This window comes from Argiope bruennichi, chromosome 10, assembly GCF_947563725.1.
Source record: "Argiope bruennichi chromosome 10, qqArgBrue1.1, whole genome shotgun sequence".
NCBI classification, from domain to species: Eukaryota; Metazoa; Arthropoda; class Arachnida; order Araneae; family Araneidae; genus Argiope; species Argiope bruennichi.
Genome location: NC_079160.1, coordinates 27626761 through 27698849, shown reverse-complemented (window position 1 = coordinate 27698849; position 72089 = coordinate 27626761). Strand labels below are relative to the sequence as shown.

Below are 72089 nucleotides of genomic sequence, written 5' to 3'. Positions count from 1 at the left end.
GTGATTTAAAAATTACGCAGCCAGAGGGTTAAAGATGCTTGAAACACTTTAGACGTAAATCACTGTATATTTTTCAAGTTTTATTAATTATTGTATTCAAAGTAATGTATGTTAATCAATAATTTCAATATTTGTTTATCAAAATTATTCCTATTTTATGTTTTAAAATTACTTCATCTATATTATATATTTACTTACTTATTGTATTTTATTTATCAAAACTGTCAAATAATAAATATAAATCTGTCTCCATGGTTAATCATAAATTATCGTTATCCCCCTATTTGTTCATTTTTAGATGCGCTTTTTCTTAGTATGAATATTTTGATAAATCAATTTTTTTATTGTAGTCCTTCAATTTTGAATTATCTAGGTCCCATTGCTATTGTGTCAATAAATAATTTAAATTTTTTAGTCCATTTTGCATGTTTTAATCGAACGTTATCTAATGGAACCGTTGATATTATCTAAAAGAAAGTTCTTTTAAATGGTGCCGACTATAGTACTTGAACCAATTATTCCACGGAACAAATTCTTTTTGTTCTGCTCCAACAAGTGCCGAAAGTTTCATTCGAGCGGCGTCCTTGACAGTGCCATTTCCGGGATGCGTCTCCATTGAGCGATTTGCTCCGCTCTGCTCCACTCCCACACTTCAGTGGTGCAGATCGGAAGGGTGTCGCTCGCTGCGCAGAAAGTGGCACCAAATTGCCGGATGCTTTTCTTTGCTGGTTTTCGGTAAAAACGAACTTAATTCGTTTTTGCTCGCTTAATGTGTGATCATGGTTGGTTAGGGAATAATGGGTTTTTGTGTGTTCACACATGCTTATCAAAAAAAGGCACAAAGGAAATTTGGATCTCTACTCCGAAATATCTAGAATGCAGTGACAGGGAGACAAGAGGGGGTATACATACCCTGGATGCCAGTTTATAGTAGTGCATAATGGTTGTGTGTGCGCGTGTGTGTGTGTGTGTGTGTGTGTGTGTGTGTGTGTGTGTGTGTGTGTGTGTGTGTGTGTGTGTGTGTGTGTGTGTGTGTGTGTGTGCACACTTAAATTTCAAGAAAATGAAGAGCAAGGGAAATTCGAATCTAGTCCGGAATATCATATAGCTCAGTGCCTAGTTAACGGTATGCAAGGGAGGTGAGGGGTGGAGGCTATATATACCGTAGGTGATAGTTTTTAGAGAGCACATAATGGTTTTTGTGCGTTCACACTTGCTTATCAAAAATGATACGCAAAAGAAGTTCAAATCTCTAGTACGAAATTTCGTAGAATATAGTGACGTAGTGACTGGGGGAAAAGGGAGTATACATTCCCATCCTGGTGCCAATTTTGGGAAGTGCATTTTGGTTTTTATGTGTTCTCAATTTGCTTGCAAAAACGCGAAGGAAATTCGAGTCTTTATTCCGAAAGATTCGTAGAATTCAATGGCGTAATGGTTCGAAGGCTACGAGTTATACTTTCCCTCTGTGGAGGGGAAAAAAAACTTTAAAGTGATTATGCTAGTTTTTAAAGTTAAATACGATGAAGGAGCAAAAAAAAAAAAAAAAATCAGTATGTCTCGGGCGCCATTTACCTTTGCTACAATACTAACAGAATCATGTTAAAATACTCAATTTTTTATATCATCTACGTCTTTATAATACTTTTTACTAATTTTAAAATACAGTTCACAAATGCATAAAATTATAAAAAATGATATAAAATGCTAGGTCTGAAGAATTCAAGTTTTAAAAATTGAATTCAATTGTTTACATTTAAGGAAATTTTTTTTCTTTAAGAAAATTTTATACTCATTCTTTATTTTGATCTAGCTGGTTTTGATTAACAATTGTTTCGTCGGTAATGTGGTTGTATTTACTTTAAATTAAATATCTTATAAATAATTTAATATTCACGATTCCCTTAAAAAATATTTTTCACCAACCAATTGTGACAGACTGATAAAATCGTGTTTTAATAATCTTGAGTCTATTCTGTCATTAGAAAGTAGTTGTCAGGGTAATCTAACTTATGTGATATTGTAAGTTTCTTATTTCTCATGTAAACTACACAGATATTAAATTCTTTTTTTGTTTTTAACAATGGGAGAAAAATTAATATTAAATATTTAGCGAAATAAAGAAAACAGTAGTTTGAATCTCATTTCAAGATCGAAATATATCGTTGAAAATTATACAAATAAATATCTTTGAAAAGTTAACAAAATTTCGGGAAATTTGCATGAAATTTAAATAGATACCATAAAAAAGGCAGTTCTTTAAATTTAAAAATAGTTATAGATGTCAGTTTTGTACAGTGATAGTTTATCAATGATACTTATTATTAATACATTTGTGCATTAATATATTTTAATAATATATCGCCAAAATATTGCTTAATTTGAAGTAAAATTCTTTTAATTGCTACGACATGCTTCATTTCCATCTTACAAAGTACATCTGGCACAAATTTGGTAATTCTAAGACAAATTATCATCTGTCTTATACAATGCCAATACACACACAAATTGACACATGCATACATTCTTCTTAATTATTAATTGATATGGCATTCGCAAATTAATTATTCTCCATATTACGAAATATAATTTTTTAAAAATTGAAGCTTTTTTTACTTTTTTTTTCTTTTTTGTAATATTTTTCTCTTTCTCATTTGATTTGAACTGGAGGCATGACAGAGTTGCAATCAGAAGTATATCGACTAAAGATTGCAATCAGATCGTTGTGATTGCTGAATACCTTGCTTAGCATAACATATTGCATAGTATTAAAAATGAAATATTAAGTGAGAAATGAAGGGGATAATGAAGAGGTTACAGAAAAGCCTGCTCAAAAATAAATGCTAACATTTTATATAGTACGAAGGGGGTTACTAGTAAGCAATGGCGTGACAAAAATGGAGCAGCCATGCCAATGCAGCTGTGGCGAAATTGTGATGCTCGAGGATAGAACCTGGGACCTTCTGGTTCGCAGCCGAGTAACATGACCACGATACAAAAGCAATTGTCCGTGTAGCGTAGCTGTTAACTGGCTTATAAGCTTTCACCACAGACTTTCCCTGCAATGAGTCGGAGGTGAGACGAACGATATGGCTGTTGAGTGGTGATGTATTGGCTGTTGATTTTAATGTGCCTGTACCCATTTGTGTAGTGCCAAGCGGTATGGCGAGCGTGTATGGGTGAGTGGTTGCTGATGCTGTTGCTGCATCAAGTGAGTCTGAAGACTTTGGGCTGCTGCGGCCTTTTTGTGTTGCTGCGTCAAGTGAATCTCACGACTTTGGTCTGTTGTGGGTAGATGGCGCCACAATAGCTATACGAAGGTTGAAGGTTCATCGTCCGAGGTCACCAATGTAGCGAATTGGTATGAGCGAGGGTAGAACCTGGGACCTTGTGGTTTGCAGCCCATTAACATGACCACGATACAAAAGCAATTGCTCGGGTAGCGTAGCTGTTAACTGGCTTATAAGCTTTCGCCATACAGGCATGCCAATTGAACAAAGAGCTCAAAATTTAAGGAATAAATAAAATTTATTTATGAACAAAATACTTTATTTTGAGCTCATTTCTCATATCCTTAAAAATTAAAGTGAGGACTTTAATTTCAAATATTTTAATATCTCAATATATTCAGCTAATCTCGAAATTTCCGAAGTTCAATTACTTTTTCAGTTTGCTACGCCAGCTTGGTATCCAACATCCCAATCATGAACACTTGAAAAAATATCTGTTTTAATGAGCAAAGCTAGATATATCAGCATCATATATGCGAATTGTGCTAGATGTTTTCATAAACAAATTTTATAGCCTTTGCTTTAAAAAAGTAAAGGAAAAAAATCAACTAGGCATCGGATTTAATATAAATAATTCCGACTTATTTTTATTCACCAAAAATTCACCAAAAAGTTTTGAAAAGCTAATTGATTGTTTTGAAAAAGCTAAATGATTGCTTAGAATTTCTATAAACTAATGAGAAGAACCAGGAGTACATTTCGGTGAACATATAATTGCTTACTTCAGAAATCAGCAATAAAACTTTTTTGTGATGAAAGATGGCGTGGATAAAATAATAAACTATTAATCGGATATTTTGACTTCCTTTTAAAACTAGATACAATTTATTCGCGGCAAGTTCAAATCACAGAAAAAGCACTTTTTTTTTTTTTTTTTTTTTTTACTTCCTCGTATACGTAGTATAAAGAAAGTATAGTTATCGTCAAAAAAATCGAACTTAAGATTTTGACGCATCTCCACGTTTTACACCTCCCAGAGTTCTAAACAAGACATTTTTAGAAAATGTCTGTATGTCTGTGACAAAGATAATTCAAAAACGCTTTGAGCTAGACCGCTGAAATTTGAGACACAGTCCTTAGACTAACTTTACAGATTTATATCAAATTTTGAGTAAAATCTGTTCAAAGGTCCGTCTGTCCGAATATAAGCTAACACGATAATTACAAACCGAAGAAAGCTAGGGAGATAAAATTTGGCACACAGATTTAACAGCCATAGTGTAGATACTTGTCAAAATTTGAGCCAAATCCAACGACGTGTTGATTGTCTGTAGGTCTGTGCTTTTAGAAATAAGTAAATGCAATAATTGAAAAACGCAGTGACTTAAGCATATCAAATTTGGTTTGGGATTTTGTAACTACAAGTGCAGTTTTGTGTCGAATATTTGTTTCAATCTGTTGCTAAAAACGAGTCTAAAACGCAGATTCAATTTTTGGATACTGCATGCCAAAGATTAATCGTCAAGCATCTCGCCAAGGATAACACAATAGATTCAGTAAAAATGCTTACTTCTCGCCAAAAGTTAATATTTCGTAACTATTGTATTCCAATGCCATGTAAGGCGTTCTCTGGCATGACAAGTTTATTAGAGAGTATGAGAGACCACTCCCACTGGTTATTGTTTTGTTATTTTTCCTAAATAACAACAGAACTACGTTTGACAACAAATTTTTACCAGATATATAGCTCTATTTCGTTCAGTTGATGTTCAGTTCAGCTGAATATTATAAGTTAAAAATGAACATTATCGAATATTTTCTTAATAGTTACAGAAAAGAAACGAAAGTATAAATCTCTTAAGAGCTCTAAATACTTTTGTACACGGAAGCTGAACGTCGAATTTTAACTTATAATGTTAAAAATTCAGCAATTAATTGCATTGCTTTCATTTAAGTATTTATGAATTTAAAAATATTTTCAGTAAATTTTCTTATTATTATTATGAAATAATTATTCAGTATTTTATTCTAATTTTTTGCATGTATACATATTCAATAATTGCGATGTCGACTGGCGAATTTTTGTAAAATTTAATTTGAATTTTAAAAAAGGAATCTGAATTCTTTAAGTACGTTTTCTTTATTATCAAGGTTTTTATGAATGCTTATCCTAGTTGTAATTCCAACACTAATCAAAGTAAAAATAATCCAGAGCTATATCTAGATTTCTACATTTTCCAATTCCGTATATTTATATTTTAAAATTGAAACAAGTGTTCTTTTATCTTTTAAGATTTTCAAGATTCCGGTGTATGTCAAATATCTTTCATACAGCAAAATTGCTAAGAATGCCCCACGATATTAATATTTTCTGAAAATTTTCAGATTTTAAATTGTAAATCATATAGAAGCATATAATATCTCCTTTTTAATTATCTTATCTATTAAGAATTCTTATCTTTTGTGGAATTTAATATTAGTCATTTAAAAATTTTAAAAAATCCAGACAAATTATACGACATAACATCAAAAACACGTTTTTTTATGATAATAAAATAGTTATTGGAGTCTAAAGTATAAATTGGTTCATATTTATAAACATAAATTGTAAAGAAATTTTTAAAATTACTACTAGTTCATCCATCAAATTAACTGTGGTAATTTCGTAATGTCAACCAAATTTAATTTCGCTGCTTAGTGCATTTAATTTTGATGAACTGAAAACTATAACTGGTATTAAAAAAAACCAAGGAATATATTAGAAAATAAGAAAAAAAATGCTCTCAAATCTGCATTCTTTCAGAAATAAATTTTGAGGCATAAACACAGAATTAATTATTTGGACTCTTTCATTAAACTATTGTAAAAACGTTTGGTACAAAAGATTTTTTTAAAAATATATAACATTAAATTAAGATAATTTAACATTTTGGAAGATCATGAAATTAATTTTAATTAATAATTGCACATTATTTATCTAATTGTAATCCTCGTAGACAATATCCATTGTCCCATTAGTGCCGTTTTCAGCCATTAAAATCACATAAGATTTTCACGTTACATCAATAATTGCATGCAATTATTATTTATTAAAAATTACACATTTAATCTAGTTATATGATAAATAAATTAGCACCGACAGATTCCTTAACGCTTAAAATAAGGGGAAAAGCTATTTGAATATAAAAAATTGTGACTCCAGAATTAAAAATATCATTATCATAAAATATATATAAAAAATATAAATATTAAAAAGTATTATATATAGCATGATTGTCAATAATATGTTTGTGAATTTCAACCGTTAATGAATGTGAATAAAATGTTTGTGAATTTCAACCCTTAATGAATATTAATAATATTCTTCGGAATTTCAACACTTAATGAATGTCAAAAAAATGTTTGAATTTCAATCCTTAATGAATGTCAATAAAATGTGAATTTCAATCCTTAATGAATGTCAATAAAATGTGAATTTCAATCCTTAATGAATGTCAATAAAATGTTTGTGAATTTCAATCCTTAATGAATGTCAATAAAATGTTTGTGAATTTCAATCCTTAATGAATATCAATAAAATGTTTGTGAATTTCAATCCTTAATGAATGTCAATAAAATGTTTGTGAATTTCAATCTTTAATGAATGTCAATAAAATGTCTGTGAATTTCAATCCTTAATGAATGTCAATAGAGTCAATAATTTTCAATCCTTAATGAATATCAATAAAATGTTTGTGAATTTCAATCCTTAATGAATGTCAAAATGTTTATAAATAATTAGCGAATGTTAATAAAATTTTGGTGAATTTCAATCCTTAATGAATGTTAATAAAATATTTGTGAATTTCAATCCTTAATGAATGTGAATAAAATATTTGTGAATTTCAATCCTTAATGAATGTGAATAAAATGCTTGTAATCTTCAGTCTTTTCTATGGCTATTTTTTACTAAGACATTTAAAAATAATTCCTTGTGGTGAGTGAAGATAATGATACCTAAAGAGTTTGCCAGATCTGTCAAAAACTTACAAGTGCACGCGAACTATTATAAATTCTAGTAGCTTTATAGCAATCCATTTTTACTGGTAGATCATTTTATTAAATTCAAACATTTTATTACAAATGTAGTTTGTTTTTCCCTCTTGGTTTTTCAATAAATGAAATGCAAAGAGAAAATATATCTTTGAAGACAGCAAACAGAGAGAAAAAAATATCCTCGAAAAAAAAAAACGGGCCTTGAGTAGTTTTGAATATTTTTTTTTTAACGAAAAAAAAAATAAAGATAGGTAATAAAAAAAATGCAAAGAGTCTTCTTCTGAAGTAATCCATGGTCTAATGAATTGACTCATTCAGAAAATATTGTATGTGGTTAAATTTCAGTGTGTAAATTCGCCAAAAAAACAGCCGGAAGATCATTTCAAATGGCTAGCGTAAAAAATAACTAACATTACTAAGCCATTAACTATCAAAAGTAGCTACATCTCACGCCTTTAGAGAAGGAATCGAACAAAAAAAAAAGGGAAATTGACCAACGAACGAACCAGGAACAGTAAAGCACTGATTTCTGAAACTAATGTCTGTGAGTGAAGCTAATGTCTGTGGTATAAAAATGTGGGGATACTTGACCATCTGTTGCGATTTCGCCTGAGAATTTTGAGGACCTGCGTCTGTTCGAATTCGCTTAGGGCGCTAAAAATCACAGCTGAAGAGGATTCTCCAGAGGAAATGCGAGGGTGGTCGTTTGGTTGATCAGCGATGCATCCAAACGATATTTTGCCCATTAATCGTGTTCACACCTGAGAAGAGCACCCCCTCCAGCGAACACATCCGCTCTTTAACAACCCTCCCCCCAATGCCCTCGAAGCGATCCGCATCGGAAACGAGAGCAGACGATTCTGCAAAGCAAAAATAAGGGCGAAAAGAAGCAAAATGGAACATCTCTCCCGAATGAATTAAATGGTCATCAGACACTGTCAATCATATTGCGATATGGGGTGCTCGTGGGGAAAGAATTTTCCGTTTCCTCACTGTTTTTTTGTTTTGTTTTTTTCCTTTTGGGCAGGGGATGATTAAGTAACGGAATTCCGCTTGATTGGTAATTCTGTTAATCCATTTTTTTTAATTTCCTGAAAGGTAATCGATAATATTATTTATAGTAGATTTGCTTAAGCTTTGGTACCGTAAAGACACCTAATGGGTTATAAAAAAAAATATTACGATCACAAAAACTTACTTTTTTTTTTTTTTTTAAGATTTATCAATAACTAACTTGAAAGTAAAATCAACGGAAGCGTTCTCCTCTCAACTTTTTCATATGCTTCATCCTTTGTAGTTTTGCTATTTTTATAATTTTAAATGAGCAATTCTTGTATACGTATAAATTTATTTTGTGCTTCTCGGAAACGGCTCTAACGATTTGGAAAAAACTTTATATTTAATTAAGGTTTTGCTTTTTAAGTTTATCTATATAGGTGTTTTTCCTGAAAAACCACGATTTTACTCACAAAAAAAAATTAACTATTAGAATAAGTATATTCAACTTCCGCTTCGAAGCATGGGCAGTGCAGTACAGTGGTCAGAGCAACACGAATGGTACGTGTTCTTGAGGGCCCTCGGTTCGAGTCGCGCTCTTTGCTTTATTCTTTTACTTATGTATTTATATTTAATATTTTTGCGTTTTAAGTTTATTTTTATAGATGCCATTTTTGAAAAAAATGCTATTTTATATTTAAAAAAACATTTTTTTTTATAATTAAATGTTACAGCTTTTTTCCTATCTGCTTTCATGCTGACGATGTCAGCACCATCTCGGACCCGATTTCACAATTGCAAAACTGAGTGTGAGCTCAAAAATATAAGCGATGCTATCATCACTTATATTTTTGTGCTGTATAATTTTTTCACTTATATTTGAGCTGTATTTTACAACATAAACTGTAAAATGAATACTGTAATATAGCATATTGTTTCGAATAACATATTAAACTAAGTGCATTCATGATTTTTTTTATTTAAATGACCAGTTTATATGTAGGAAAAATTCAAAGATATTCATATGTAATCAGTATACTGTGCGATACCCTAGCCAGAGACCTTTGCAGGAAACTTGATGGAGCCACCGAAGAGCAACCCTACCTAGCATGAAAGAACAAACTACACTTGATGACATTGGACCCTTGCGAACAATAAAGAACCATCTTGAGAAAACGCATATTGGTATAAAAAAAGAATAGAAAATAAAAACATTACATTTTATATTACATATTAAGCTGTGCAACATTAAAAATGCATAAAATACACTAAATGAGAGTTAATTTTTTACATTAGGTGAGAACTAAATACAAATGTGATTCGTATCTAAATATTTTCTCCAAAAAAAAAAACACAATTTTACAAAATACTGCCCATCGAAGCTCATTTTCCATGTATTTACCTAATTAGATGACATTTTTCATTACATATTATAAGATAAAGCCTAGATTATATAAATATACCTAAATACATGCTTCATTTGTTTCTCTTTTCAATTTAGATTTCGCAGGTAAAATTTTTCTGACCTGAAATGACCACCTACCCCCAAAAGGAGGTGACATTCAAGAAAGTTGAAGAAACCCTGATTTAGAGCAGTGATACCCTGTGCGTTTAAACAAATAATAGAACACAATGAGAGAGTCAAAGAGATATGGAAGAAGAGGAAGAAAAAAATTCGAAATGCTTGAATAATGTCTCATGAATTCCCCCCATGAAGTGAAATGATTTCATCACGAATCCATAGAGCAGGCTGAGATTCCTTTCCTGACCTTCTCCCTCCACCGGGGGAAATGCCATCTCACAAAAAAGAAAATCATAATCCTAATAAATAATAAATAAATAAAGGATGCCTTCTTATCGTCCGGCCGAACACAAGTATTTCCGTTTCCTCCCGACAGTTTCCTCGCGTTTGGCATTCCGTGCGAAATTCCGATCCTTTCTCCCGCTCCAGTGACTCATTTTTTTTAGCCATACGCGCAGGAAACTAAATAGGTGTGGTTACATATTCCAGAATTTCGCCAAAGCATTGCAAGTTTCAGATCCTCTTTGGCGCTATTTGAACTTCAAAAACCATATATTTCTTACTGATTTTTACTCAGTATAAAATTTTTCTAGGCCTCTGGGTCCCTAAGCAGTTACCTATTTGAAAATTCGATCTTGCTCGAAAATTAAATGTGGCCGATGAAGTTTTTGCTTTTTGTTGCTGTATGCTCTACCACCAAATGAGATATCTCTAGGCATATATATATATATATTATGCTCATAATAGAATCAGTAGGATGCACCCCCAACAAAAGAATATAGAACAACAAAAAATAGCGAGCAAAATGAGAAAAGAAAGGCTTACATTTTAATCCAGAAAAACCGGATAACAATGGGGGGGGGGGGGGTAAAGACAATTGCACACCCTCAAAGATGAATTGTGCGAAAGCAAAAGACAATGCACCACTGGGTCTTTTGTTTCATTTTCTACTTTTTTTTAACCCCTTGCTCTCGGATGGCGCCTCTCACTCACCATTCAAGACGGTGCATTATTTTGACGTTTTATTTATTTATTTTCTTAATTTTGGTTATTACAAATGCCTACAGAATGGTAAAAAGGAGTAGATTAATTTTTCAGAGAAATTCAACTTAAAACAATTATATATATATTTATTTATTTTTCGGATATATATATATATATATATATATATATTTAGGTGAATAATTATGCATCAAATTACTTTTCCGAGTACAAAAGTTTAATCCGATTATACATATATTTGAATATTTGTTTAAATATGTATATGATATAGTCAACATGACTAATCCGCTCTTATTAATAATTAGTCGCCTTGGTGACTAGCTGGATTGACAAGACATTGATTGTATTTAATTTCGAATAGATTGTTTAGACGCAATTCTATACCATGATAACATTGAATTGACATCAAAACCGTGTTATTTTAATTGTCTTGCACATGATCTGTTTCTAGCCTAAATGGAGATTCTTAATCGAGACCCGTTTTATGACATTGCAACGTCATTAAAAGTGTAAATGCCCGATTCGTCTGTTTTCTAAATTTAACGGTACTATAACATCACTTTTATTTCTATTTATCCTATAAACTACATAGTAAACAAAATCCTTCTTTAGCTTTCAAAAATGAAAGAAAATCGAGCGTCAAATAATTAACGAAATAATGAAAAGGGTTTGGGTTTCATTCTCAACAAGGAAAATATTGTTATGAAATACGCTAAAAAATATGTTTGAATCTAGACTAAAAAATTTTACACCAACTAAATTAGCATCATTGGTAAAATAATTTTTTTTTTTTTTTTGACTTTAAAAACAGTGTAAACCCCATTTTCGTGCGAGAATATGTTCAGAAGTAGTCGGGAAAAAAACATCAAAATTTAGTTTAAATTTTAATAAATTAAAATTTTTAAAAATCATTCTGCTGTGCACATTCCAACCCTTCAATGTGTATCTATGACCTAGCTACCAAATTTGGCAGCTGGGTGAAACGGTCTGGCCTGTGAAGCGCTAACACAGATACTGTAATCTTTATTATAAGTTGAGAAAGTCAAGGTTGGAATTAATAATGATTGGTAATCATCTATATCAAAGGAACTTTTAAATTAGTTATCATTAATAATAATCGCCGTTAATATTGATTTGTATTACTCGTATAGTTGCAAAATAGATTGTTAATCTACTAATCTTAATTTCCTAATAATAAAGCTCAATGTGTGTGTGTGTGTGTGTGTGTGTGTGCGTGTGCGTGTGCGTGTGCGTGTGCGTGTGCGCGTGTGCGTGTGTGTGTGAATGTGTGTGTGTGTGTGTGTGTGTGTGTGTGTGTGTGTGTGTGTGTGTGAATGTGTGTGTGTGTGTGTGTGAATGTGTGTGTGTGTTGATGCTTTAATTTCAGTTGCACTGTAACACTGTAATAGAACACTTGTTTCTATATTACAGCGTTACAGTAAAATATTTGTTGTAGATTTTGTTTATATTGCCATCCATATCACCATTTCCTCTTCTCCCCTGGAGTCATTCATGCTGGAGTAATATCTTTCTAGAAAAGTATTAAAAGAACAAGTGAATGAATGAAACTCTTATCAGTCAATTATTTGAGTTTTCCATAACACTGTATATGAATAATCTTATTTCGTGCATCGAATTATCTTCCCAGTTTCAATATCAAGCCAAAATAATTCTTAGATTAATCTCTGCAATTGATTTTATAAGGATAAAATAAATAAAATTATGATTAGTTTATAAAAAAAAAACTTGAGGAAGATTATCTTTTTGTTGTACCATACGTACTTTTTTTTTATTTAAATGGCAAACGATATAAACTTTTTATTGAATATGAATTTGTCATCTATTTTTTCCTCAAAACTTTCATTGCAGGAATATGAATGTTGAGTGTGCGTTGAAGCCTTACAAATCGAACTGTTTTACCTATCTTCAAATATGGCACGTATATATTTTGAAGGTTAGAAATGTGCACCTCAAAATGATTTTTTTCAAACTTTTTATTAGAATTTTCATCAATTAGAAATAAAACTGAATTTTGCTATTTTTCCTCAAAAAATTCTATACCACAAAAATGAATTTTACGCCATTTAAAAATTTTTTTAAAAAAATTTAAAGGCACCATTTTAATAGTCGTGGAAACTTTTTCTGAATTTTGGCAATTTTTAAAAAAATATTTTTTGTCATATTTAAAACAACAGGTTACATTGTTGACCTGAAATTTAACCATTTCCCTTGTTTCATCAAATATTAAATTCGTCCATGGATTTTCATTCATTGTTGAAATACCGTGGGAGAAGGATTCCATTTAATATCTGAATAATTTAAAAGAGAATGAAAAAGTGCGATAAAGCGACAATAAAACGAATACAATAAAGCGAAAGTTAGAAAATAGATGAATAGGCCATTTATGTTTTTAATTGCACTATGATATTATGGGACATCTGAATTAGAAAAATTCATATGCATACTGAACAGAACATATGCAAGACAATTAATATATTATAGCTTTAATGTCTGACAATATGACGGAATCGTAAACGCGCCCTTGCATTTAAACGGTTATTTAACTGGTATTAAATATAACTAATATCCCCAGTGAACAAATTTATTAAAGCAAAAAATTGATCTGAAATAAATCATCAACATATTAAATTAAAAATGTTTTGAAATATAGTAATAAACTGACCTTTCTAATAAATGATAGACTTCATAACATGCTCTGCTTATGGCCACAAACTCTCTAAATCCCCCGTTGCATATTATATTAATGACAACCTTTGAAAAAACTCGAAAGCTACTGGGAATGAATATTCCAAAAGGTGGTTTTACATTAAACCGGCATCGTCCGCCATTTTACCATCACCAACTAAGTTGCCAATAGGCAGAATCAAAATAACACTTGCGGGAAAAGAGTGGAGAAGTTATCTCGACGGGCCAGTTGCATGGCGTTGTTCTAATTTAATGTTAACCCATCTTAGATTCTAACAATGGTAAATGATGCAGATCTAAGAAGGTCCAACTACGCTCACACAAATTTAAGGTAGTGATTACGTTAAAAAGTCGATTTTTTGCGAAATGATTTTTTTTTTATTTAATATTCTTAACGTTTGAACAACTGTTCTTTATAAAACCATTAGAATCTTGTTTATAAGTCTATTTTCTGGAAAGTTACACTGCTTTTTATACTTGCAATTACATACGTTTTAATGCTATTTTGCATCTTTAGATGTTATTTTCTCAAATTTTAATCTGTTATAGAATTTTCTTACGAAAAATCTCATAAATTAAAATCTAATGCATATTTTTGTTCAAATTTGGTGTAATAATTTCTCAATATGTTCTACAGTTCCTGAACTAGAGAACAAGTAATCTAGTCCTTTACAAATATTTTATAGTTGTTTCAGTGTTCCACAATGTAAAAAGAAAGAGAGAGCGAGAGAGAATTTCGTGTCATTTATCAGTTGAACCCTAATATTTAAAGAACGGATCGAATATAACTTATTTAGTTTAGTTTTATGACTTGCTTTTTAGTTAAAAGTGCAGCTTATATTTTAAAAAATATATTTCGTAAACTATCTGCAAAATTTTAAACAAATCATTTGATAAATCTCTAGAAGTTTTTCGATGTTGTTGTTGTTTCTTATGGCACTTGCCACGGACAAGCCCGCTGTTACGAATACAGCGATTTAAGCCGGAGGGGGGGGGGGCGTCCCTTGTTTTTATAGTAGCACCAACTAGGGCCAAGAGTATGACTTTGCTACTCACGCATCACTCATTCGCTTGCACAACCCCTTTTTACAGCAGGGCATATAATAACGGAAGAACAACCATGCCCAAACCGGGACTCGAACCCGGGACGCCCAGATCACGGAGAAGACGCGCTACCTCGATGCCAGGACGCCGGCAGTTTTTCGCTTCATACCCTTTTTTACAACCTCAACAAAAACTTTTTTCTCTACTTTTTTTTATATATATTTTGTCACTTAATTGGTATATTTCGATTTTATAGATATTTTTTCAGTCTTTTTTTTATGCAAATATTCAAAATTATAACCATTTTCGGATATTTTTCAAAACAATTCATCCCGAACATAGTCACATTCCTTAAAATACAACAAATCCACACACTTCGGGTTGGGGTTCAAAAATAGTTCTTCGATGCATTGCGGATATCGAATCCATGATTTTAAAGTCAACAGACCACTCGCCCTAAGTAAAGAGTTCTGGACAATCTGAATTTTAAACACCATAATCGTATTCACCTAGATGCTGAAATGCCAACAATATTTCTGAACACGAGAAAAACATTTATCATAATTTTTACATCCTGGCATTCGAAGTGTACAAAGAGAATGTATTATAATTGCAAAAAAAAAATCGAATTCGAGATTCTAACGAATATCCACATTTCAGACCTTTTTGAAACCTTAAAGCACATTTTTAAAACTATAACTGTCTATCTGTGAACAAAATAATAGTTGTTTTTAATTAAATAAAGACCTTTCTTTTTAAGATTATAGTGTTTTACATTCACTTTTTACTTTATACTATCTATCTTACACTCTTTTTGTATCATTTACACTTCATAACACGAGGAAGTACAAAATCGTACGACACTCAACTTTTTGATTTCTTATAATTCTCGAAATTAACATCAGAGTACATCAATATTTTGAAGTCAAAAATGAACAACATCAAATCTTCAGTAGGGAAGAATTAGATTAGATAGAACGTTTTAATTTATGAGGAAACTTGAATTCATTTTACTTTAAATCGAAATATACGAGAATACCGAAAACAGACATTTTCATTTTTTTCATACTTTTCCAAAAACATGTTTTTTTATTTCAAAATTTAAACAATGTCTTTGAAAATTATTTAAAATATTACAATGAAACAAATTTTATATCTTGCCCATTCATTCTAGTGAAATGGCTGACTTTCATGGGTTTCTGCAACAATAGCAGATTTTCGACTAGATAACCTAGCTAGTTACTTCGAGTCGTTGCTTGAAGACGGGGTGGGGGGGAGGGGGGAAGGTGAAGCAAACGACACGTCAATTAAAAAGTGTTATAAACCTATTTGATAAATAAATAATTTGTAAAAATTACAATTTCTGTGAATTATAAAATATCAAGACAATAATAACATTTATTCAAATTTAAATATGATCACATTCATTTAATTACACCGTCATGTTCATTTAATTAACTTAAAATCATAAGTAGTGAATGTCTCTCCGATTATATTGTGTAAAAACATGGATACCACTTAACTCATGAATTGCTGTAAATAAATTTTAAAAAATCAAAGATTTTCGCAAAATTATTAAAATAAAAATACAAGCCTAACATTAACATGTGTAATGAATTAAAAATATATCAAAATATAAAAATAAATTATTTATTTTATTAAAAGAATGTACTCATAATATGCACAAATTTTTTGCTGAAGAAGAAATGGCAAATAAATTGCAAACAAAGAAAAAAATATTTGCCTAAAAGTATTGTCTGTTTTCAAATACATACATTAAATTGGTTTCGAAATCCTACAAAATTAAGTCATGCACTATTTCATTTAGTCATTGTCTAAACCAAAAGTATGAACTGGCAGGATGTTGGACGAAAAATTTATTTTCAGAAAGGTGGACATGATCTGTAAATATTTTTAAAAGAATAATTAAAATGCAGTGATCCGATACAATTGTTTCTTTTAAATTAACTTCAATTTTCAAGCGTTTGTTTAGTTTGATATCAACAGATGGCGTTCAAAGTCTAGAACAACAAGTCAATGCTGAAGAAATCGGAAGCGAGTTGGTTATGAATATCTCAGTTTTACAAAAATTAATTAAACTTCATTAGCACCACCAAATAAACTAGATAATATTTCTAACCTCGAAAGAAAATTTTCAAAAGGATATTAACTAACTTTAAACTTCTATATCAACTGTTTTCCAAGTTTTTGCTTATATTCTACGAAGCAATTCCAATACTAACTTTTTATGTCAAAAAGTCATTTCTTGATATTGTTTCCATCCTTTTATAGCTCATTTACAATTTTTTAAGTATGTTATTTTTCAGATATTTTTTTATTCACCATTTACTTATAACTTCTAAAACTTCTTTTAAAACTTATAATTTTCAGCTTCATAATAAACAAAATTTTCATCTAAATTCTAGAATTAGATTTGACTGAAGTGGTAACATATTGAAAATGCTACGGGGTTTTTTTTAGTGATATTAATATTAGAAATCCTTTCTCTCACTTCTTTAAAATTTATGAAATATATTTTATTTTCCTTATATTCAGTTGGTAAAGTTATTTTTACTATCAAAACTTTAATAAAAGGTAAAAATCATATTGTACATCATAATAACGGAATATCATTAAATAAACATATCTTCATGCACTATAAAATTTTGTCGTTGGTTTATATTGGAGACTGGAAAATATTTTCGACCATATAAATTAATCATGCTCATCATTGAATGATAAATATTCTGTGATATTTCGCCAAAATCATGGTTTCTTTTTCATCAATATTTCTCACTCGTTCTGAAAGAATAAATATTCAGTGTGAATGAAACTAATATCAATATTTTCTCATTCATCAATGAATGAGCAACATTCTTCAGATCAAATTTAAAAACGCATTGATTAAATGATTTTTGCCCATATCAATTAATCATGCTCATCAATGAATGATAAATATTCTGTGATATTTCGTCAAAATCATATTTCTTATTCATCAATATTTCTCATTCATTCTGAAAGAATAAATATTCAGTGTGAATGAAACTACTATCAATATTTTCTCATTCATTAATTAATGAGTAATATTCTTCAGATCAAATTTAAAAACGCATTGATTAAATGATTTTCGCCCATATAAATTAATCATGCTCATCAATGAATGATCAATATTCTGTGATATTTCGTCAAAATCATAGTTTCTTATTCATCAATATTTCTCATTCATTCTGAAAGAATAAATATTCAGTGTGAATGAAACTGTTATCAATATTTTCTCATTCATCAATGAATGAGAAATATACTTCCGATCAAAATTAAAATCCTGTTATGCGAACCAAATATACAAGATGTAGATGAGTAAAATCTACAAAGAAATCAAATTAAATAAAAGAATAGAATTTTTTTAAATTTATTGACAGCATTTATTTTTTACAGTATACTTTAGTTTAACATTCAAACCAATAACTAATAAAATGAATGTTTTCTTCCAGATATTGAGTTTTAGAATCTGACATATCATCTTTCCTTTTATCAGAAGGAAAATAATGACTAATTATTTGTTGCTGTGTTGTGACTAATGGCACGTTACAAGCCCGCTGACAGTTATCTGTCAGCGATTTAAGCTGAGTGAGCGTCTTGTATTTTCAGTAATACCAACTAGGGCCAAGAATATGACTTAGCTTCTTCATACATCACATTCGCTTGCACAACCACTTTTTACAGGGAGGCACATTCACACACCTCACAGATAGAACAACCATGCATAAACCGGGATGCCCAGATCACGGGGAAAACGCGCTACCCCTATGAAGTGTACATTCCTAATTGAAACCAGCTCCATCACATCATAGTGCTTTTCAAAATGCAGTTGTATAATTCGTCTTTATTCTAACTTTCGCGATATTGCAAAATCATTTTTTATTGATCGTGTAAACTACACACATTTGAAATAGAATTTTATTTTCTTAACTTTCAACAATGGAAGAAAATCCCGCGATCAAACATTTGATGAAACAATGAAAACGGTTTGAATTTAAGTCAATAATGCAATCTATCGTTGGAAATTAAGCATAAAAAATGCAACTTTAATTATAATACTTTAAATGATTGGCAAAATTTCCCATATTAAACTGGTATAATTTTTAAAAAAAATTTACATGTTAAAAAAGTGTAAAATTTGTTTTTGTACAGTCATATTTTCTGAAGTTATCGAGGAAAAATGGCGAAATTCAGTCCAATTTTTAACGAATTAGAATTTCAAAAAATCGCTCCGAGGTACACATTTCAATCTATATGTGATAAGGCAATGTGGGATATATTTATTAAGGCAATTTGTAAGAAGTAAGATTTCTGCGCCATGTAAGTTATCTTTTTATAAATAAAAGTTGATCGAAAAGACTTCCAATACTGGGTTTTTATTTTTATATAAAGAACGAAACACAAAACACGGTATATTGTGTTACTAAGCGATTGGAAGAGGAGTACAGCTTACGATTTGAATCCTTATAATGTTCTTTTCAGAAATTGAACCTCAGTTTTGAACGATTTTACCTCACAGAGTGCTGATACGTAGTGAGCACGATGTTTATTTTAATTCGAGCAGCGCTGTTTATTTTAATTCGAATTATTTGGCAAATCCATGTTTAGCAGATTACAAGTGGTTGCTACGCCATCTAATATAACAGATAATCGATGTTTACTACATTAATAAGCAAAATAAAATGTATTTCCCAATTTTGTCCTAGGAACATAGGCAGCAGGTCCTGTCGACAAGAACCGATCCAATTTGATACAAATCGGTTCGAGAGCGAGCAAATACCATATACCAAATTCGTCTTTCTAACTAAGCCAAACGTGAATTCACGAGTCACATTTGGATATTGTCATTTCATTATTTATTTATGAATTGTTGTCTTTAGTATATGGTATACAAAATATATATATATATAAAAAAAAGAATGAAATTAGTTTTGACATCCACAAGAGCTCTATCATATGAAGTAATAATCCTATTGGGATTATTTACGCGCGTCATCCAGGCACGTTTAGCGAGCCTCCCATGCTGCCATTGAATAAATGGTGAAGCAAAGAGTTAAATATCAAAAATATTTTAATTCGATGTACGAATCGGGAATAATGGATAAAATTTACAAATGCAAGTTTTTAATTTTATATTTTTAACTCGAATGTATCTTTCAATATATCAAATCTAATACAAACACGATTGGTGTAAACGGGGCGAAACTTTTTGGAGTGAAAATTAACAATACTAAATATGTAAAATTGTGCGCTGACAAATTTTATATTTGGTATTTTGAAACTTGATTTCATCATTATTTAATGATTTTTTTTTCTAAACTAAAAATGTGCATCACATCCAAATTGTAAACAACATATATTCTTTGAATATCGTAAAAACACAGACTTCACTGTCAAAACAGGTTTATACGCAATTGAAGAAAAAAAAGCATCCCATAAAAAATGTTAGTACATTAGAAAACACACGCACACAATACTTTTTAAAAAATTGTAGCAGCACTTTGGCTAATTTGAAATCTTCAATTCGAATTCATCAATGTTTTAGCATAACGTAAAGTACATTTGATTATTACTTTAATAATTATTTTAATTGGAATAATACTTATTTTAATTTGGAAATCAAACAGTTTTTATTTCTTAATTTTGTTCGTTGATTAAAATATTTCATTCGTTATATTCGTAGTATTCATAAGTGAAAAGAAATTGCTAACACTAATATTTCACTCAATGACTTTAGAACTGCACAATGTATTCAATAACTATACGTGTGAGCAAACAAACACATTACTGTTTGTTTTTTTTAATTAAAAAAAACTTCGAATGCGTTAGTTGCTAACTGCACTGTTAACTTTTTTTAATTAACTTCTTTAATTAACTGCAAATGTTTACTGAAACTACTTATTTATAAAAAAAATTTAAGTATTCGACGATTTCAAAATACAAATTATTAATTTTACTCACTATTAAATTATTGCTTATTTATTAAAGCACTCGTGCACTAAAAATAAATCTTTACTGTTACTGAAAGCTTATTTTTTCTATACTTATTGCTTTTTTTATGCAACTAAAAAGCATTCTATAAAGATTTTTAGTGCATTTTTTAAATAAAGGAACGCTATATATATATATTTATTTTGAAAATCATATCAGTATATTCGAACTTATATAATTCAAATTCATCAATATCTTTACATAATGTTAAAACTAAAATTACATCTAAAAAGCAGTTTTTCTTAATTGAAATTTCTGGATTAATTAAATTTTTGTAGTCTTTAGCTACAAATTAGATAAGCTCCACTGTTTTAACCCCCCACCCCCACCCGAATGTGTGAAAACCTCTCTATACAAGAACCAGATACAGGTTAGCTCAGTTTGTACAAACAAAAAGAACATTTCATAACATCGTATAAGAATTTTATCAAATATGTTTATTGATGCTCATTTCTGTACCTAACATTATGTTTGCTTTCCATTTTACCCAGAGATATAGAATTGCATATTCGATAATAATTAGGGGAAGTTATATGCTTTGGATAGAGCACAAAGTTTACTTTCTGAATGCAAATCAAATTATTCAAACTGCTTGAGCTGTATAAAACGAAGTTTCAATGCATGATATAAATAAGGGAGCAAAAACAAACTATAAATATTATTTCTTCAATTTTATTGCAAGAAACATGATTGTAGAACTATCTGTACACATGAGGAACAAAATAAAGACGAAATGAAACAATTATACAAAATGAATATAATTTGCTTCTTCTTTCACAGTTGCCTCACGACGCACCTGAAAGATAAAAAAGAAACATAATTAGCATTCATAAGTATGATTTCAACACAAAGAAAATATTATAATACAACAAATCCAATTATAGCATTTCTTGTTTCTGCCTTTAAAATACAAAGTATGAAGCATCAAACAGTAAAATGGATTTCTTCAAAGGTTAATTTTTCTAAGACAATATGGAGATAAAAAAAAATTAATCGCTCATTCACTAAATTCACTCATAAAAATTCACTAAATTCACTCATTTATTCATCAGTTGGCATTTCAATTGTAAACAAAATACTGTAAACTGATAAATCGATTTTTTTTTTTCCAATTTTTTTTTTTTTTTTCAGCATATGGACATTCTGTATATCGAATAAAATTTCTATAAATTAAACAATTATTTGCACATTAAAAAATTATAAACATCCATTGTAGTCATGAAGCAAAAACTCCTGATTTTGTTCAAGAAGCATATAAAATTTTAACGAACTTCTCACCAATTAATAATCGGAAGTTCGGAAATCGTTTACTGGAAAACCAACATTTTAAGGCAAATAGTATATCAGAGTTGGCTTCTACTCTACAAATTCTTTTCCTAAGTTGGATCGAGAATTTCACTTTACATTCAAATTTCTTAGTTTCTTTTTTATTCAAATTTATTACATTTCTTTACATTAATTTCTTACATAAACAAATCTTTGCTTGTGAAAGCATGGATCAATTTAATAAAGGACGCAGAAAGTGGGAATGAAAAGTAAAATAATAACAGTAATAATAAAATAAATACAAATAATTATTTTTCGGAAAGTATGGTATCGGCAACTCAGAAAAATTGATATCTGCATATTTTCATAATTAAATTTCTGATAGTGTAATTTCTATAACTATAAAAAATTATACATAATAATTTCTAGTGCGATAATGAAAATTTAATAACATACATCTCTCTATACTGCCATTTCTAAATATAGTTTTTTTTTATTATTATTAATCAAAAAAATTCGCCAAGTTCCGTAAAATCGACTGCAGTTTTCATTTGAACAAGGCATATATTTGTTTTGAAACTTACAAAACAATTCTTGACTACTATTTAAAGGAAATTCAAGAAAATGAAATCATGAACAGAACAAATAAAAATTAATTTAGTAACATAAGACATACAGAAAAGACAGAGGATTTTACAATGAAATGAAAATATAAATTATGCGAATTTAACACTCAAAATGACTTAAAAATCGTCAATAATGGTTGGCAACTTAAAAGTTTGAATTTAAATTATTCGTAAATCTAGTGAAAAAAGGGCAATTTGGCAGCAATTCTGACAATTCAGAACAAATATTTACTTAAAAATCCGCTTATGCATTCATGCAATTATAAAAAAGTAATAATACATCAATAATAAGCAATAATGCAATTAATATAAAATTAGAAAACGGATACTCACCGACATCATTTAAAACACACCCAGGAAAACTGGAAGATCTTTTCAATAGGTAGGGAGAGAGTCGCTTAGACGATCGGGGCTTCTGAACCTTAGCGTAACCTGAAATAGGAACACATATAGTTAGAATATAAATACAAATAAATAATAAAATATATATGTCGCATTAGAAAAGTAAATTTTATGAAACAAAATTACTCGATTAATACATATATCCTCTTAAATAAAATCAATCTTTTCTAATATTACTTCTTAAAATAAGTGAAAAAAAAATCAGGAAAAAGGGTCTAGACATGACATAGGTTTGCAACAAAAAACGTTGAACCTCATAAAATAGGAATTGTAAAAAGACTAAATGCCAAGAAGTAAAATAATTATGATTAATTGAACTATAAAATAAATTTGTACAAAAAGCACTCGAGATAATAATATTGTAGAATTATTACACAAAAGGAAATGAATCGATTTCAAGATAAAATTCGACGATAAAATTCAATTCCGAAATGCATCGTATCTGATTGCGATACTGAGAATTTATGAACTTCAAGACAAAAGTAATAAATAGTAGATTTCACTTGTGTTGGATAATATCTAAAAGAGCAATTATATATATATATATATATATATAAAAATATTGAATAAAAGTGATAACAGTTCCCGTTAAATAAGTTTATATTAAGCCAATTACATCTACAAATAGCTACGAGTTCCCTTCTCTCACCCCCCAAAAAACAATTTCAAAACCAAAATTTTTCAACTATTATTTTCTAAAATTATCTCAACACTGTTTTTCACACAATACGATGGTAAATTAACAAACTTCAATAAAAACGATTTGACAGTTCAAAAAGAAAAACCGCAACGTACTAAACAAAATCAGATTTTCTTTAGCTCGCTGGAAGAATACAATAAATTGTCACACATATTTTTTTTAAAAAATCTTTTGACTTAAGACTTAAATTTAAACATTTCACTCTCCGCCTTATATTATATAGGAAATTTCAAACCAATCAGAATACAATCATCGTAACGAGATAAATACATTAAAAAAAGAAAAAAAAAAGAAGAAATATTAAAAAGAAACTTAAGACAAATTGAAGAAACAGAGAAGAAAAAAAATTAATTGCAGCAATATATTCATGGACTAATAATCATCCAATGAACCAACGACCTTTACCTGCTTTTCCCATTAGAAAAATCAAAAAGTTTTTCCAAAAAGCTGTTTCAATGCGTTTTATTTTTATACTGTAGAATATTTTTAGAACTTTTCTTGGAAAAGAAGCTCACATCCAAGAAATCGAAAGTAACTCAAACGGCAAAAAAGGGGTGCGGTTGTTTTCTGTGTAAGAAAACACCCGATCCAATTAGAGGAACGAATCGTGGGTTAATCGCGGGGATGACCCTAGGGCGGGTCGACCTGCTGTCATTTTCGAAAGATTTCGTTTTAGAATAGAAATTCTTCCTTTGCATGCATGTTTTATATTGCTAATTTAATGCAATATATTTTTTTTTCTTCCTTTCAAATGGGTTTTTCAAAAGCTGTTTAAAAGATTTTATAAAATGAACTTTAAAATTATAGGAAAAAGAACTTAGAAGGGTAGAACTGTTTTGTTTTTACAGCATACTATTTCTGAAAATCTCAACAGCAAAATTGTTATTGAGCTTCGTTGCTTGTCTTTTCAAGGACTGCCACATAGTTGATGGAAATGATTGATTCTTGAACTTTCAGTAAGGATCTTGCATACAAAATATTCAATACAGAACAAAGAGGGAAAATTCAGATATAAATAAATATATACAAATACAAAAATGCCATGCAGTGGTTTAAAACGTTATCTAAGGCAAATATGATAAAAATGTAAAACCAAATTTTAAAAAAAGCATGGAAACAAAAAATATGTAAATAAAAAAAAAGATAAGAAAGAGCAACGATCTACTTAAACAATATATATGTTTGATATACAAAATGTAATTTTAAACTAATTCTTGAAAATTAAGTACAGATTTGATTTTGTACTTCCAAATTTTCTTATACATGAAGTTAAAACTAAATAACGTCAGACTCCTTGACAAGTACAGCAGATATCTAGTTGAACAGAGCCATTAAATAAAAATGAATTAACCCCATACTACGCAAAAGTTTCATCAAATATCAATTAAATTATTTTCTTAAAATACGTACAATGGAAAATGCTTACAAGATTTATAAATACGATGTTTTTATATTATTTATTTCATTTTGTTTCGAAATATATGAAATACTACTGAGCTGCTATCAAAATTCATTTCCTGAATAACAGATGCAAACGACATTACAAGAACGCCAGCTGACTATGAATTAGAATATACCCCCAGCTTTTTCACAAGATTTCACACCCCTAGCCGATTATAAAGATTTCGTGTAAACCCCCAACAGTTTTCCAAAGTGGTATCCAAACGAAAGGGTTCTATTGAAGAATTTGACAGGTAACAAACGGCATCGATGCCAAACAATTTGTCGGAAGCGAATTGCTCTCCAGATCTCATTTTCTGATATGAAGAGAGGAAGTTATTTGCTTCTTTTTTTTCATGGCAGCAGTGGGATTGTCCGCGATGCCACTGCCGATAACAGATACACAGGTGGGCCTTCTGACTTAAATTCGGTAGCCAATGCATCGTGTTTGGCTGAAAAGGAATTTATTGTTGTCATCAATATTGACAGCAGAGGACTGTACACAATGGAAATGCCTGGTCTTCATAAACAAAACTTTAATTCAACATCCATCTAACTCCCCACAAACATAAATGAGATTTTAATAATACCTAAAAATTTTCATGAAATTTATAAAATTGCAGATACAGCCAATCAACATTAAATGCAGATCTTTTATCATACACCTTAACGAACTGCCCATTTCCAATCAATGTCAGACTAAATGTTTAATTGAAATTCACAATACATTTCAATAAATGTTTTCCTTTTGGATCTTTAATATGCTATTTTAATATGGAAGGTGGGCGGAGTATTTACATATTACATTTAAATTACATGAAGAATAAGCATCCATAACTGACAAGATTTAAGTAATTGTACTTATCAATTTATGTTAGTTTAACAGGAAGAAAATAGACAATGTGTTCTTTTCAAGTAAATGACTTTTTTTTTTCAATTGCCAGCACGTGTTTTAATAACCTAGATTCAATAGCACACGCGATTTGTTACCAAAAAACAGTGAACCTAAAAATCGTATTTCAACAACGTAACGAAGTAATTCAGCATCCTTAGAATTTCCAAAACTACAACCCTCCACATGTTACGAACTAAATTTTTGTTAGTTTCTTTTCCTTCCCCGCTTAGAAACTACATTACTACATTTTTTAACACAAATTTAACAAATTTTCAATAAGTTTCAATAAATATATTTTTGAAAAATATTTAATGCAGTATATATTAGTGGAAAATGCTGTTCAGTTACAAATCAAATGCATTACTTAAATTATTTTTGACTTACTAGAAATTTTTTATCAACTACATAAGACTTCATCTCGAATTTTACAGAACAGGTTGCATCAATATAATTTGTAAACAATTTAAAGAGTCCTTTTTATGCTTACATATACCACAGTCTCATATCCTGCCACCTCTTTCGGTATGGTTCTGCATTAGCGATGAAACAGAACATTTCGTTAAAAATCAATTTACAGAAGAAAGCAGAACAGTTATGGAAAAATTAAAACTTCCTCAGCCGAAAAACAAACTTAAACTGCATCAGTTTTTTTACAGAACAGATTGCATCAATATAATTTGTAAACAATTTTTAAAGAGTCCTTTTTATGCTTACATATACCACAGTCTCATATCCTGCCACCTCTTTCAGTATGGTTCTGCATTAGCGATGAAACAGAACATTTCGTTAAAAATCAATTTACAGAAGAAAGCAGAACAGTTATGGAAAAATTAAAACTTCCTCAGCCGAAAAACAAAATTAAACTGCATCAGTTTTTTTACAGAACAGATTGCATCAATATAATTTGTAAACAATTTTTAAAGAGTCCTTTTTATGCTTACATATACCACAGTCTCATATCCTGCCACCTCTTTCGGTATGGTTCTGCATTAGCGATGAAACAGAACATTTCGTTAAAAATCAATTTACAGAAGAAAGCAGAACAGTTATGGAAAAATTAAAACTTCCTCAGCCGAAAAACAAAATTAAACTGCATCAGTTTTTTTACAGAACAGATTGCATCAATATAATTTGTAAACAATTTTTAAGAGTCCTTTTTATGCTCACATATACCACAGTCTCATATCCTGCCACCTCCTTTGCAAGGTTCTGCATTAGCGATGAAACAGAACATTTCGTTTAAAATCAATTTACAGAAGAAAGCAGAACAGTTATGGAAAAAATTAAAACTTCCTCAGCCGAAAAACAAAATTAAACTGCATCAGTTTTTTACAGAACAGATTGCATCAATATAATTTGTAAACAATTTTTAAGAGTCCTTTTTATGCTCACATATACCACAGTCTCATATCCTGCCACCTCCTTTAAAGGTTCTGCATTAGCGATAAAATAGAACATTTCGTTTAAAATCAATTTACAGAAGAAAGCAGAACAGTTATGGAAAAATTAAAACTTCCTCAGCCGAAAAACAAAATTAAACTGCATCAGTTTTCAAAATCGGCACTACAGTAAGATTTTGAGTCATAAATCTTCAATCAATGTAGAACTGATCAAATTACAGTTCCACATCAACTGCCTCATACTGAAAGATTAGAGGACAAAGGAAGCTAATCTAGAGCAAGAGCAGAACAAACCCAACTTTATGTGAAACTTCACTCGGATGAAATTTCCGAATACGATACTCTCCAATACTTTTAAGTGAAGCCGTTCTCGCTATATTCTTATTGTTTTCGCATCGGCAGGCGTTCAATAACAGCAGTAATCGGAACCATGTCTACACGGCACACCTGAAATTTGCATACTCAGGATGGAAACTGATCTGGAAGGAAATAGAGGAGACATCCTTCATTGCTTATGCAGGGACCCATTGTTTTTAAAATCAGGATACGTTTACCTTCCCTTCTTGTAGAGCATGGCCACCTGTCGTTGGTGGCCTTACGGGATCTAAGCTCGGTGTCTGACAACAGTTGTCAGGCTTCGTGAAAACTAAACCCTGATGAAGACCCTCCCCCCCCCATCCCACCCCCGGATATTGTTTTGAGTTAAAAAGCAATGTATCACTTTACTTTCCAATGTAGCCCTTACGCATGCGCGATACGGTTTACAAATATACTGCTATGACACACGATATTAGTAAATCAATCTGCAGTAAATAAAAGTTAAATCGATTGCTCACATTACAATGCATAGTAAATATTGCATTTACGTAATAAAAGCAAGAAAGAATTTATAATATCCTATTGATATATGTCTTAACATCAAAATTATAAGCTAAATTTGAATGACCAGGCACACAAAACTCTTGGCTAATTCATGACGTAGCCTAGAAAGTCGAGGACTAAATACATGCTGATGTCTTAAAGTATTGATTACAATAATGATGAATTTCAAAATGGTCTCTAATTTATTGGAAAGTAATTCGAGCTGGGAATGCATATCAAGTTTATCTTTCATTAGATGACTGGAGTTTATTTAATTTAGTAAGATAAACATACTATTTTGAAGCTACACAGGGGTAATTTAGAAATAGAACTTATTTCAAATTGGGCCATATAACGAAGATGAAGATGACAGCTTATAAACTGGTATCCCCCCTCCACAGCTGCACACCATATGAACATAAATATAGTCGATTAATAAAAGTGGAAATGAATGCATATACAATTTAGATTTTTAAAACAGACTACTTCAGAAATTTGATCAAAAGCATTTCTTAAAGTGAATAGGATTTTCTCTTTATATACAAAAACAAAAAGCTACAATAATTAGTGGCCATCTTCCAAAACAACTCAAAAATGAGCAATATCCCACTTAGGGTGTCGCAAATAATTACTTAAATTATAATAAAATATTTCCTTTTTTATATAAAAGGAGGAAATAAATGATTTAAAACAATACAAAACATTTAAAACGTGAAAAGCGTTTCATTTCCAATAACAAATTGTAACACTGCTAATAATTAATTTCCTGCCATTCAATCATATTGCCTTAACTCCATTCGACTTAAGGTTTAACCCCTTAACTGTTTTATTTTCTTTACTATCTAATAAGATGACCCCTTCTATTTTGGGAATATTTTCTTATTTTGATTCAAATGGAAATCCATTGAAGGCTTGACTTATCTATGCATTCGAAGTAATTTTAATATTGAATTATAATAGTTATGAATGGTTTATTTTTTGCTTACAACTATCCAAATTCGATAAATCGATGCACGTATAGCATTCGGGCAAAACAGTTAAGCGGTTAACATACTTCCCCCCCCCCATAAAACGATGATACGAATACATGACTAAGTTAAAGTAGTGATTACTAATACACACTTATGTGCTGTTTTAAACTAATTCAATATAAATTAGCCCATTTAGACATGAAAATATTTATGAAATAGTCAATACATCCAATTATCATCAAATATCGAATTTAAAATTGAAATAGATATATGTCGTTAGCTAAATCAAACAAAACGCTGTTTAAATAGATTCTTGCAAAAAAAAAAAAAATATCAGCATAAAAAAATTAAACACGATAGAAATGGGGGGTGTAAAAAAAAAATCCAATCGAAAAAAAATACTGCATGACGTTTTTAATAACTAACATTTTTTTTTTTTTTTTACTCGTGTTCTGTAATAAATTTCGGCTCGTACGTCATCTAAATTTCCTCTGCAAGAAGGCAGCTGATTCAACATCGCACGTGCCTCGTCTGATGTCGACCTTGAGCAAGGTCGGCGCGAATCCTTTGGGCACCTGGAACACGATTAAATGGCGCGTCTTTCAATTTTCTCTTGAAGAGTTGGAGTGGAGCAGCTTTCGCAATACAAACTATCCGTTGTACCAACGACAAGCTATTAACCGTCATTTGGATATTATGCATAGTTTCGCTAGAATATATTATTAAAAAGTAGGGCGCCTTCACAACATAAATTATTTCGTTTAAACCGACAAGCTACTAATAACCGTCACTTAGATATTGTGCATAGTTTCGCTTTAATATATTATTAAAAAGCAGGCTTAAGTAACACAAACAAACGAATGTGGCGGCGCCTGAACAATATATTTTGGAAAATTCTTTCCCAATAAAAACAAATGAAATGTATAAGTAACCTTAAAAAAGTGAAATTTTAAAAAAGCATTATGAATATTTAAAATAGTTTATTACTTTTAACACTGCCCAGAATTAAAGTAAGATATTAAAAATACATATAATTCGTAACAAGAAATCCTTACAAATGCTTTTTAAAAAGGTCAATAGAAGAATATAAATCAAATTTCATCCATTTAAAATCCGAAAATTTGCGATTCAATAGATTAAATTTATTTTATCAAAGTATAAAAAAATAATAAAATTATTTGTAGCTGAAAACGTAGGCACCATTTTATTGAAACCACAAATGGCAGTTTAGAGAATATTGTATGAAAATGTATTGAAAGTTAATCGATTTACATAATGCTTCCAGTTACCTTTGTAACCAACAACAAACGCATTTTAATTTCGATTAAAACTTCTCAAATCTCAATCGTAAAAAATTAGAATGCAGTTTAGAATAAGCATAGAAAAATTTTGCATTGAAAGTTAAAAAATATGAAACTGTGAATATAAATTAAGTCGACAATTTATACTCACAATTTCATATGAAGATAGTTTTTTTCTTTGCCATTTAATATCAAAGCCTAAAGAGCTTATACCCTTTCAAAGTTTTCCGATAACCAAATTAACATACAATAAACAGAATTAAATATAATAGCCTGTTTCAAATGTCAAATTCTTTAATTATATTGTATAATTAATGCATACTCTTCAAAATGTTTTGAAGAAACAAAATTAACATACAATAAACAGAACTAAATATAATAGCCTGTTTCAAATGTCAAATTTTTTAAGTTATACAAAAAGGATTATAAGAACCGAATAAAATTATTCAAAAAAAGGGGAGGGGGCAGAATATTTTATTAACATATATTACATATTTTATTAACATTTTCTTTATTTTTCGTGAATTTGTTATATAAGTATAAAAAAAATAATGAAGGAGTTCATAGCATGAAGGAACAAATTTTTTTTTCAGTCAACTTTTAACTCATCGTTTTTTTGTTTTTTTTAATATGAGTCTCTAGACGGATGTGCAAATAAGATACCCCAGAAAACAGAACTCTATACTTCTCACCTGGCTGATTAATATACACTAGTATGCAACAGGGCATGACTCATCGAAAAATATTATTTTCAGCAACAATCGAGGTAGCTAACCTATCATTCCACATAAAGCTAGACAGATAATACGAGACTCCCCCTCCCTTCCTCTTCGTACTTGGATCACCCCAAACCACAGGGGTCACGCTTGTGTGTGTGTCATCGAAAACGCTCTACTGAGATTGTCTCGCCTTTCACAGAACAGACTTTCAAATATGACGAGGTGAAATGTTTTCTAAACAGAAATCGACGTATTCAAAAGAGGGGGAAATAAGCAATAAAAAAAAAAAGGCTCTTAATCCAGAGTATTTCGGATGGAATTTGCATCTATCTTTGAGATGTTCGATAAAAATAGAGGGATGTTATTTATCAACGGATCTGAATTCTATTGGCGACATTTGCGACCTGGCAAAAACATGTTTGATTCTTCTTTTGACACCTTCCTGAAACATTTCTCAATATCAAAGGCAAAAAAAAAAAAAAAAAAAAATGCAAGAAATCATAAGGAAGAAGTTAGGTATTTTTTAATGCAGTTTTTTTTAGGTATTTTTTTAATTAATTCTTAAAAAATAACCTTTCCAAGAATGAAACTGATTTTTTTTAAATCCACCTTTTGATATATGAATAGATGCTCATGCAACAAAATTTTATTATTAAATTTCAAAATTTTATTTTGATTTTTCTCTTAATCACTTAAATATCAAAAATGTTCTGCCCTTCACGTACTTTTTTTACTTGCTGAATTTTAAAATTTTATTAATGAGATGTAGTTATATTGATTGTTTTCACCTGCACAGTGAAAATACAATTAAACATAATAATGCAGAAGTGCTTATTAAAATATCAGTACCAAATAAAATTAAAAGCTAATGATTACAGCTAAATTTTTTTCAAACCCTGGGTCATTTGCCCCCCCCCCAAATAATTATAACATAAATACAAGAATTATAGTAAAATTGTTTTCATAAATGTCTTTTCAGTTGATTTTTTAAAATTGGTCCAATGTTTTCCTTTAAAAACTAACAAAGATTAAATTTTTACTTTAAATCAAATTTTATTCTTCTTTTAAAGGATTCAGACAAGTCTTTAAGGTGGACTTTTTCTAAGAGAAAAAATTAAATAACTAATCAACAAATTTTTAAAAAGTTTCTTTAACTAATAAACCGAAAATTGAATTAACAATAATTAAATATAGAGGATATATTATGTGTTTTTATTTCTGAAATACGAAATGGAAATGAAAATCAGTAATCACCTTAACAATTTGATACAGCTATTAGGTTTATTTTATTTTTTGTTAAAATATTCAAGTTCATATCAAGATCTAAGAGCAGACTGGTTTCTTCTATTAATGGCTTAACATAATGCATTTGCACTTATTTACTTATCAATACTATCATCAATACTGTCATGTTTAAAACTTACATTTCAAAATATTTTTAAGATTAGAAAATAATATATAAAATTTTCATAACATAATTATGACATTTTAATAAACTGCTTTTCCCCAATATTTTTATTTTCGAAGTTTTTTTTCTTCACCTAGCCCAAATATGTATAAAGAATTAAAATTTGAACAATAAATTTAAATAGAATTTAACTAGTAATTAAAAAGAAAAGGCAAAAATTCTGAATTCAATATTCTACAGCATTAAAAAATTTCAATTCCAATAATTGATTTTTGTTTTTAAGAAACAGCTTTAATTTTTTTAATGAATAATGTTAATTAAAATATATAACCTACTATTTTACACTGAATTTTTTTACAAACATTTCTTCAGTGCATTTTTAATACAATTAATAAATTTTGAGTTATATATTATAGTTTTTAATAAAATCTTAGTCATTTCTTCATACAAAACAGATTTATAAATGGATTTAAAAATACTAATAAGAAATGCTTTGTTTTAGGATTATTTTAATTCTCTATTTTTTAATGAAATTTGCAACTGAATAATTAATAAATTATTTATTCTGGTGAAATTAATGTCTTTCAACAATTTAAATTTCACATTTTTTTAAAGTCAATGACATCCTCCTGAAATAAATATAAAGAGACATAGGGAAAGCGTTTAGACATTGTAAATTATCCTATGTCATTCCAATAAACTCCCATAAAACAGATTGTAGATTTATCAGATAAAATAGCATTCTATTTTTCAATGATTCAAAACTAAATTAAACTATAATAAGTACAAAACTGCTTAAATTTTAAATCCATAATAAATTTAAATATTCAGAAACTTTAAAAAAAAAAAAAGGACTTTATCAAAACTGCTTATTTTTATATTTACATGGATAAAATTAAAAATAATATCAATCAACATTTTTATAGCAGATTTTAAAATTCTTTCATTCTATATTTAAATAAGCATTCTACCCTTACTTTAAAATATAATATTCTGTCTTAGTATAACAGCAAAATTTAAAAAAATTATTTTAAGAATTTAGTACAAAGTATTAAATCTGCTATTTTTTATCTAAATTCCAAGCAATTGCAACAACAATAATATGATTTAAAAGAATTTTAAACATCATACTAACTTTTTAAAAAATGCATAAGCAAAAACTGTATTAAAAAACTTTTTAAAAAATAAAGTTTTTTAGAAATAACTTCATGCAAAAAAATATATTATACTGCTTTCAATTTAACAATTCTAGAAAAATTATTCACATATTGTATCAATGGCTAAGGTTTTGGGGGGAAAAAAAGTGACTTTTTTTAAATACATGAAATTAATAATTAAAATATATTCCTAAGCAAACTAATTTTACTTTAAAAATACTTACAATTTTTAAATTAGATGAACCAAAACATGTACATTAAAACAATGTAATAAAATTTAGCCTGTATCTAAATTTATAATGAAGCCTAATTTAATTACCTCATAAGTTTTCAAATAAAACTAATTTGCAAGTGAATATGCAGGAACTATTTGAAGAAGTTGTATTGCAAGATCTTAATAAAATACTTAGATTAATAATCAGAGGGAAAAAAATTATTTTTAAATATTTAAATATGCAGATATAAGCCACAATTTTGAATTTTTTTTTTTTAAACAAATTGTACAAAAAATTGTTGTTGACGATAAATTTTGTATATGTGGAATTCAATAATTCGTAAGAATTTCATAAAATAGTTACCTTACATTATATAACCTTTTTTTTTAATGTCAAATGAACTAAAGATATAGAATTTCCCATGGAATAAGAATCTTAGATAAAAACATGATTTCCCTACATTTTTAATATTAAATAGTCAAAAATTGTTATTTTTTCCTTGAAATTTAAAAAAATTAATAAAGATCATGCTATTTACTGGATAAAAAAAGAAGTAATCCCCTTGAATTACTTCATGAAACAGCTAATTTGAAATGTTAAGTATAATCATATTTCCCTCATAAAAAAGTTCTCTTGTTTTTAAATCACAGAGTTTTTTACATTTTAAAAATTAAATGACCCCACTAATGAATTAAACAAAATTAATATATTCAGATGTTTAATATCTTAAATAAAACTTATATCCAGACAAAATATTAAACTTAATAAATTAAAGGCTTTTTTTCAAACCATCTTCAATAATATATTTAAAATTCAAAAAAAATATTTTATAAAGAGTGATTTCAATTTACAATAATTAAGCAAATAATATTACAACAAATTTGAGTTGCAATACTCATATATTTCATATAGAGCAATGGAAATATCCTTAAAGTGGCGATAGCTCTTTACTAATTCAAAACTATTATTAAACAATTAATAGATTTGTTAGAAATTTTAAAATGAATTTTCAAAAACTTTAAAAAATAAATTTACTGCTTAAGAATTCATATTTAAATATGATTTGGATATTTAACACTGGATAATTAAGCAATCATCTAAAATTACCAGCACTTGTCAGTTTTGCTAATTCACATTCAAAATTTTGTACAGATGTTTTCTTTGTGCTTATACAATCTTATCTTTATAACTAGTAAATTTAAATATATGAAGGTGATAAGCACAGCTGTACATTTGTTATGTTTCTAGATTTTCTGCAATTACTATCTTGCAATAAAAAAATTGGTAATAACAAGTAGAAGTCTGCATTAAAATTCATTATACAAAATACATGCAGACCAGGTTTACTTACAAATACTTATATTTTAATATGTTTAATTTTCAAACTGCACAAATGTAGCTTACAGATTAAAGTACACTACATCCAAATTTAACCCAGACCTAGATTAATATTAAAGAATTCAACCTCATTGCTTTAATATATCTAATAAGTTAGCTACTGATTATATCTTTACAATTTTAATACATTCATTATTTGATTGAAAGTACTTGAAAATTGAAAAGCCAACACTGCAGTTAAAATTCTATTAATGAAAATCCTAACTTGCATTCTATAAAGAAATAAATAAAAAATCATAAAATTACGAAACTTATCCATAAAATGCAATCCCACAATTCCGTTTCCATTTTAATCAATAAGAACATATATTAGGGCAATTTTCTGAATTTCACTAAAAATTCAGTTAATATTGTTATTACTTTATACTTTTTTTTTTTTTACAAATATTTATTTATGGCTCTCAAATAATTAAAAAAGTTATGTGGATCAGGTAAGGCTTATTCCTAAAGTTTTAAAAGTTCCTCAATAGTAATATTTTCACCAAATTTCATTTGAGCCAATTTTATAAGCTTTTTATCAAAAACATGTCAATTGACTTTTTTCCTGACATTAAACCAACAGATACTCTGCTGCAATCCCTTTTTTTTAAACTCTGAATGTCGAACTTCATAAAACTTGAAAACGCTTATCTTATTACATTAGACAATTAAAAACACTCATAAAAATTGATTAAACAAGAAGTTAACCAACTTATTTTTATTTCTTATTCTAATGAATAAATTTAAATGAATAAAAAACTCTTCAATGACACAAAAAAAAATTCACTTAGTTAAAAATCAAAAAACATTTTTAATGAGGAATCAAAAACATAAAAACTGCACTTCTGCCATTTGTCAAGGTTTGCATTTCAATATACAATTAGTCATTTCATCAGTATACAGTAATCAACATTTGCATTTGAACTATAATTTATTACTTACATATATATCACTAATATTTTTGAAACTATAACAATTCAATTTGTCGTGAAAAACAATTTTAAAAAAAACATTTTAAAATACTACTTTTTTAGTGCTTTAAATCAAAATAGTATTCTTCAAACCAATTAATTTATAAATATAAGTATAGTTAGACAGAAATTACTTTTCTGTTTCTGTATTGCATACAATAACTATAAAACTTAAATCATTTTCAATGAAATTGTAGTTAATTGAAGATTTAAATTTAAACAGAGGAAGGCTCTAAATCATAAATATATAACATTTATTATATCTAGGATATGAGAATCTATAAATTATAGTTACGATGTTTAACTATGTTAAACTAACTTGTTAACTGTTAACTATGTTTAAAACTCTATACCACATTCAATACTTATTCACCATAATTTTTTATACTATCAACATGAATTTAAAATATATGCTCTTCTCTTATATTAGAAACTCAAAAAAATTTATAAAATCCAAATATTTGGGACAATTGATTCTTAAAGATTATACTAAGCTAAACAATGTTTATGTGATTACTGGTTCTAGCAACAATATACGATTACTTACAATCAATTACAGAGCCTTCATTTTTATGTTAAGAGCCTTTTTCTTAAATTAATTTAACATTATGAAATTATATGGAGATACATTTCAGTTATCTAATCACAGCAACAATAAAAAACATGATATAATACAATATTTTTTCTATTAACCTAGCAGTCTAATTATGAGCAAAAAATACCAAGAGGAGTTTTGCAGTAGTCTATGAATATAACATTTTGATTCTTGAAAATCGTCATACTTAACACATACTTAGACTTCCATACTACTGTTGAAATAATATATCTTTATAATAACATTAAAGAAGGTATTTTGATATCTAAGAAACAAGGAGGATTAAAGCAAATTAAATGGAAAATGCTCAAAACAGCATTTTAATGAGCAGGTAATACATTGTTTATTCAATAAAATAATAACATGCTTCAAATATCAAATTTTTAAAAAAATTAATAATTAATAGATGCATTACTAGCTTTATAAACTCACCTACAATACCATTATTTATTAACATTATGAACTCTCCTACTTCTTTAATAATACAAAGTAAATACAATTCAAATTTAATTGATAATACACGCATTTAACAGGCTGTTATTTTTTTATAATTAGAATGGAAAATTTATACATAAAAAAATTAAAACCAATGTGGTTTATACAAACCATCCATTTCAAAAGATAGACAAAACTAATTCATGTATTCTTAATAAATGCCATGCCTCAACCTTTACATAAACTCTAGCACAACTAATGTTTAGCAATTAAAATTTTCATTTAATGCCAAACAAACAACTGCTAAGATAATTTTTTAAATAAAATAGCAAGTATATTTATTATAAATTTTGTTACATACAGAATACATTGTATGCATATATATCCAATTCATTAATATTTTTTTTCTTTCAATTCAATAGCGTTTTTGATGTGGTCAACTTGGAACAGAAACTCTAAATTAAGATTTTTTTTTTTTTTTAAATATATAACATGCTTGCTCGGAGATTTACAGAACAAAATGTAGAAATTTTACAGGTTTTTCAGATACTAAGTTAGTCAGGAGTCAGTACATTCATGCCAGCTCAGACATCGCACAAATTTTTTAGTTCTTAAAAGCTAAACTGAAAATCAAAACTCAAGCATTTCCTTCGCACAAATATACCAGTTCATACAACAATCAAGCGAGCCATTTCAAAGACTGGAAATCAAAAACTTCACTTTCACATAACAAACGACATAATTTACTGGTTAACTTACTTCTTATACTAGTTTGCACCAGGAAGGCTGTAGAATTGCACTTGAGTTGTGATTTACCGTCCTCGTGGGTTTTGACTAGCAGTGTGTTTTCTTTTTTGCACAGTCTGCTGCTGTCTTTGCTCCCACAGTCCACATGGTCATCGAATACCTTCTGCCACAGGTAACGCCCCCCAGACAAGGGACGCTCTTCTATGAAATCGAAATTCCATGTCTTTGCTGACCGCTCGGCGATCTCTGACATGTGACGGGACAGCACCTCGTCCACGCTGGGTTCGCCACCACTGCCTGCTCCGAAAAGGTTGCGTCTCACGCTGTGTGCGCCCATCGGTTCGAGTCCTAGAACACAACACATCTTGTTCACTGTAGAAATATCTGGATGATAAACAGTCTGCATTTGTCTCGTCATCATAGTCCTGCACATAGACACTGTAAATCGAAATAGGAAACTAGGAATGAAGACGACCACCAATCGGGTGATGAAGACACCTGTAAAATTATTATCGACGAATTTCAAAAAATTGCTACAGGAATTAAAATTTACCCATAACAACCTCGACCTTCAAAAATTCACAATTACTATAGCCTACGCTTACCAATACACAGTGCAGCACGCTATTTCATATAATATTGCTTCCCAAAAATGCGCGCGATTACTACTACTACTCAGAGGTTGATGACGAAGGGTGACGCAACTTGTTATCTTCAATCGTAGAGTAAAATGGCAAAGCGCGCCATTTCACAACAGGCCAATGGGAAGTCGGAATTCGTTGTCAACATGGTTGTGATTGGTGCAAGGGAGACTTCGGCGGGAAAATGTTAGGAGAAATTTTCGCGCCCAATTGCACCAAGGACGGGGGGAAAGAAGAGACAGGAGAAAACATGCTTGCTACACTTCCTAGTAAAACTGTGCAATGGATGCCATATTTGGCGAGATTTCCGTTTTTCGCGAGCACTGTACGCATCTAAAATACTAAGAATGCAATTTCTTATGGAGGAAGGAAAAAAATTCTTTGCATAATTATCTAATTATTTTCCGAAAGAATTCAGGCTGAAAAGAAAAAAAAATTCATTTTTCCTTGCAGTTGGCATCTGTAAAGAAAAAGACTCACTTTGAATAATATTATTTAAGTTACAATTTGTACAAAATCTTTTATAAGTAGAATGTTTTTTTGGCGCTACCTACCAAAATCATCTTATGCTTTTTTTTAATCTGAATTTGTTGAACATGGAAATTGCAATTAAACATTAAATTATTTATTAAGCTTGTATGAATAATATAAACATTAGGTGCTTTAATTTAAAAACTGATGATAATTAAAAAGAACTTTTTATTTCTTTTTGTGTGTTCATAAATTTATAAAAACACATATTCTATGAATGAATGAATGTTTTCATGTGAGGAATGAGGTAATACAAAATGTTTTTGCGAAATATTCGTAAATAATTGAGAAAGTCATTATCGTACAAGTTTTCATGTGAGGAATAAGCTAATAAAAGTATGTTTCTTGAAATATTCGTAAACAATTGAGAAAATCATTATCGCACGAGCCACTGCTGCTATGCGATAATCGGTATGAGTTCAAGTTGGTAGTGCGTAGAAAGCAATGAATGACCGATGAAGGATAATGGCCCAGATAATGTAGAAAATTTATATATGAACTCTTTGCCTGCGGCTTGTAGTAAAAATCCATCAAATTTCAATCTTTTCTACAATTTTTTTTTCTCACTTTGCCGATAATTATAAGTATTTGAAATGAAATATATTAAAAGCAGTATTTATAAATATATCAATATTTAAATACATCAATTGATTCGTATTTGTAAGAGAACCATAGACTGTAAATGACCATTCTGTACATTATTGTATTATTTTTCTAATGTACAACTTATTGAGGAATAATCTACCAAGTTTCAATGCAGTAGTGGCTTGGTTAAAGTAAACATTTTAAAAGATGCAAAATAAGTTTGTATAACTAACCAAACATTATGTTTTATTTCGTTAAGAAGTTAAGTTAAATATTATGTACAGGTTCAACTTGTAAGCATACTCATTTCAAAAGGAACAAAGAGATAATAAAGTGCTTAAATCATTTTCATTTAATTTTTTTTAACTTTTATTATAACGCCCTCATTCCCTCATTATTTGAACCCGTTTCAAATCGTTTTAAAATGTACCTCGTATTCATTCGAAAAGGCACATTAATATAACTAAAATAAATTAAATCAAGACATCACATCTCTAGATTTATAAAAATAAATGATGATGATGTTTCCAAGTTACAACGGAAAGAGGGCTGCATAAGCTTCTGAGGGAAAAGACTCCTGAGCACCCGAGGGCGGAAGTCTGACTTCTAGCTCCTATGACACTCACTGGCACAGCCCCTTTTTACAGAAGGGGCTCTTTCACACACCTCACAGATAGAACACAGGGTAAAGAACAACAATGCCCGAACCAGGACTAGAACTCGGGATGCCCAGATCACGGGGAAGACGCGCTGCCCCTAGGCCAGGACGCCGGCATGAAAAAAAAAAAATGTGCAAAATAGAATGATTTTTCACCATTTAACTTCGAAAATAAGTTTTACTATACGTATTTACCATTTCAATTTTAAAATATGAAAATTTTTAAACTAAAATGGAATTATATTACGTTTAACGTTATACTACGCTGCAAGAAAAAAAAATTAATAATTTCATAGGCTCCTTTGTATTTCAATTTTAAAAAATTTCAGTTTACTAAAATATTATATCGTCGGCTTGATTTAAAAATCCTAATAGTTTTTTTTAAAAAAATGGAAATTTTCAGAAGACATTAATAAACTGTTTACTATGTATAAGCACTAAAAGCACTAATTTAGATTTTAAAAATGTCTACTGGGGCGCTGATTCGCTTAACTGATTTACGAAAGTTTTAACATATTATTTCTAGATTTATTTTTTCTGTTAAAATCCAAATAAATCGCATTTTTATAAGAATTCAGATTTACGAGGTTTTGAAACTAAGTCGACGATATTACATTTGGCACTAGGTTACGTAAAGTTACATCATGCCACTAGTATTTCTAATGTTAAACAAATTACACCGTGCTATTAGAATTTCTAATATTAAACTTACACTATTGGACTTTTTCTTTTTTTTTAATCAGAAATTATCTAAATTCATATGTAAGGAATACAAAATGATAAAGGACTGATTGGGAACTCAATTTTATAATTGAAAATTTAGTAAATTAAAACATGAATTGTTACATTAAGATTTCTTCTTAAAAGATTAATTTTAATAATTAATCATTCAAATTTAAATTTCATTAAAATAATAATAATAATGTAAATACAGTTAATAATAATAATTAATACAAATAACCCTATACTGCATAGTGTAAGGTTACTATAACGATTACAAAAAGTTATAAATAGACGAAAGAATATCCATCATCAAAGGCACCGCTGCTGGCAAAAGATACAATGATTAGTAGTAGTGATATTAAAATGGACGCAAACTGAATTATTGAAACTACTGCGCATTTAGAACTCTGGCAACCCTCAAATTCCAAACAGAAAAATCTGGCTGATAAAATTGCGGGAGGGTGTGTTCGATCAAAATTCAGAAAAATATTTGACAGACCTTGTGACACTGGAAAATTCAAGGTCGCCAGCCATAGCAACGCGCTGATGTAAATAATAATAAATAAATATCCAATATGTCTATTACCTTAAGAGAGTTATTCCCAAGCGAATGCTGTAAATGGGCTTAATATATTTATTCTATTTACAATTTGGGACAAAATAAATATTTATTAATTGATATAAGAAATCTCTATACTAAAATAATTGTTATGTTTCAAGAATTTCGTACTTAATTGTAATCTTAAATGTAAATATCTAAAAAACCAAACTTCGCTCGCCAGTTTTTTTTTTTTTTTTCTTTCTTTTTTTTCCAATAAAATTGTGATTTTTTTTTTTTTGGGGGGGGGGAGAAAATATTTAGATATTAGTATGTAATCACATACTAATTACATATGAATATTTTTCAATCTTACCTACGTAGGAACTGGTCATTTAATTAAAAAAAATGAATGCACTTAATTTAACATGCTATTCGAAACAATCTGCTATATTACTGTATTCATTTTGCAGTTCATCCATCATTACTTATGTTTTTGAACTTACACAAAGTTTTACAATTGGTGAAATCGGGCCCGAAATGGCGTTATATGACTTTATCAGCATGAGAGCAGATAGAAAAGGCTCTAATATTTAGTTATAAAAAATGTTAAAATAATGTTGTTTTTTTGTTTTTGTTTTTTGAAATATTTCGTTTTTTCAGGAAATTCTGCTTGATAACCTATGCAGATAAACTTAATAAGCAAAACCTTATCTAAATATAAAATATGATTCAAATCGTTACATGTATATATATATATATATATATATATATATATATGCGCGCATGCGCGAGTGTGTATGTAATGATATCTCTAAATCTAAATTAGATCAATTAATTTCCTAATTTGCCATTTTAATTTAACCTCGACTAACTTCATTCTAAAATGTTCTCTTATTTCCTGATCCAATTCCACCTTTTCTATTTAATTAATGCTGCTGAAGCTTTGTAAAAATGCTTAAATCTGCACTTTCACACGTTCCGAGTGAAGGGATAAAAAACTAGCTACCCAATTTCTTTTAAAAGATATCTAAATTTCCCTTACCTAAATCGACACAAGAACAACATCGATAAGAAACAAAGAGCTTAAAGTATTATCTTATTAAATAACAACAAAAAGAAATATATTGAATATGACTGAAGATTATATAAAATAAAATAAGTCTATAGCAAAAAAAAAAAAAAAAAAAAAATTAACCATAGTATTTTACGTCAAACCAGAAAAAAGACAAAATAAAAATATTTTTAAAATTTATTTTTATTTAGAAAGTTATAATGAGAATTTATATAACAATTCGTTCAGGATAAATAGCTTGCATCCATTCAGAAATCCCAACTTATTTTACAAACATTTTAAAAGAATTGGGTCAAAACAGCCATTTTTTAATTCATAAAATATTTATAAAAAAAAAACTATTTAATTTTTTAAAATTGCAAGCTGAGAATGCAAAAAGAATTTTGTATTTCGTACCGGAATCGTTAATTATATTAATTTTTCCATTCTGTCATTTTTATTTGCTTCGTATTTCATTTCTATATTGGCTGTATTCCGGCCAACTTGAAATAAAAGAATTTTCGAATTAGGCGGAATTTCAGATTAAAAATTTTCTGTTTGTTTCTTTATATAACCAAATATATCACAAAAGTAAGGAAAGGAAAGCTGTACATTCAAAATGGCCGAGAAAAGAAAAGCAATGTTTAAAAATGGCACATTTCAATAAGTTTTGACCGCTGTTTTAATCTGAAGTTAAACTATAAATTATATACAAAAGAATTCAAAATTTTACCAAATGCATGGCTTATACCTAACCTAATCAATATAGAAAAATAAGCTGAAACTTCTTATATTGATCATTATCAATGGAAAAAAAATGTCAGGACGAAATATTAGTAGTAGCAATGAAAACTATTTGAATTTCACTTCAATAACGAAATATACTGCAAAAATTATACAACAAAAATTTTATATCATAAAAAAAATGTGTGTGTGCGAATTTTAAGATGAAGACATTTTACTATTGATTGAATATTGATTATCTTTTTATTAATTTTAAAATGATAAAAACCTTTTTTATGCTATAATATTTTAAGAAATTATCACGGGAAAATGCCAGAAATTAGTTTAATTTATAATTAATGGAAATTATAATTAGCATTTTAAAAAATATCCTCGAATTGCACATCCCTCCAAATTATATATGACTCAAAATTTGTAATTCTAAGTCAAATGGTCTTCTAATTCTAAGTCATAAACAACATATTCTAAACATAATTCTAAATCATAAACAACATATTCTAAACATAATTCTAAATCATAAACAACATATTCTAAACATAATTCTAAGTCATAAACAACATATTCTAAACATAATTCTAAGTCATAAACAACATATTCTAAACATAATTCTAAGTCATAAACAACATATTCTAAACATAATTCTAAATCATAAACAACATATTCTAAACATAATTCTAAGTCATAAACAACATATTCTAAACATAATTCTAAGTCATAAACAACATATTCTAAACATAATTCTAAGTCATAAACAACATATTCTAAACATAATTCTAAATCATAAACAACATATTCTAAACATAATTCTAAGTCATAAACAACATATTCTAAACATAATTCTAAGTCATAAACAACATATTCTAAACATAATTCTAAGTCATAAACAACATATTCTAAACATAATTCTAAATCATAAACAACATATTCTAAACATAATTCTAAGTCATAAACAACATATTCTAAACATAATTCTAAATCATAAACAACATATTCTAAACATAATTCTAAGTCATAAACAACATATTCTAAACATAATTCTAAGTCATAAACAACATATTCTAAACATAATTCTAAATCATAAACAACATATTCTAAACATAATTCTAAGTCATAAACAACATATTCTAAACATAATTCTAAGTCATAAACAACATATTCTAAACATAATTCTAAGTCATAAACAACATATTCTAAACATAATTCTAAATCATAAACAACATATTCTAAACATAATTCTAAGTCATAAACAACATATTCTAAACATAATTCTAAGTCATAAACAACATATATATATATATATATATCTTCATTGTCGGTAAAGACAGTTTCCAAATTGTTATCACTAAGTGTCCTTGGGAGAAACAAAAAAATTCTTGGAATGATATTTAGGACTCGTATTTTCGAAAAAAGAAAATTCACAAAAATGTTTTACCACATAGCCTTTTCAGTAATGTACCCAAACCATGTGTGAGGTGCAGCTATTATGTCATCATTTTCGGTGCGAGATCCACCTTGTAATTATCTGTCCAAGACCCATAAATGGATTTAAGATATCTCCCATTGGACTTTATCGAGGTATGAGCATTAATCAAGCCGCTGGCACTTCAGCAATTCAGTTCGGTACCATGACCTAAAGTCATCGTTCAAGTTTATTCTGAGACGTGTAGAGGGTTGTATAACTGTAACCAAACAGGCTGGTGAGAATCCTTTTGTTAAAGCTTCTTCATACTCGGCAATTTGCCCATTTTATTGTCTTGTCAGTAATACACAGTGAAACGTTTGCTTTCAATAGACGCTTGACTACTTTTTGCCACTGTTCATTACTACGGGGGATTCAGGTAATTTGTGAGTCTTTTTGATCCTGTTCACTCTTCGGAAAGGAGGGGAGCTATTACGCTACGGGTGGGGCAATAAAATGACCACTGTGTAACCGCCTCGTATGAATAGAAAAGACTTTACCAATCTCTGCTTTAAATGACCAAAGGGAAAGTAACTAAGTTTGAAGGGAGGTTCAAAGAAGGTATTGTAAATCTGCAGATAAAATGGTCAATAGATAGCCGCCTAGTTAAAAAAGAATTGCATTGTAAACTGTAGTAAATAAAAGGGCAGAGATCTTTTTTTTTTTTTTTTAATTCCTAAACTGTAATGGTCACATGTCAAAGCATATTCAAAAACAGGTCAAGTAGATCTCCGAATTCTTTCAGACAATCTCCGAATTCAGCCCTATCACAGTACATAAAAAGAAAAAGGGATTGTGTCTTGTATCAGTGATTTAATTATTCATATTCCTTTTATGTACAAATAACAAGTATTCTAACCTAGGTAAATATAACGGTCATTTACGCAATCAATTAATTATAAATATTTATCACTATCATGTTGAAATAATTTTAAGGCTAGTTCAATTGTGGATTTTGGTAATTATTTATATAAAAGTGACTTTAAAACTTGTTTCATATTTTGATCAAATTAAAAAGAATTCCTGACAGTATGTTAGCTCAAATTTTGATTGCAATATGAATCCTTAAATTTCAAAAATTATAAAGTACCGTCCATTTTACTTTTAACCATACTTTTATGTATTCTTCTTTGATAAGGATTATTTTTAATATAATTCGATGGTAACATATTAAAAATTATCTTGATGAATGAAGCGAATGCAACAATATATATATTCTAATGCAATTATTATGATATCGAAATGACGAATTGGGTTATTAAAATGCAATATGATTCTAAGCTATTTGTAGTTAAATTCTTGAAAATTGGAGAGTTGGAAATTCATATTTGGCTTACTAATATTAAAATAGGAACGAATGTGCATATACAGGGTGTCCTTTCTAATTGTGGAACAAAAGTTAGTTTCTAAATCATTAAAGATGGGTATGTACGTACTTCCAATTGGACAAATGATTTAAGTAACGTAAAGAATTATTTTATGTTGTTTTATGAATAAATATCCTGCTATAAAAATTATTAAATTTAAATTTTTATACTTTCTTCCGATCCTAATAATCATATTTTAGAAATGAGCTACTCGGCACGATTTGAGTCAACACTATATATCTGTTTTATTATGTATTTTATTACAAATCTATATGCACATTTTATAAATTTTTAACTATGAAGGAATGGATTTTTCTATAATAACTTTATTTTTGGCTATAAATAACATCAAAACTTCCCAGGTTTAAAATAAAAAAGTTTAGTTTATAAATAGTTATATAGAGTTTATAAATAATTTTTTTTTTAGTTCAGATGTCTTCGGTAGGGAATTCTTTAAAACAAGGACACTTGAATTTCCAGTAAAAGTGTTGTTTTTTTCTGTCGGAATGCCAAATATTTATTTATTAAACTGACATAAATGGATATTAAGTTCGAAATGCTACGTAAATAATACTTTTAGTAACAAAAATTGTATCAGAAAAATTTGAATCAAATTTCATTTTGTTTATAACACTTCTTTCATTCATGTCTATGCTTAGTGCTCGAAAGAATTCATTATTGATTACATATCAAAGATGTCGCGCCAGTTTATTTTTAGAATCCTTTGTAATTTTTGATGTAAGACGGGAGAGGAAGACGTAGTCACAACACAGCCCAAGACAATGTACTCTTACATGTCAAATGACACGAGTAGTTACTTTAATCATGTAACTGCTACATCACTTAAATTCATCTAGTTCCTAAAAATTCACCCTATTGTGAATCTAAAGCCTTTTCTTAAAAATATTTTATAATTTTAATTCTTAGAAACAAGTGATTTATTTTTTTATATGTTTTCCAACTGATAATGCATTATCTGTTCATTATTTCTCTAGAAGATGTGATTTTAGTAAACGGTTAACACTTTGATAGATTTGATTCAACATTTGATACAATTACTAATTTAAATGCTAAAAAATGTGTGTTCAATTTCATTTATCCACGTCGTTACCTTTTTGATTCATCGTTTTTACATGCATGTAAAATTACAGACCGGTAAACATCCACTCCTTGACAGACTTCATTTAAAATTTGCGAAATTTCTAACATTAAACTGTTTTCTAAATTTCATTTATCCAAGTCTGCGTTTTTGAGTTATCGCTTTCACATTGACACAAATGTAGAAAACGATGGATGGTCTTCTTGCAGGATTTGCTTCAAAAATTGATACAAATCTATACTTTAGATGATAATTCTATGCACCAAATTATATTCATCTAGATTTTTATATTTAGTATTTATTATATTCAATTGTATTCAGTCAGACATTTCTGGGAATGGATTTCATTCAAAATTTGACCGAAATCTACATCTTTGGTGTTAAGATTACATGTCAAATTTTATACATCTCCCAAAGCTTCTAAGTCAGCTTCCAAAGTCAGATATAATCCCAAAAATTTGTTCTTCGGACTCAAGAAAGTCTGAAACGTGGATATTGATATAAATCTCTTGCTTTATATTTTTTTGCCTATTATCTTATAATACTATTTGTATATTTCATATTTGAAAGAGTGAAAAATGGTAACAAAAAGTTCAACTAGATCTAACAACTCTGTCCATACCAAACGATATGACTGATAGTGTGATTACTTCATCTGCCAATAATCCACGTGAAATCGTCTGCAAAACAAGCAGTGCAGCAACCCCAGATGAAAAGGAAAAGCCGCAACTCTTTCAACCGGGGTAAACAACGAGTTTTATCAGCGGCGGAAACATCCCTGACCCCGAAAACACGCTGCCGTTGACGTGTGGACGCATGTTCGGGCAGACTCCCGGGGTTGTTGGAAGCGACTGCGGTTTCTGCCAGCAATATTAACTGTCGGGTTTTTTTAAAGATAAAATATAAAAGGAGTCACGTAGATAAACAGCCAAGGTGTCGAGCGATTTAATTGTCGGGGGTGGAGGATTGGTGATGCTATGGTTTCATGTGACAGATACGAGTTTGTTTGTAAGTGCATTCTTGTTCAAATTGTTAGAGAAAAATGTTTCAACGATGTCAAGAATCTCAGTGGAAGTTTTAAGTAAATCTGAATAGGAGTTCATTGATTTGATGTCAGTATTATTCGAAGTTTTTACCTTAAATTCACAGATATTATTATATTTTTTGTGATAAATTTTCATTTTTAGTAAATATTAAAAAAAATTATAGATGATACAAAATGGAAAGCAGAAATTGGATGTAAAAAAATACAGATAAAAAAATATTAATAAAATTTAGTACGGTGAATAAAACTGTGTAAGGCTTCTAAACAGTATAATAAAATTGTAATAGTATATGTCGATTAAAATTTAAAATTCCAAACATTTTGCTGAGGAAATTATTAAGAGCAATTACATAAAGTATTTAATTGAATATTTTAGCATCAATAACTGATACCGGCTAACCAGTTGGCAGTCAAAAGGGATTAGTTAGAAATAAAATGAATTCTTAAAAGTATTATTATTATTATTATTATTTTCCTTAAATTCAAGATCAGATGGTTCCATTCGTTTAATATCAAAATTTAATTAAACTGAGCTAAACTTAATTAAACTAAAAAAATAACTAAACAAATTAACAATTAAAATCTGAAAATAGTAAAATAGTGTATTGTCACTAAAAATTTTTAAATGTAAAAAATGTGGAAACTAGTACAACAAAAAACGCGTTTAAAGTCGACCACAAAATGAAATACTTACTGACATGGAAAAAAAAAAAAAAAATCAGGTTAAATAAACGCGTTCAAAACAACTTTAAGAAAAGAAAGGCTTTAAGCTATTTAAAATTATTAATTTATTATTTTGTTATGCGTTTGGACTTGGTGATGATACGATGATACCTTTAGCCTTGTGCCAGATTAGTATTTTATATGCAGATGATTACAAATGAAAAATTCTTTCCAAAAAAAAAAAAAAAACACGTATCATAATTAAATATAGAAGTTCGTTTCGTAAATATAGAGGTTTTGTTAAAATCGTGAATCACTATTTTGCGCACATTACATAGAATATATTGCATATGCAATTATAAATGCCTTTTTTTGTTTGGAGAAGACACGTTTATGTTTATTATTTATTGAAATAACTATTCATTGTATCAGTGGCGCAGTAAAAATAAGTGACGTCAGAGGCATGATATGATTCTTTTCATAGCCCCCCCCCAATGGTCACCAATAGCTTAACATTGTAAATAACATGCAAGAACAAATTTTTCGTCCTCCCCTCCCCCCTTTCTTTTTTTTTTCTTTCTCCATCCTCGAAATGAAATTATTAATGTTTACCCTCCAATGTTTGAAAAATGTATAGGACCTTGAAATATCCAATTTGAATAAAAATTTCTTTCAAAATTTCAATTTTCAAACATTTCAAAAAAATTACATTTTATTATTCTACAAAAATCTCTGAAACTAATATAAACAACGAGCTTCATTTTGTGACCGTTCAAAATTTTAAGATTAGCAAAAACACACTTTCTTTTTTATACGTTGGGAGCAAAAACTGCGCTAAATCTACTTCTAAGAAAACACACAAGAGCGCTCCATTGTAATCCTGTCGCTACTTATTCGCCAGTGCCTTTGGTAGAGTTATCTGGTTTCGTGCTGCTAAATAGGTCACTGGATTAATGGCGCTGGCTTTGACGTGTTAAATTAGAACCGCGGTGTCGAAGGGGGCGTAGCTCAGATGGTAGAGCGCTCGCTTAGCATGCGAGAGGTACCGGGATCGATACCCGGCGCCTCCATTTTTGCTATTTTATAGACGGTGTTAATCTCTTGCAAGAAAATAATAAGCTACAAATGACTGACAGCAGGGGGCGTAGCTCAGGTGGTAGAGCGCTCGCTTAGCATGCGAGAGGTACCGGGATCGATACCCGGCGCCTCCAGTTTTGCTATTTTATAGACAGTGTTAATCTCTGGCAAGAAAATAGTAAGCTACAAATGACTGACAGTGGGGGGCGTAGCTCAGATGGTAGAGCGCTCGCTTAGCATGCGAGAGGTACCGGGATCGATACCCGGCGCCTCTATTTTTGCTCTTTTAAAGCCGGTGTCAATCTCTTGCAAGAAAATAATAAGTTACAATTTCCTGGCAGCATGGGGCGTAGCTCAGATGGTAGAGCGCTCGCTTAGCATGCGAGAGGTACCGGGATCGATACCCGGCGCCTCCAGTTTTGCTATTTTATAGACAGTGTTAATCTCTGGCAAGAAAATAGTAAGCTACAAATGACTGACAGCAGGGGGCGTAGCTCAGATGGTAGAGCGCTCGCTTAGCATGCGAGAGGTACCGGGATCGATACCCGGCGCCTCCATTTTTGCTCTTTTAAAGCCGGTGTCAATCTCTTGCAAGAAAATAATAAGTTACAAAGGCCTGGCAGCAGGGGGCGTAGCTCAGATTGTAGAGCGCTCGCTTAGTATGCGAGAGGTACCGGGATCGATACCCGGCGCCTCCAGTTTTGAACTTTTTACTTCGGGCTGTACTTCATTTTCCTGTATAAAATTTAGACATCAATGGATATTCTTTTTAAAGAAGTTGTAACTTAATCATTATTATGTTCAAAAAGAATTTTTTTAAAAAAATATTAAAGAAAAATAATTATATTTTTATATTTTTGAATAAAATAGATTTTAAAAAGACTTTTTAAACAAAAATATGCGAAATTGTTGAAAAAAATGTTTTTTTTTTAATTTTTTTTTTTCATATTAAAGGTATATAAATCGAAGACCTTCTAGTTTAGAATTTTATCAAATGATTTTATAAAAATCGTTATGATAACATAAGAAATATACTATTGAGAGAATGAACTAAGAAACAGTCTGCAATTATGTAATTTTTAAATATGGGGTTTAACTTATAAATAACGGGGAATTTCCACCCCCCCCTCCACTTTCTCATAAATTATTAAACAACGGTAAAAGCTTTTTAAAAGAACAAATTGTTTATTCTGTAACTCAAGAACTACAGAATATATGGAAAAATAATTATATTACATTAGATTTAATAATTAAAAAACATGCATTCGAATTTACTTTATTAGGTTATTTGTAAAAAATTTTTATTAAAATTTATAATTACAAATGCAGCGTTGAAGATGTAAATTGCAGTAAAGCGTAAATTATGAAAATATAATTATTAATGTTATATTTATCAAATAATGAACGCAGAACAAAGGTGAAACAGTTTTATGAAAACAATTGTTTCAGAGATTAAGAATATTGAATTTAAAAAAATTGATATCTGATTTGATTGGTTTTTCTACTCGGCCACCTATTTTCTATTCACCTGTTTGATGCATTTTTTTAAAAAAATTTTTTGGACGGATAAGTTATAGATATATACATAAAAATATGTAATAGTATAATTATATTCAGATTATGTTTTGTTTTGAAAATATTTAATATTTTTGGAAAAGAGTGTCGCCATAAAATCTCCATTAAAATCACTTAAAAAAAACAGAAGACTGTATAAGTAACAGATCATTATTATAACCTCCAAATTACATATTTATGTGCGGTATTTCATTATAATATAAGAACAAAAACAAAAATATAATACTTTAAATACGACAATTCAGTTCCGTTCAATTTACAAACAAATTTCGAATTTGTTTACTTGTGAAGAAACGAAGCACAGAATGCACACTTTTTGCTATATACAGTATTGACTGATATATATAAAATGAAACTAAACTGTCAAGTGTACTGAATATATTGTTGGCGCCGAATGGTGTACGTAAAATTCCAAAATCCCCAAATGGAGATGGTGGTAGCTAATGGGTTGATTTCGATTTGTATGCATGAGTCCAATAGAAGTAACTATGCAGCTGCTGACTGCATATTGCTGATATATATATATTGACTGATATATATAAAATGAAACTAAACTGTCAAGTGTACTGAATATATTGTTGGCGCCGAATGGTGTACGTAAAATTCCAAAATCCCCAAATGGAGATGGTGGTAGCTAATGGGTTGATTTCGATTTGTATGCATGAGTCCAATAGAAGTAACTATGCAGCTGCTGACTGCATATTGCTGATATATATATATTGACTGATATATATAAAATGAAACTAAACTGTCAAGTGTACTGAATATATTGTTGGCGCCGAATGGTGTACGTAAAATTCCAAAATCCCCAAATGGAGATGGTGGTAGCTAATGGGTTGATTTCGATTTGTATGCATGAGTCCAATAGAAGTAACTATGCAGCTGCTGACTACATATTGCTGATATATATATATTGACTGATATATATAAAATGAAACTAAACTGTCAAGTGTACTGAATATATTGTTGGTGCCGAATGGTGTACGTAAAATTCCAAAATCCCCAAATGGAGATGGTGGTAGCTAATGGGTTGATTTCGATTTGTATGCATGAGTCCAATACAAGCACCTATGCAGCTGCTGACTGCATATTGCTGATATATATATATTGACTGATATATATAAAATGAAACTAAACTGTCAAGTATACCGAATATATTGTTGGCGCCGAATGTTGTACGCAAAATTCCAAAATCCCCAAATGGAGATGGTGGCAGCTAATGGGTTAATTTCGGTTTGTATTCATGAGACTAAAACACCAATAACTATGCAGCTGTTGACTGCATATTGCTGATATTTATATTGACTGATATATATATATATATATATAATGAAACTAAACTGTCAAGTGTACCGAATATGTTGTTGGCGCCGATTGGTATACGTAAAATTCCAAAATATATTCCAATATATTCCAAATATATTCCAATGTATGCATGAGTCCAATACAAGCAACTATGCAGCTGCTGACTGATATTGCTGATATATATATATATATATATATATATATATATATATATATATATATATATATATATATATATATATATATATATATTGACTGATATATATATATAAAATGAAACTAAACTGTCAAGTGTACCGAATATATTGTTGGCGCCGAATGGTGTGCGTAAATTTCCAAAATCCCCAAATGGAAATGGTGGCAGCTAATGGGTTAATTTCGGTTTGCATTCATGAGTTCAATACCAGCAACTATGCAACTGTTTTCTCACTATAAGTTCCCAAGGAGAAAGTGCAGAGCAAATAAGATAACTATAACTTAATGATATTCTTAGTCTATTAAAATGGACTTGAAACCAGTTACCTGTTAAAAAATTCAGCAGTTCTTCATTAACTCTTGTGACAAATATTTTAATGTTGTGGTGTCCAAAGAAGTTACTTTCTCTTCAAAAGTCTCAGTAAAAACAGCTTAGATCTTTTGCCTCATATTTATTTCATAACGCAGATATGATACTAATACACGATACAGACATAGCTAAATACAGAGCAAGTCCTAGTGTTCTATTTATTTATTTTCGTTATGTAAGAAATCTTTGTGAGTCCCGACCCCTAGGAAAGTCAGCGACCTCTTAGGTGCTTTTGCGAGCTCGCTGGTGACAGCTGGCGACAGGCGTCTCATAGTTATTGGGGGCGTTTGGAGAGAAGATGCGCTTATCTGAGATAAGGTGAGATGTCTTCCTCTCACAAATTTCTTTGCAAATGATCTGCTGACAGGTCCTTTCCGGTAAGAACTAAAAATACATTTCCTTGGTTTGAGTGCATTTAAATCAGTTTAACCAGCATATCATTAGATGAAATCTGTGGTTCCTTCATTCGTACTGAGTATGGCTAGTCTGTTGACTCATTCGTTGACATGTGATTTATATAATATCCAATATTATGAGCTGCCTTATATGAAAAGATGTAATGCCGAATATAATTATAAGAATACAAATACTACAATTAAGAGCTGTATTACCCCTCCCCCCCCCCAAGGGTCTTTTGACGATGTAAAATTCAAGGCACCTTTCTCCATTCTTTAACTTCCGACACCAGATATTTTTTTATTGATTATTTGGGTAAGCAGTTTTTAGAAAATTCTGATAATCTGAAAAATATATATATATTTACGGAATTTTTTCGAGAGAATTAGTTTCAATAGTTCTTCTTATTAAAAAAAAATTTTTTTTTTTTTTTTAAGAATTCTTATCTTAAAAAAATTTTTATTTAAAAAAAGTATTCAAATTCAAAGCAATTTTATACAATTTTATTTTCTAAGCATTTCAACATTGCCTACTTACTTTATAAAATTGAACCTATAGTACCTCGCTTTATTCTCAACACGGTGAATTTTTTCAGAGATGAACAGCTCAAATTCTTTTCAAAAAAAAAAAAAAAAAAAAAAAAAGCGAAAAAAAAATTATGAGACGAAAAGAACTTCCAAGAAGAAATATATATATACATATTCTGAAATATATTTTTGCAAAAATAATTTACTTGAATGCCTCGATGATGATTTTAAATCAATATCACATTTCTGACAAAATGTGGAAGGTTATATATGCAATTATATTTTATAATTTAATTTAAATCGTAAATAATTCCAAATTTTTATTTTAATTTATCTTATGTTAACTTCATTCTAAAATATTCTTTTATTTCCTGATCCAATTCCCACTTTTTTTTTTATTTAATTATTTCGAAGACAAGCTTAACAAAATTGTTGATTCTGTCGTTTCCACGCTAGAAACGAAGGGATAAATACCCTTGGCACCTGCATATCTTTTTAAAAAAGATACCTAAGGTTCCCTTACTTAAGCCGACATATGGCAAAGAAATCCCTATCAGAATCTCATAATAAAATCACTGATGGAAAAACTTTATGTTACTTTGCTCCTAGATCGCGATGTTGACATCATTTGATCATCGCTTCTCTCTTGTAGAAATTCTGATTCCCATGGTGAAATAAATCGAAGTTAAAATTTCAAAAATTTCTGTTTTTCGGCCTCGCATCTGGAAAATTAGGCTTACATATATATATTCTGAAATATAATTTTACAAAAAATATCTATTTAAATGATTTGATGAAGTTTTTAAGCCAACATCACATTTTGTGAAATGAGGAAGGATATATATATATTCAAGATCATATCACGTCCCACAGTTTGGGAACCAATACTCAACGTAATTGCTTTTTTAAATTTGAGATGTGGTACTGTATATCTATATTTTTACACAAAAATGAAATAAATAAAAAATCACAAAAATTTAACAACAAGTTTAAAATAATCACAAGTAATAAGTCATAAAATAATTACGAAAATAATAAACGCAATACTATGATCTATATGAACAAGAAAAAAAATCATTTGTATGTTAAACCTTTTTTTCTGTCCTCTTTTTCTACTTTTATTTTGGTTTTTCCCGCGATTTTTTATGTGTATTTAATGATTAATTTATAAATAAAATAGATGCAGTTACATAGCTTGACATACATTTCACCCCACATATTTTGAGATAAGCTATTTAAGATGGGTAAAAAAAGGAAAATTTCGTCTTTCAAAAACTGTTACTTAACTGAATAAGTTCTAAATTGTTAAATTTTATATGCAGATTATATGCCAGTGATTTGATAACGTTAGATAACGTTTTCAAAAATAAAATAGAAATCCACAAAAAATCATACTACTTTGAACAAAATATCAATAGTCAAATAAAATAGCAAGTGAAATCGATATTATAATTCAATCGAATATTGTTAATCGATGCTTAAATTTAATGTTCTTTTTAACAGACAGAATCAAAGATTTGAATTATTACTTTGTCTTTTTTTTTCCTTAACGTTTTGGTTTTGAAAATAGGTAGAGAAAAAAAGAAGAAAAGAAATGGCAAGCGTAACCATACCTGAATCCTGATCTTTAATTACCGCCAAATTCAACCTACGCAATGCAAAATACAGAAAGAAAAATTTCCATATGGTTTTAATGAAGTTAACCTTTTTCACCATCCTGACCCTATCCTCTGTGGTTAATTCTAGGTATAATTTTATCTTAGTTTAATTTTTGTGTGGTTAACCTTTGGTTGTCTCCCAACTCCACCGGAAGTTTAGACGGCAGGAAATGGTATCTTTACCGCTATCAACAGAAAAACGTAAATTAATACGTTCAGCTGACAGAATTTAAATTTTAATTCAAGTTAATATAAAACAGATGCAAATGCACGTGTTCCAAATTTCCTTTCAACAACAAGATATGTAAAACACAAACAAAACTAGCCGGAGTGGTCTCACCGAAACTTTCTCGCATCTGCCTGATAAAGGTGTTATCTTCCCTTACACACGTAAAATTGTGAATCTTGGTCAAAACCCTGAATATTGCAAGTACTCAGTTTTTTTATTTTCAAGGTCTCGCTCATGAGCATTTTATGCTTCGTAGTGCAATAAAAAAAAGAATATACATTTTGGAAGCTGTTTCTTCGACTGACTAAAAACAAAATTTGGCACGGAGCTAAAATTTTAATAACAAGATCACATACCAAGTTTCATTAATCTAGGTTGTTGAGTTTCTGTTATCGCTTTTACTGGTATGCGGATATATGGAAAGCCAGAGTGTCTACTCCTCGGCAGATTTGTTATGGCAACAATGGATTATTATGGAACTACAATTTAGATGCTTAAACTGTATGTCAAATTTTATACATTAAAATCATTGCGTTTTGTAGTTTTCGTGTTCATTTGTATTTTAACAGATTGACACATTTTCCGTACTCTTTGTACTTGCCGTATCGCTCGAAATTTCATAGTTATCTACACATTTTCTGTTAAGATCGTATACAAAATGTCAAGCATCTAGCTCTGAACATTATTATTTCTTAGACAGATAGATATAGTAAAAAAAATGTATTTTTCGCACTCTAGGAGTTCTAACACGTGAGACAGAATTACCAAAAAAATCTTAAATTTCACACCACAATATCAATTTCCGTAGATTTCTTAAGTTAAAACAACTTCCTAAATCTTTCATGTTTTACTAAATGAGAAATCGCTCCCTCAAAATTAAAGAAATTTTCTCGAATTCATATTTTTATTTTTATTAAAAAGAATATTAAAAGTTAGATTTATAAATGCATTTTGGCCCTTCGGGTTTAATGGAGCTCCAATAAGAACACTACAGTTACCGTCAAAAAATCAACTCGATTACAATACTTACTTTTTGCAATATTTCGTTTACTATACTTCTCGGGTAGGGTGGGGGGCTGTGCGTTGCATACGAGACGGTAAAAACGTTGATGGGTTTGACTTTAACTGTAACTTTGATTTGCACAGTGACAAAACTTGTAATGATTTAAAATTAAACAACGTTATAATTAGTTATAATAAATTAATAATACAAATTCAAATATTAAGTTTATACTGGATCGAAAATGCTTGTAAGAAAACAGGGATTCATTTTTGCATCCTCTTTTAAAAATGTAGCAGAAATCAATACTTAAAGACTTTAATTTTTGAAATTAAATTTTTAAGTAAAAAAAAATGTAGTGCAAATTAATTTATAAATTAATGAGAGTTTTCTCCCATCATCTTCCTCATATGCACCTATACGTTTCATATTTAACTTTTTCAAAAAGTGAAACGAATCAAATATGCATTTTGGATTTCTCGTTGATCGACTGTAATAAATTTGAAACATATCTACTATCTTGTTGTTTGGACACATACAAAATTTCATTTATCTAGCTCGTTACATTTAAATTTATCGTAATCACACGAGCCCGAATATATTGACAGACAAGACAGTCAAACCTCTAATGGATTTAGTAACAAATATATTTAGTGATAAGACCACAGGCGGAATTTCATTTATTTAGCTGTTTGCATTTTTACGATAGACAGCCTATGTATCTGACAATCATGCATACGCGCACACAGAATATAAGAAACACAATCTTTTGAAGGATTTTGTTCAAATTTTTATTTATTATTATTTTTTTTACAATATCAAAACGCCTGTCATCAAACGCCTGTACAGATAATAGTTTGCATCACGAAACTATGTGAACTTGTAAACTCGGCGCTTTGCTGTATATGTGTGCTTTTTGCAATTCAAATATGTTATGCTTCATAAATCAGAAAGTAAAAATTGATTATTTGGAATAATTACAATACATATAAAAAGTCTTTGCTTTTAAAAACATTTTTACTAAAATTATTTTTTAACAAATAATTTTAATAAAATATTTATATTAAATTTAAATACAAACAAAAGATTTAATTAATTTGATAAATTAAATTGTTGTACAAAAATTTAAATCTGATTTAATTAATAAATAATGTATTGTAATTAAACAGATGCTTTATTTATCTTTATGGAAAAATGTAATTATTTATTGTTTGAAGGAAATGAAAATTTTAATTTTATTTTGTCTAGCTGAAAAAGTTTTATAATAAATAAATTAAATCTTTAAACAATGTAGTTTTTTGGCGCATTGATATTGATTGAATTGTTTAATTAACCAATCGCTTTGTGATTACAAGAGGGAGATAAAAAAAAAAGATAAATCCAATGCGAATTCATCATGAAAACGAAACTTGACCCGATTTCCATTGTCTGTACTCTTTTGACATAGCAATGCATGAATTTCAGTTTGTTTAGAGATTGACTGACAGGATTTGATTTCAACAGATTATCGTCTGATGTTTTATAAAACTAAGCTAACAGTTATTCGAAATATTAAATCACTCTTTTCACTAAGAATTCTGTAATGACTTCCAACAATAATAAATTTTGTAATTTTAAAAATATGTCTCAATTCGATTTTATTAGATGCAAATTAAAATGACTGCATTTGATTCAAAAATTACTCATGATTTTTTGTGACTTGCTTTTCCAAGAAAGACAAGAGAATCTTGCATATTATATTTTCTGCGAACGATGCCACAAAATGCAATGAAATAAATTTATTTTAAAATATTGATCAAATGAGCTAATTTCACTTTGATTCAGAAAACGTAATGTAATTCGTACGAATTCAATTTATGAATCTATTATGAGTTATGTAATAGTTGTTTGTAAAAGTATAGACGAATCATTTGTTGAATGGACATTTATTTATTTTATTCAAATATTCTTTGGTTAAATAATTCTTGCTGACAAATTAGAACTTTAATTATTTTTTTGGGGATTTTTATTAGTTTCTAATCTTTTAAAAATTTGTTCCAGATCTTCTTTTCATTGCACTAGAATTATTCGTGTTCGTTAGTTCTATTTGTGAATGCTTTATTTAAATCAGATAGACTTTCTTGAATTTATTTATATTTAGCAATTTTTCTGAAAATATTTATTCGTATATTTTTAATAAATTAATCACTAAATAAATACACAAAAATTTGAAAAAGTTTGCTGCCTTAAAAAACAAAATGTGACACAGGCCTAAAATCTTCACCTCTAATTTTCCCCAAAACTATTCTTTTTAATAAATCAATATTTCTGACAGGAAATTTTTTTGTACAACAATTTGATATCGTTTGCATTTTTTAATACACACAAAAAGAAACGAATATTAATTAAAAAAAATTCTCTATAAATATGCACTAAATATAAACATTTTTAGTACAGGATATTTAATGCCTGGCAGCATGTGTTGTATATCGTACTGCACATCTAGTTGCATGTTTAGATGACATGAGCTGATAAATTTTGTCACATGAATTTGACGTCACATGATTTTTACCTCATTTTCGTTAAAAATACCACATCGATAAAATCATTCTTTTTGAATTGTATTCATAATAAATTTTAACAGTCTGCTTCAAAAAGATTAATTAATTTCTCGTTATAAGTAGGGTAGTGAAAATGATACAGATTTTCAATCCATTACATAATCTTACTTCACTGCTATCGTGATAAAGTATTTCATAATCCCAGAGCATTTCATGATCTTCGTATTTTTGGCGAGATAAGTGTTGGCGAAAGAAGTTGTTTTTTGGGTTGCAACAACGTCGGGCAACCCTGGCTGTCCGTTATTCACAAGGCCACGTGCAGGCAGCTCCGTGGCCTCCATAACTTACGCTTGACACACTCTCCCGAATCTTCTTTTTCGCATTTTCCCGCCAAACCGCGGCCGCGCGTTTTCCCGCCTAAAAGCATTCGCCGTGTTTACGACGAAATAAATCGCTTTCCACCGAACGAACGTCACACGATACCGAAGCGTGAGCTTTGAACGCAGTCGAAGAATCGTTTTTCGTTACAAAATAAATAAAAGCGGTATAAAAAGAAAAGAGCATTCTTATTGAAGAAAGATACTTAAAAATTCTGCGAAGGAATTTTATGAATGTGTAATTATTACTTTTTTTTTTCTTTTATGCAAATGGTGACACACAATCTTTGAAATAAATTCGCAATGACGCAACTGAATTCTGAAAACGATAAAAAAAAAAGAAAAAAAAAAAAGAAAGAAATAATTATGTGCATGGTTTTATCAAAGTTATGGTGAAAAGCTGTGTTTATTTTAGAGCATGTGAAAAGAACTAAAATAAATAAAAACTAGTTTGATCAAACAATGATTTGTCTCTCAACTTCAGAAAATAATATTTTTGCTAACACTTGCACGTGTTATAGAAATATTTTACAGGAATTGTATAAACAAATAACAGAAGAGCATAAAAAAAAAGGGAAATATGATTGAAAAATGGTTTCAAAAAATTCCGTGAATGTATTTCAGAAATGCCCAACTATTTCTATGTAAATGGCGATAAAAGATAATTTGGGATTGACTTGTTATGACGCAAATACATTATGAATCTTTTGAAAACAATTTAGAAAAGCGGGTCTTTCTTAGTTATAGTGTTTATTTAAGTGGATATGAGATAGAGAGAGAGGTAAAACAAATAAAGCTGTTTTGAGCAAACAATGATTTAACTGGTAATTTAAGAAAATATTTTCGCTGATACTTAAATGTCTACACATGCGAAGAACCGCGTCGTTATGTCTGGCGAATCTGAACTTACCGTTAATATGACATTCTATCTGACATTGAAAAAAGTGACGTCATTATTATGTTGCAGATATTTAATACTAGTTTTATACGTAGCGTAAGCGTGGTACCACAGGACGGCATGATATATCTGATGATAAAATAGTTCATCATTTATTATTGAATTTGATTTTAAATGTAGACCAATTAGAATTTCTACATTATTGCTTTTTCGTATACATAATATAAAATATAGTTATCGTCAAAAAATTTGAACTCGAGATTTTGTTTTAAAGCTCCCGCCAAAAAACATATTTTTGGAAAATGTTCGTTCGTCTGTCGGTCTGTGACAGAGATAACACAAAAATGATTTGAGCTAGACCGTTGAAATTTGGTATACGGTCTTTACACTAAATTTTCAGATTTCTGTAAAATTCTGAGTAAATTCTGTTCAGAGTAAGTTCATCTGTCCGACTGTTCGAATAAAAGTTAACACGATAAATACAAAACGAAAAGAACTAGATAGATAAGATTCGGTAGACAGATTTAAAATCTATAGTGTTGACACCTGTAAAATTTTCAGCCAAATCCAACTACGGGTTGGCTGTCTGCCGGGCTGTACTTTTAGAAATAATTAAATGCGATATTTGAAAAACGTAATGATTTAAATATATCAAATTTGGATGAGAATTTGTGACTACAATGTAGTTTTGTGTCAAATTTTTGTTTCATTTGGTTAAGAAAAACATACCTAAAACACAAATTCCATTTTTGGATATTATTGACGCATGCCAAGAATTAATCACCAAATATTACTCTATAGATGCTAAATTCACGCCAAAAATTCATATTTTGTAACTATTTTATGTCATTACCTTGTAAGCTATTCTCTGGCATGACAAATTTATTAGAGAGTATGCGAGAAAGTTTAGGAAAGACCACTCTGGCTGGTTTAAGTTGGTTTTGGCTTATTTATTTAACGAATTTTGTGCCATGGCATAGAAGTGCGTTGGTTAATGCTGGTAGTTAATATTTAGAGTTGATATTTTCATACAGGACAAAAATATGTTGGAAGAAATAAAATAAAACATGATATTATGCCAACTACAGGAGGAAGTATATGTTGCTTAGAATAAGTTTTTAAGCGGAAAATTCCAGATTGCTTTAGCAAGAGTTTAACAAGAGAGAGAATTTAGAAAGAATTAAATGTTTCTTTTCTGATGAGAACGCTATCATTACTGATTATAATGGAGGTGAGGCATTACTGTTATATATACTTAATATGTTAGTGAAATAATTAGGCAGAGAATTAATTAAGAAAACATAATATAATAAGAACTGAATCCAAATATAGAAGAAACACTAGTGATTTCTCCTCTTATTCCGAAAATTTTGAAATTCTATCACATTATGAAATGAATGAAAAATCCATTAAAAAATTTCAACTTTATAAACATGAATCTAGTTGCGTTATGAAAGCTTGCAAAACGATGCAAAGCCTTCATTACGGTTAGTGAAGTGCATAGTTCTTAATAAAGTCTGAACAACTAAAATAATAAAGAAAACTAAAGAAACAGTTCCACGGCCCAAACATTGACCCAATTTTTGTTTAATGTGAAAGTTCATGGCTTCTAATCTGATTATTAGTGGTCGTCTTTCCTCTTTCACCCTCACTTTAAATACTCTATGGGGAAAAAACCATGACGTAGTTCCCCAACCACAACCACAGTACTGATTTTTAAAATTTTCATCTCGTATAAAATCTCTGTTCCCCCCAAGTAGATATATCATCAAAGATCACCAATTCCTCCTCACCACCCCCACCAATGTCCTAAAGTTTCGAGAGATATCACAAAATAAAACCTTGGTATTTTTTTTTTTTCGTTAGTTTTATTCGCAATCAATATCGTCCGATTTCGCAAATTTTTGTTTCGTTTGATGGCACATTACGAATAAGCATGCATTAATACGGTGACTATTAAAAGTTCTCGCATTTTCTCTATCCCAGTGAACGCCTTGCATGCATTGGCGTTAAATAAAGAGTCAAGAAATATTACCCTTTGGCGGGAATTCAGCATTTAGTGAATCTATCGTGTGATTCTTGGTGATTTTTTTGGGGAGTTCCCTGGCATGCGGCCAAAAGTATCCAAAAATAGTATTTGGGTTTCGGACCTGTTCTTTCCAACCGATTGAAACAAAATTGGTGCAAAGATAGTATATCATCTGTCTAGCTCAAAGCGGTTTTAGTCATCTTTGTCTCAGATATTTTCCAAACATATGTTTTTCGAACACAGCAAGATCTAAAACGTAGGGGTTCGCCAAAACTATATTTTTTATATTTTTTGACGATTACTATTTTTTTTTTTTTTTTTTTTTGCACTTCGTATACAAGAAACTATAAATATTAGGGTGTCCCGAAAGTTTCTTTCTCATCGCGCTATGAATGGCCTTATCTGGCTCTGCTTGTGTAAACATGCAGGCTTATCACTTCGCCGTCTGTGTCATCGGTTTCAATCGTACCAGGTCTTCAACTGTCGCAAAGCCGGGACTACAACCTGAAAAAATTCTTTTGCCCATTTGGTGGGATTGGAAGGCGTACTTTTCTATGAGCTTCTTCCTCAAGGTGAAACAAAAATTCTACGAAATACTGTCATCAACTGGATCAATTAAAAGCTGCCATAGCAAAAAAACGGCCAAAATTAATGAACCAACGAGGCATTGTTTTCCATCATAGCAACGCGAGACCACATATTGCATTAGTCGTAAGAGAGAAGCTCCTACAGTTTGATTGGGATGTTTTACCGCAACCTGCATACTCTCCAGATCTCGCTCCATCTGATTATTACATTTTTCTGTTTTTCAAAAATTCTCTGCGTGATAAGCGCTTTAAATCCCTCAGCGAAATAAAAGCGCACCTCGAGGATTATTTCTTGTCACAAACACAAAAATTTTGAGAAGAAGGCATAATGAGGCTTCCTGAGAGATAGAAGAAGGTAATAGAGCAAAAGGGTTCTTACAAAACAAAATAAATAATATCTTAAACTAATAAATATTGTGTATTCATTTCAAATCAGAAATAGGAAAGAAACTTATGGGGCACTCTAATATGAATAGATATCATAAAAGTATTTTTTATCATTACTTTTCAAATCAAAATACCGATTTTAAAATCGTAATTATATAATTTATAAACTATACATCTAGTAAAATAATGCTATATATAGTACATTATTTATATTTCTCTGTATTATCTTTAAAAAATTTTTGCATTAACTTTCGAAACACTGAAACCTAAGATTTAAATGGACAATTGTTAAGCTGTAATTTTTATACCAGTTTCCAGAAATAAATCATTTCATTCCTTTTTTTAGCTGGTTTTTTTTGACGCCTTTAAGAAACAATCCAGATATGTATCTCGCACAGACTGTGGCTGTATTCATAACGGTCTCTCACTCTGTAGAGTGCTTAAAACAAATGGAGCACTCATAATTAACTGGAAAACAGCAGCTATAATTATCTTCTGGCATTCAATTATTAGCGAACGAGGACCTTCAAACGCTTTCTGTCTTAATTTAAACATGCATGAGTTACTGTTTAAAAGTAAGTCAAAAAACGATGCCTCTCTAAATATAGCCAGTGAATGGCAGTTTTATTCACATGCGAAAAAAATTTAATCCTTTTCTTACGATGCTTGTAAATCATATCTTCAGCTTGCCATTCTTTGAATAATAAGTGAATGGTTATTTCGCAAGTCATTATCCTTGTTTTATTTTGGCGGGAAGCACACGGAAAAAGAGTTTAGGTTTTGTTTTAAAATCTTTGTTAATAAATGCAAATAAATGTTTATAATTAATACTGATGTTTATAATAAATTATATAATATGTAAAGGTAATGTAATAAATGTGTAAATTATGTAACTGATATATAAATATTGTGTAAGGAATGCATAAATAATGTAATTAATAACATATGCTGTAATTAATAACATATGTGTTGTGACTTATGGCACTTTACAAGCTCGCTGATCTGTCAGCGATTTAAGCCGAGTGAGTATCTCTTGTTTTTACAGTAGCGCCAACTAGGGACAAGAGTCCGACTTAGCCACTCACGCGTCACAACCCTTTTTACGGGGCAAAACTTCATTCATGCATTTCATTCACTCATCCACAGATCGTCATTTAGACCTGAACCAGAGAACGATCATCCCTAATCCAGTACCCCCAGTGGTATTACTCTCGACATTAATAATTTATAAATAATATTAATAAATGCATACATTTTAATAATATTGTAATAAATGTATACATTATGTAATTAATACATAAATTTTATGTAATAAATGTTTATAAATAATAATAATAATTATTATTATGATATTTACAAATAATGTTAATAAATGTTCCTTACTTTCTCGTATAAGAAGTAAGCGGATAGAAAATATTGTTATCGTCAAAAAAAAAAAAAAAAAAAAAAAAATCGGATACTGAATTGGATATTGAAGAATCTACATGTTTCAGACATTCCCAAGTCTGTTGTAAATGTCTGAAATTATCTGCCTGTCTATCTGTAAATATGATAGCTCAAAAACGTTTTCAACTAGACAGATGAATTTGCAAAGTTTTCTTTACACTAAATTTCTAGATTTCTATCAAATTTTGAACAAAATAAATAAAGAGAAAGTTTGTTTATCAGATTGTGCAAGTGCAAGTGAGCACTATAATTACAAAATATAAAGAGATAGATGAATACCAAATTTTATTCATCTAGATCTTTACATTTTGTAATTATAGTGTTCACTTGTACTTGGTGTTAATTTGATATATAGTATTCATTCATACAATATATTTCCATTTTTGAGATTAAATCAGTTTACCAAATTGATTTAACCTCATAAATACAAATATTTATCAAATTTGTAACTATACGTGTCTGAGGATCAACTGTCTATCACTGTGTCCTATCGCAGGCATGTAAACGTCATAACTTAAAAATTGCAATGATTAAAATGAATGAAATGAATTACACAGTTTTAGTATCTAAAGTGTAGGTCTTTATGACATTTCGTAACAAATCCATCAAAGACTTGAAAATCTTATTTCTATATATTCACATGCATATAAGCGTGATAACTCAAAAACGGAACAATTTAGATAAATGAAATTTGGTATATGATCTCGTTACTAGAATTGTAGTTTCTATATCAGATTTTTGGTTTTAATTGGTCAAAAATTCATTTTCATTTTTTTTTCTCTATACTTTGAAGCGTAGAACTCTCAGGCAATTTTATTTAGGGGGGGGTGAGGAAGGGGATAACACCTTCACCTGAGAGTAATCCCCACTTATGATCCCAGAAGTAACCGAAATTGCAGGACACCGCTCACACTAATACTATAAATTTACTGGCATCTACTCTAAGGCGCCCTCTAAACTCGTCAATGTGATTGAGAAGAATTCGCGTATTGTCAATGCCTTTAATCGGACAAATAAATCATAATGTCTCTAGTATTAATATAGCCCGATAAGGCCCCTTCTATTTCTTTTTTTTTTAATTTCTTCTTTTCTTTTATTAAGTTATATTTTCATAACAACTCTCAGAATAATAAACAGAAACAGAGTCATCAATAAATTTTAATCTTTCCCGTGATCTGGGGGTCCTGGGTTTGAGTCCCGGTTCGGGCATGGTTGTTCTTCCTCTGTTCTATCTGTGAGTTGTGTGAATGTGCCCTTCTGTGAAAAAGGGTTGTGCAAGCGAATGAGTGATGCGTGAATGGCAAAGTCTCTCTCTTGGCCCTAGTTGGCGCTATTAAAACAAGAGACGCACCCTCTTCCTATCAGCTTAAATCGCTGTCTTCGTAACAGCGGGCTTATCTAAGTACCATAAGAAACAACATAAATTTTAAAAATTATGCTCAACATATTTTGTTTGTCACTTACTAATCATTTTATCATAGCAGAAGATCAAAGGCCTTTGAGTCTAGGCGCTTCCAAGAACACCACCCACATAAGTGGCGACATCAACAGAGAATATGCGAGAAAGCGTCGGAGAGACCACTTCCACTTTTTATATAAATGATTACCTTGAAAAGAAGGGAGCGAAGAGCAGTGGTAGAATCAGGGACAGTAAGCTGCCCTCTGCTTTTTCCAATATTTTAAAAATATTATGAGCTAAATTTGTAGATGAATAAAGAAAAATGAGATTACACTTTATATCTCTTTTCTTTGATTGGCTATATTTGGAATTCGATACGGATATGCGGTTTTGGTTTAAAGACCATGCAGCGAAATATGTGGTGGCCTGTTGAGAATTAAGTGATTTGTTATGGCTGTCTATTCGTGTATATATAACGTTCATACATACAGCATAGACAGCCCAAACTTTTATAGTTTATAGGCAAACATTTGACTCTAAGATGTGATAAAACATTATGATAAATTTCATCTATTTAAATTATTACATTTATAAGTAACCATTTTCATAAGAGTCGGATGGGTAAACCGAGTTGGAAATAGATTAAAGAATTAAATTATTTGAAATCGATTAAAGAGTGCCAGAGTCTGTGAGTAAATTTATGATTTAAAGAAAAAGAAGGGGGAAAAAAAAAAAGGAAAGTATTCTTGTTTGAAGCGAGGGACAAATCGATGAGACAAAATTTCGAAACCCTCCGGATCTTTCATACAAATAATCAATACTTTTAAAGTTTTCATTCCCTCAATCCTTTCAAAACAAAAGAATACAGCTAGAACAAACATCTGGTGTTGTTGCTCTTTCTTATGGCACTTGCTATGGACAAGCCCGCTGTTACGAAGACAGCGATTTAAGCCGGTGGAAGAGTGTCTCTTGTATTTATAGTAGCGCCAACTAGGGCCAAGACATATGACTTTGCTACTCACGCCTCACTCATTCGCTTGCACAAACCCTTTTTACAGGAGGGCACATTCACATATCTCACAGATAGAACAACAACCATGCCTAAACCGGGACTCGAACCCAGGACGCCCAGATCACGGGGAAGACGGGCTACCCAAATGTCAAGACGCCGCTTAGATCAGATGTTGTCATTCCTTATGACCCGATAGGTTATGGCAATTTCAGTTGTGGACGGTTTTTCCAGAAATAAAATTTTGCATCAATTTTTTTATTATTATTAATTAAAATTATTCGAAATTCGATTAAAGAGTTTGAAACTATGCCAGTAATTTTATAATTAAAAAAAAAAACATCGGGAATCGTCTTTTCAAAATTTTGTCGCATACATTGTAATAAACTTGTCACGTCAGAGAATGCCTTACGTGGCAATGACGTACAATAGTTACGAAATATTAACTTTTGGAGTTAATTTAGCATTTTTATCGAATCTGTCGTGTGCTTGGCGTACTATTTGGCGATTAATCCCATATACTGTTAATGGTATCTGAAAATCAAATTTGTGCTTTAAACAAATTTTTCTCAACCAAATAAAACAAAAAATTGACCATAAAATTGTACTTAAAGTCACAAAATCCCATACAAAATTTATTACATTTAAGCCATTGCGTTTCTTTTTAATTATCGTGTTTACATGTTTCTGAAAATACAGACTGACATTCAACCCATCTGTGGATTTGGTTTAAAATCTTACAAGTGTCTACATTATAGATATTAAATCTGTGTACCAAATTTTATCAATCGAGCTCTCTTCGTTTCGTAGTTATAGTGTTAACTTATAATTGAACAGCCGTACAGATGGACTTCCTATGAATTGATTTTATTCAAAACTTGACAAAAATCTCCATATTAGGTATAAAGACCGTATATCAACAATCTAACTCAAAGTGTTTTTGAGTTTTTTTTTTTTGTCACAAACAGACAGACGGACATTTTCCAAAAAATGTATTTTTCGAACTCAGGGAGATCTAAAGCATGGAGATTCGTCAAAACCTCGAGTTAGAATTTTTTGACGGTTATCATACTTTCTCGGTACTGCGTAAACCAGAAAGTAATTTTTTTTAAATGCAAGATCCGAAGCGGTGAGACAAAAATTCGATATATTTTTACATGACATGAAGGGGGGAAACAAACAAACTTCAAAGTGAGGACGAAATTTCTCAAATATCTACAATTTTCATATAAAGACTGCGTATCGATTTGTCTTGTTGCTTATGTTTTTAAGTTATTGTGTTCACAGACATGCAAAAAGACAAAATTAAACTAAGGAGGCAAAAATCTCAAACCTCTTCATTAAAATCTCACAGTCGATTTTTTCCCCCCTGACTACAGTATTTTCTCTTTCGCATCTGAGAAAGTAAACCAGCAGGAGCGGTCTCGTCTAAACATTCTGGCATACTCTTTACTAATAGGTGAACTCCTTCTTTGAACGCGTTCTTTCCGAACCGATTCAACGCAAAATTTGGCCCTGAACTACAATTGTACACAAAACCAGATACTAAATTACATATTATATTTCAACCACTGCGTTTTTGAGTTATCGTGTTTATATGGGTCTGAAAGTACAGACCGACAGACATTCAACCACTAGTTAGATTTGGCTAAAAACTTTATATGTATCTACACTATAAAATGTTAAATACGTGTACCGAATTTTATCCATTTATCTATATTGTTATCTATATTGTATTATCTATACTTATCTATATTGTTTTGTAGTTATTGTGTTAACTTATATTCGAACAACCGCACAGACAGACTTCTGAACAGATTTTCTCAAAATTCGATAGAACTCCCCATATTTGGTATAAAGACCGACCGTATACCAAATTTCATCAAACTCATCATATTAGTTTTGAGAAATATTTATCACAGACAGACAGATGGACATTTTCCAAAAATGTGTCTTTCGAACTCAGGAAGTCTAAAATCGTGGAAATTCGTCAAGATACCGAGTTTGAATTTTTCGACGATTATAATACTCAATCTTTATATACAAGAAAGAAAAAAAAAATCATAAATGGAATGGAGCAGATTGTGTCTATTTATACATACAGTATACATAATATACTGAAATAGTGTAAATCGTTAACAATAAGAATATACTAACAAATTTTTCTTTTTCTTTAGGTTTGATCACTTTTAGCTGTGCACCGACGATACGTGGATTAAACATTTGATTTATTTTATATACGCACATCTTTAATCTGATTGCAATAAAAACCGTTGCCCACTCGTGATGTTTACGTGAAAAATCGTAATTTTTTTTTTTTTTAATGTGGATGCTGCGAGAAGCTGTTCCCCTGGTGTGAGCGGAACGCGGAAAGGCCGCAGAAAAAAAGTGGGCGACCCTGAAAAAAGAAACTTCCGCATTGCCACGTGAGAGAAATGCTACCAAGAGTAGGGGGAGGATCACGCGAGCTAATCTGAGATGCAGGCCGAAATAAAAAAGAACATTTAAAAAGTATCGTCTGACATGAGTATTGAATTAGAGAGTTTAATAATTTATATAAACATTAGTTTTGCTTGCGAAAGAAAAACTATTCTGCCCATTTCTGTATATTTACTGTAAACCTATTTTATATTTAAAAAAATCAGTGATAACTTTACATCTATGAATAGTAAACAGCAATGCAATATGAATATCGTATACTTGTTGGTGTATTCTGTAGATAGCTCTAAGATTTGGTGTACACATTAGATTTGCGTCGGATAAATCGTTAGTGAAAGTCGCAATGTATCGTAATGTATATTCAGTCGCAAAATATCGGAGAAATGAATAGGGCATTTTAAAGTATTTTGTTAGCTGTTGAATATTTCACAAATAACTTTCTTTTTGTTTTTATTTCCCTACAATATCTGATGAAAATACTGAACAAAACCAGCGAAAGTGATCTCCCAAACACTTTCTCGCCTACTCTTTAATAAAATGCTATCTCAGTGAACGTTTGCATGGCATTGACGTACAACAGTTACGAAATATTAACCTTTAGTGTCAATTTAGAAGTTTTCCTGAATGTATCGTTTGATCCTTGGCGAGTGTTTTGGCAGTCAATCTCTGGAATGGGGTCAAACTATACAAAAATCGAATTTGTGCTTTAGACGCGTTTTTCTCAACCGTTTGGGGCAAAAATTTGGCACAAAACTGCATTTGTAATCACAAATCCCATATCACATTTGTTTATATTTAAGTCATTGCGTTTTTGACTTATCGCGTTTACATGTTTCTGAAAGAACAGGCCGTCTATCCCTTGTTGGATTTCGCTCGAAATTCGGTAGGTGTCTATACTGAAGATGTTAAATCTGTGAGCAGAATTTTTACAATCTAGCTTTCTTCGTTTTGTAGTTATCGTGGTAGCTTTATTTGAACAGCCGGACAGATGGACTTCCTCAGAAAGGATTTTGTTCAAAATTTGAAAAAAATCTGTAAATGTAGTTTTAAATTTGCATATCATATTTCTTCTATCTTGCTCATAAAGTTTTTGAGTTACTTTTGTCAAAGACAAACAAAAAAAATATTTTCAAAAAAAAAAAAATGTTTTTCCAAATCAGGGAGGTCTAAAATTAAAAGATTAATCAAAATCTCGAGTTCGAATTTTTGACCATTAGTATACTTTCTCGATACTTCATTTACGAAAAAGTTTTTAAAAAAAAGTCTCTAGTATTTTGTTCAACAATTCTGTATTCCGGAAAGTATCTGTGCAATGCCCAACTGCTATCAATTTTATATACTTCAATCGCTTCTCCGACATTTTGTTACCAATGACACACACAATTTATGTCGGAAGTATACACCGTACCTGAATTTTGATTTCTTGCTGCCTTCCTCTGTTTGAGTGTTTTTTTTAAAAAAAAACTTCTTAGGTTCGGGGCACAATCA

General features: G+C 29.8%; 1 protein-coding gene and 4 non-coding genes across 6 annotated transcripts; 4 read left to right on the top strand and 1 right to left on the bottom strand.

Moving 5' to 3' along the window:
* Positions 1-21217: 21217 nt before the first annotated feature.
* Positions 21218-38913, bottom strand: LOC129988759 (uncharacterized). 2 transcript variants are annotated; one of them, XM_056097027.1, is made up of 4 exons: positions 38657-38913; positions 38064-38549; positions 22791-22889; positions 21218-21361 (listed from the first exon to the last, which is right to left on the bottom strand). In XM_056097027.1, exons 2-4 carry the CDS (start codon positions 38482-38484, stop codon positions 21351-21353), a joined length of 531 nt encoding a protein of 176 aa, XP_055953002.1. In that variant the 5' UTR covers positions 38485-38549; positions 38657-38913; the 3' UTR covers positions 21218-21350. The 2 variants fall into 2 exon arrangements, with proteins under 2 accessions (XP_055953002.1, XP_055953001.1); XM_056097026.1 differs by having other exon boundaries at positions 38064-38912.
* Positions 38914-50155: 11242 nt separating this feature from the next.
* Trnaa-agc (transfer RNA alanine (anticodon AGC)) lies at positions 50156-50228 on the top strand. Its single transcript has one exon. It is a non-coding gene; the product is annotated as a tRNA-Ala (tRNA).
* Positions 50229-50296: 68 nt separating this feature from the next.
* Positions 50297-50369, top strand: Trnaa-agc (transfer RNA alanine (anticodon AGC)). Its single transcript has one exon. It is a non-coding gene; the product is annotated as a tRNA-Ala (tRNA).
* Positions 50370-50437: 68 nt separating this feature from the next.
* On the top strand, positions 50438-50510 carry Trnaa-agc (transfer RNA alanine (anticodon AGC)). Its single transcript has one exon. It is a non-coding gene; the product is annotated as a tRNA-Ala (tRNA).
* Positions 50511-50719: 209 nt separating this feature from the next.
* Positions 50720-50792, top strand: Trnaa-agc (transfer RNA alanine (anticodon AGC)). The gene has a single exon. It is a non-coding gene; the product is annotated as a tRNA-Ala (tRNA).
* Positions 50793-72089: the final 21297 nt, after the last annotated feature.

Bases quoted from the DNA above. Each gene is read 5' to 3' on its own strand.
- LOC129988759 (XM_056097027.1), bottom strand. From the start codon at position 38,484: ATGTGCAGGACTATGATGACGAGACAAATGCAGACTGTTTATCATCCA. The intron at 22,890-38,063 runs GTAAGTTAACCA...TTCCTATTTCAG, and splicing joins GGTGCAAACTAGTATAAGAA to GTTACGCTAAGGTTCAGAAG.